The sequence below is a fragment of the Mytilus galloprovincialis genome, chromosome 14 (assembly GCF_965363235.1).
Source record: "Mytilus galloprovincialis chromosome 14, xbMytGall1.hap1.1, whole genome shotgun sequence".
NCBI classification, from domain to species: domain Eukaryota; kingdom Metazoa; phylum Mollusca; class Bivalvia; order Mytilida; family Mytilidae; genus Mytilus; species Mytilus galloprovincialis.
In genome coordinates, this window is record NC_134851.1 from 1,258,812 (window position 1) to 1,322,342 (window position 63,531).

The 63,531-nt window shown below is 32.3% G+C and overlaps 1 protein-coding gene across 1 annotated transcript; it reads left to right on the forward strand.

The window, feature by feature from the left end:
* Window positions 1-17,486: 17,486 nt before the first annotated feature.
* Window positions 17,487-34,358, forward strand: LOC143059290 (Golgi reassembly-stacking protein 2-like). Its single transcript, XM_076232771.1, has 11 exons — window positions 17,487-17,642; window positions 19,761-19,841; window positions 23,290-23,447; window positions 24,018-24,063; window positions 24,707-24,793; window positions 27,763-27,893; window positions 28,280-28,415; window positions 31,215-31,287; window positions 31,925-32,044; window positions 33,007-33,135; window positions 33,572-34,358. Exons 1-11 carry the CDS (start codon window positions 17,580-17,582, stop codon window positions 33,802-33,804), a joined length of 1,257 nt encoding a protein of 418 aa, XP_076088886.1. The 5' UTR covers window positions 17,487-17,579; the 3' UTR covers window positions 33,805-34,358.
* The last annotated feature ends 29,173 nt before the right edge of the window (window positions 34,359-63,531 follow it).

Below are 63,531 nucleotides of genomic sequence, written 5' to 3' on the forward strand. Positions count from 1 at the left end.
CAAGTGCAGTTAAATGGAATGGCATAACTTCAGAGCTATTTAATGTACTACAAGGAGTACGCCAGGGAGGGATCCTAAGTACGGATCTATACAAGCTTTACATCAATCCTCTACTTAACATGTTGGAAACATCAAATTTAGGATGTAGAATTGGAAATATACTCTGCAATACTAGCGCATGTGCAGATGATGTCGCACTAATGAGCAAAAAGACAACCGATATGCAAGTACAAATCAATATGGCAAACACCTTTGCTGGCATGGAAGGATATAAACTACAGCCAAAAAAAGCGTCGCTATTAACATCAAACCTAAGCCAACAAAGAAAGAAACGCTACTGGAAGAATATACATTGAATGAAGCTATTATGCCAAGAGTTGACTCAGCTATGCATTTAGGAATAATCCGAACGAACTCTATGAAGCAAAATATCATAGCAAATATTGAGGAGAATATAAAAAAACCAAGAAGAAGTGCTTATGCTCTACTTGGCAGTGGCTTCCATGGTGAAAATGGACTGGATATGGAAACTATAATACACCTGTTTAAAATCTACATCTTGCCGGTGTTATTATATGGAATGGATCTACTAACACCACAATCTCTGGATCTAGAGAAATTGGAAAAATTTCAAAAGAAAATGCTCAAGCAACTGATGTCACTACCAACCAATACACCAGATCCGGCAATTAACATCTTGACGGGAATACTACCAGTAGAAGCGCAAATACACTTAAAGGTCATGACCCTATTCATAAATGTATGTACCCAACCCAACGAAAGTTTAGAAAAACAACTAGCAAGGAGGCAATTGTGCATCAAGTCAATGAATAGTAACAGCTGGTTTATTCAAGTAAAAACAATCATGCTAAAATACGACCTAGGAAATGCAAGTGAGTGGCTAGATATTCAGATGAAAAAGGATGAACTGTTAAATAAAGCTAAAAAAGGTATCAATGCCTACTGGATTGAACGAACAACATCTTTAGCTAAGCTCTATACCGGCCTTCGATACCTTAACAGTGATATATTCATGCCAGGAAAAATACATCCAATATTGCGAATCAAGCACCAATCTCCAAGAGACAGCAAGAGAGTACCTACCAAGATCAAACTATTAACTGGAACTTATATTCTACAACCTCTAAGATATAAGATATACAAAGAAGGAACTGAAGATCACTGTATAGCCTGTGAGTGTAAAGAAGAGACATTAGAACATTTGCTTATAGAATGTGAAGCGTGGAATTACCTGCGAGATCCAATATTACAAACAATTAAGAACCTACTAACCACAAACGGGAATGTGCGAGTAGAAGATCTCACATGTGAAATGACAATTCAAGTATTAATGGACATTACAAAAATACAAAAGATATACAGAATCACATCTGACCTGATATCTCAAATAGAATTCCAATCAAGAAGACTAGTGTTTCTCATACACAACGCACGATATCAACTGGTGATGAAAGACCAAGCAAAGAAAAAGGCTGCCTAAGAGTGGGGGCAAGGATGGGAGGACAGCAATGTAAAATTTAAACAAAACATTTTGAAAATTTAGTCTACTTAATACTATTATTAACAGTATAATCATTCTCATTAAATCTTAAGAGTTTCAGTTCATAAATATTCTGTGAATTAACTGTAAATAGTTGTAAAAACATAATCTTTCTAATTGTTCTCATAATACACAGTGAATAAATTAATGTCAAATTATCTTTAAAGATATAAAGGCGAATTCCTAAAGATCAAAGACCAAAATCTTGTCTTTTTTCATTTTGTAAATTATCTAAAAAGTGAATTATCTAAAAAGTGAATATGTGACCTAATCTGTAAATATTATATTAAATATTGATCAGTAAACCAAAAATAAAAAAATATATGAAAAATAACTGCTAAAAGTAAAAAATCATAATTTTTCCTTTAATTGTATGTTAAAAGACTTAAACTGTAAACTTCCTATGTAAAGGTCAAAATAAAACCTGTAAACCTCCTTTATAAAAACACATAAAGACTTTAAAAAATGTATATAGTGTATATAATGTTGTTGTGTTACGATTGTTAATTTATTCTTCAATTATTTTTTTGGTGGTGGAACTGTTCGACATACAATTTCGTATGGTTACCCTATAAAGGGTGTAAAGATCCAGAGAAGAAGAAGAAGAAGCATATTCGTTCGTATACATGTATGACTTGTGTTGTAAATATGAATGCTTTATCTATTTGAGAATAACTAATATACAATCATCGAACTTAGTGTTTTATTGACTTCTTGTGCGTTATATAAAGAAAACCAGACAATGCGTTACCTATGCTCTACCATCACTATTCAGAGTTAGTTACCCTACAAAATAATATGATCAGAACTGGGTCGCAGAATGTCAGCTAGTTCCCCCACTTATTGACATGCGATCCAGTCCGGTTATAGAGTGGTTCGAGGACCCGGCTTTGTTTCCGTGAAGAAGTTTTTTCTGAATTTTAAGGACTAGTGCCATAATATAGAAGACCTCCAGGACAGGAAACCGTATAGGAATTAACTGTTTATACCTATTCCTTGGTAACTGCAAAGGGTGAGTACAGCCTACTTTTAAATCACATGTGACACTTTTATATATAATAATAATTATTTAATTTATTGAACATATAATTAAGTCTGATAAGTGATAAGGCTTATAATTTTCATCCCTCCTGAAGTCTAATATTATATTTTTTTTAAATGGAAAGTCTTTTGAGTTCAAGAACAACTTCATGGCTAATGCAGAAACAGCCATTGTAAATAGTAATAAAGTAAGGGTTAAGTTAGGTAACATTTACATCAATGCTCTTGTAGACTCTGGTGCTACAATTTCTGTTATTAATGAGCAACTGCTTAGAAGGGCATTTTATATATAAGAAAGAATTACCAGTCACAAGTAATACAGATTTACATGAAATTCGTGGAGTATGCAATACTGTACATAATGTTCAAGGGGAAATTGATTTGGACATAGATGTCAATGAATTAGTTATGCCCTTTTCTTTTTATATTTTAATTGGATTTCACTTAATCCTTGGTCAAGATTTTTTGACTACTCATAAGGCAAACACTAATTTTTCAAATGGTTGTGTTTCATTTCATAATGATTTTACTATTGCTGCCTTAGAGTCTGAAAAGAATTTAGAAAGATATTTCATAGCAAAAACAAACAAAACGCTCACTTTAAAGGCATATATACAGAAAATGATATACAACTTTCTATCAATAAATTCTCAACAAATACAACAGTGCTGTTAGAGCCACACGATAATTTGATAAACAGACAAATATTAGGTTCAAATTGTCTCAGTGTAGTTAAAGATGCAAAAGTTTACTACAGAGTGTTAAATCCAACAAATGAAGACATTGTTATAAAGGCAAATTCACCAATTTCAAAAGTTTGGAAATCACCCACAAAACCAATCTGTGCCTTAGATAACAATTCAAAATCTGATGTTCAATTTTCAGACCCCATTAAAGAGGCATTAAATCTTAAGGTTCAAATTGATTCAGCGAACATAACAAAAACACAGCATCAAAAACTTCTGATGTTAATAGGAACAAATAGGAATGTTTTCGCAAAAGATGCATCTGAATTAGGCAAAACAGACTTGCATTATCACAATATTGAAACGACAAATGAAGCACCAGTAAGGTCTAAACGGTTTCAATATTCACCGAAAATGCAAGAAGTTATAGAGACACAAATAAAAAATCTCAAAGAAAATGACATCATAGAAGAATCAATGTCTCCTTACCATAGTAGTGTAATCTTAGTGAAAAAACCAAACAATACATACAGATTCGTTTTAGACTTTCGAAAATTGAATGAGGTCACTAAAAAAGTTTCTTTCTCAATTCCTAAAATAGAAGAGGTTGTTGATACAGTTGGTTATTCAAGAGCTAAAATGTTCAGTTCGCTTGGTCTTGCTACATGTGCTAGTGGATTTCATCAGGTGCCACTTGATGAACAGTCAAAACACAAAACAACATTCATGACACCACAAGGTCAATACCAATTTAAAAGATTGTGTTTTGGTTTAACAAATGCACCTGCAACATTTCAAATGTTAATGACTAAAGTCTTACAAGAACTAAATTGGAAGGTTGCACTTATATACATAGATGACATATTAGTGTTTTCCAAAAACTTTGATGAACATCTTGAACATTTAAATCTGGTATTTCAAAAATTAAAACAAGCAAAGTTAACTTTACAACCCTCCAAATGTCATTTTGCGGCAAAACAAGTAAAATATTTAGGACACATTATCTCTGAACATGGCATACAGGTTGACAAATCTAAAACAGTTGCAGTTTCTGAATATCCTATACCAAAAACAGTCAAACAATTACGTAGCTTTCTGGGTATGTGCAACTATTAAAGAAAATTTATTCAAAACTACAGTAAAATTTGTTCCTCTCTTACAACACTATTAAAGAAAGATGTAAAATTTGATTGGACAACAAAACAAGATGATGCATTCAATACATTAAAACAAAAACTGACAACTGCACCAATTCTTGCATTTCCTGACTTTGAAAAAGAGTTTTTCCTGTCAATAGATGCGTCAGATTCAGCAATTGATTATGTATTAGGTCAAAAAGATCATGAAGGACTAGAAAAAGTTATTGCATATGGAGGTAGAGGTTTAAGGGATCAGGAAAACGTTGGCATATCAATCACAAAGAAGGGTTAGCTCTAATTGAAGCTATAAAAACTTTCAAACCGTATATAGCAAACAATCAGTTTACAGTTTACACTGATAGTATAACCGTGCGATGGCTTAATAATTCAAAATATGCTACTGGACGACTTGGGCGGTGGTCATTGTTTCTTCAGCAGTACACTTTCGACATTGTTCATAGACCAGGTACCCAGAACCAAAATGCTGATGCATTGTCACGAAGAGATTATCCGGTAGATGGCCAAGACAAGGAATATCAATCTTATGATGACCTTCCAGAGATTGGTTCATTACAAGCTGAAAGGAAGGAACATATAGCAGTCACCTTTGAGTTTGGATGGGAAAACAGCATCCGGATTCCTGAAGTTCTAGCTAGTGATGAGGCCCAAGTAAGAGATCCTGATGAGATGTTACCAACACGTCAAACTTTGTACCAGCTGCAAAGAAACTGTCCAGACTTCAAACCAATTTTTGATTATAAACTAAAGGGACTTGTTCCAGATGAGGTTCAGAAGGCAAGATCTCTTGTTGCAAAGGCATATCATTACGAAATTATTGAAGGCATTTTGTACCATATGGTTTCCGAGAATTCAAGAAAACTTCCCCCAGGCCACAATTTCATAAAACAACTTTGTGTTCCAGCTGTCCGACGCCATGACGTGATGTAATGTTACCATGATAGTAAAATGGCAGCTCATCCAGGTGTTGAGAGAAATCATGCTTCTTTACGATTAAAATACTATTGGCCAAATATGTATTCCGACATAGACAAGTATGTAAGAACATATGAGCAGTGCCAGAAATCAAAGAACTCTAAACATCAGAGACCAGTACCCCTTACTCCTTTGCCAATTGAAAATTTGTTCGAAAGAATGCATATGGACTTTTTAGAACTATCAACAACACCTGACAAACACAGATACTTGCTACTAGTGGTTGACAGTTACTCGAAATGGTGTGAGGCGTTTCCTTTAAAATCAATGGAAGCTAAGGTGGTTGCTAAAGTATTATTCAATGAGATAATTTGCCGCTGGGGAAGTCCTCGTTGTATCATATCTGACCGTGGTGCCAATTTCATGTCCAAGCTTGTTCAAGCTCTTTGCGAGCTATGTGATGTTACCAGACATTATACTAGTAGTTACCATCCGCAAACCAATACTGCCTGTGAGAGAATGAATTCTTATATCATTCAATCCCTTCGTTCCTATTGTAACAAAGAACAGACAGATTGGTGGACGACGACGGCGTGCTGACTTCTATGCTCAGCACACGATCCAGAGACCTTAAGCAGCCAAGCGAGTTCCCCAGACAAGTAGCGTGAACAATATTCAGTGATGGAGTACAGCTTTCGACCACAATGGAGACCATGGAACATCCAGTCAGGTTACAGTCCAGCATGTGGGAGATGTGGTAAATTTCATAAACATTATATTTGTAACTCTATCAGTCAAAGGTGCTTTTCGTGTAGAAAATTCGGACATTACTCAAGTAAGTGTTTTTCAATTGGCAAAGGAGTAAGGGGTACTGGTCTCTGATGTTTAGAGTTCTTTGATTTCTGGCACTGCTCACATGTTCTTACAAAAGCAACAAAAGACAGACAAAGTACACCAGTTCATGTGAAATCTAGAAAGCAAAAAGAGCGTGATACAGCTAGAATACACAGCTTTATTCAGCGTAAAAACATCATCCGATCCTTACCGTTCTCTGGTATGAGGAATTAAGCTTTCGTTCATTATTTGGATATTTCAAATGTGCTCAAAACAGAATTAAAAAGTGTGAAGCAGAAAAATTTTCAAGGAAAAGAATACAAATCTAGAACAGCAAAAGTGCATCGAGGCACTCAAAATTCAATTAAAGAATCAGCAAATCATCGAATCAGAGAGAGACCAGTTTAAGAAAGAACTTGAAAACCTTCGTCAACAGAAAGAAGAAAGTGCTTCGCGTATAAACGTACAGGAATATGTGAATCAAATTCAAGAATTAAAGGACCAAGTAATTGAAAAAGACAAGACTGTGAAAATGGTGCAAGATCTTTACTATATGCGTTCAACCGAGTTTACGGACGAAATAGAAACATTGAAAAATGAAAAATCAGATCTCAATTCAAAACTTCAATGTCATGAAAATGCTATTAAACAGCTGACAGAAGAACTTCAAAGCCTTCGCCATGAGAACTATATGTTGTTTTCTAGCCAAAATCAACAGCGACCCAACTATAACAACAGACACTTTAACAACCACAGAGGAGGTCGATTTAGATAGTGCTAAGTCCGAGGACGGACTTAATTGGGAGGAGAGGCATATGTGACCAGGGGAAAAACAGCTGCATTTATTATTTTGGACTTTGATATAAAATTCTCGATTTTGATATTTTAGACTTTAATTCTCTGTGTTTTATAATTCACTATATTTTATAATTTCGTTTCTATTTACATTTCGTATCCAGGACTTCAAATCAACATGCTTTGATATGCATTTAATTCTCAGTTTGGACATTGAGTGATATTTTTCACTTCGTTAGCTAATTAGTGACATTTTACCTTATTCATAATGTATGTTCTTAATTGTCATAATCAGATTATCATTTAATATTTATTCTTCAAGTTCTAAAAATAGTTTAATCTTTGTCAGTGAACAATATCACTCAAATTAATTGTTAATTGTTATGTCTATACTTGTCAATTCAATTTTGTATAAATACTTGTTTATAATTTCTATAAGCAAGATTCGGACTCGGGACTTTACACTGAACACAGTCCATCTGTAATAAAAGTATTAGTATTCCATGCTGAATTATTGGTTTATTCATCGCTAGTTCCAGAGTCTCAGTAGTTAGTTTTCACCAGAGTTTCAGTGTCAGAGTTCTCATTGCTATTCACAGCAATCGTTTGTTGTGTGATCAGGTGCATCACACAGTTTCAGTAACAAGAGGCCATTCAGTCAGGCTCTTGTTAAACACACCCGACAAGTCAACCAGTTTCCCCGGTGACAGATAAGAAGGGAGAGTATATCACCAAGGAAAAATGAGGTATTTTTCCTTGGCAATAATTTTGAATAGTTTTATATAAATAAAATCTATATTTTCTTTATTACTTTAAGGTTGAATTAAAGTGTTAGGATATCAACATGTCAAAACTGAGGAAGGGCTTATTGCAAATATTTCACATCCTAAAGAGAATATAATTAGACTGTCTTTCTTAATTCTGGATTAGGGATTAAAGTAAACTTGAGGTAAAGCAATTATCACCTTCAAAATATTACAATAAGACTGTAACTAGCTATTTCCTATTTAAGATAAAATACAATAGAATAGTTATATTTTAGTTACATAATTTATACTTAAATCATACATTGTAATTGATAAAAAGGTATCTAAGAGACCATATGTTAAAAAAGTAAGAATTTTAAAAATGATTACCCTCCCCTTTTTGGGAGTTATGTATTTTGATTGGTCAAGTAACGATGATATACATTAAATGATTATTGAAATTTAAGGAGAATGAGTTTAGAAAGGGACTTGGATATATAAACTTTGTGTGATTTAGAGGATTGTAGAATTTCAGGCTTGGTCACATCATGGTGACTTAATCGCATATTCGTATAAATGTATGACTTGTGTTGTAAATATGCATGCTTTATCTATTTGGGAATAACTAATATACAATCATCGAACTTAGTGTTTTATTGACTTCTTGTGCGTTATATAAAGAAAACCAGACAATGCGTTACCTATGCTCTACCATCACTATTCAGAGTTAGTTCCCCTACAAAATAATATGATCAGAACTAGGTCGCAGAATGTCAGCTAGTTCCCCCACTTATTGACATGCGATCCAGTCCTGTCATATATTCAATGCGTCAGTTTAAACCTGATCAAAACATTTTCACTCTACCGAATACTTTTATCAAGTGCACATTTCAACCTATTAAAGCAATAAACACTTATGGCTATAACGTCACAGCACCTTCACACCTACAAAATAATTTTTATGACCAAAATAAAAAATAAAAAAAAGTAAAACCAAAAAGCATTGAAATGCTTCGCCAAGTGCAGCCTGATACAACCGCAGATGTAGATGTAGCATATAAAAAACACCATAGTTTTTTTTGTCAGTTGAAATCAAACATATTTTAATTTTGGACCCTTCAAACTTTAAGATGGAATTTTGGTTAACCCTAACCCTAACCCTAACCCTAATCGAAAACCGGTATCAGATGAGCCCGAATATTTCTATTAAGCAGCAGTCTCCAACTACAAATTTCCTTAATTTTATATGATAGTCCCACAAAAATGTTGAAAATGTGTACATTTCATTTTTTTTTTCTAGCTTCTCTCATGTAAAGTAGTACCTTTTTGGTCACTATTTATGTGTTGCGTCTAAATATGAATTGGAACACTTTATAGTGACTGACCAGGTCAAACAAATACTTCTCAAGAAACATGCAGAAAAAGCAGACAACTTGGAACAGCACCAGCCATGCCAGACTATATATGAATAAAAACTCAGATTGGAATAGAATGAACGATATGTTAGTTATATGTCCTTATGAATAGTAAGGCAATAATTCTGCAGATAACACAATTTTATCAGGTTTATCGTACTTTTCTGTTTAAATTTTCACACAATCAGTGAATCGTCCAAAAAAGGCTTAACTAACTTTTTATTACTGAAAGTTGCAAACAATGACTATAGCTAGTGTTTCATTCACCAAATAACTCGTGCGTTTCTCCGAAAAAAAAAATGTGCAATTTTGTGAATTAAAGGGAAAGAAGGTCCTTTTGCGGTGCACTCGCGCATGTCAATTGCTAACTGACCCAATATATATTTTTTATCATGACCAGTCCACTGATACTGATGTCGACATTAACAAATAGCACAAATCAAAGGAAAAATGCATAAATTACTGATAAAATAATTTACACACCCTGTTTCGTGTGTATCTCCTGCCAAATCAGTATTTGTTGCATTTATATATAGATGAGAAATAATCAATGTACAAATGGTGAATTTTTGGAGAAAAATCCCAAAACTTATGAAAAAAAAACAACCCCAAAAATGTTGTTTTTGACCCCCGACTCCTAAACTGTTGGCACCATAACCCCCAAAATCAATTCTAACCTTCCTTTGTGTATTGAACCTTCTGGTATAATTTCATAGAGATGATCATTCAGTGATTCACTTAAACTAAAGTTATTGTCCGGAAACCAAATGTGTCTTCGGAATACAACGACGACATGATAACATTACTCGAAAGCAAATTTTTGACATACATGTATTCCCCATTTCCATTCTCAATTTTATTTTGCCGTCGTACTATAAAAACTTGAAAAGTAAGCTAATAAAACAAAATGCAAGAAATGACATAAAACTGACTCTGAATTAGTACATGAAATTGATGTAGAAACCCACAAACAAAAGATGATCAGGAATACATTTATACTGCAGAGCAGTGTTCTCCCCTCAAATTTTAAATAACATCCTAGAAAATAGCAAAATCTTTAGATTATCAACTTAACAATCCTATTTATGGTTCCTTAGGCTCAGATGAAAATGTAAAACCTGATCAAAACATTATTCTAAACAGGCTCACTGTAAATTCAAACTCTTCTTTTAACAACCAGAATTATCCTCTGCAATGCTGATCACATATATATGAGATGCAGGAAACTGGGAATACAATATGTTGGAACAGGAACAATTAGATATACTGTTCCCAGGTTGGAAGTAAAAATAATTCAACAAACAGAAAGCGTTGTTTGCAATACAAAATAATAAAAAAACAGCTACAACTTTTAAATATTGATGAAAAAGATATTACAAATCCTCCACCTTTTCATGAAAATCAACAAACCGTTAATTTAATAAAGTTATGGATTGTATACATGGTATAAGAGTATTCATAGTTTTGAAATTAAACAAATGTCTTATTGTTTTAAATTTTGTAAAATTTGCAAAGAAAGAAAAATGGATATGAAAATAGCACAAGATAATGCATGTAAGCATTGTCATTTATAAATTATTGTCACCAATAAATTCATTTTCAGCAGAAAACAATAAGGGAGCAACCATTAAGCTTCAAAGGGGGGAGGTATGGTTTTTTGTTTGAGTCAGAATTTTTTCACCAAAGTGCATCAACGCTATCAACATTATTTGGTCAACATTTAACACTAGAAGGTATGGTGAAGATCTGGATTCAGAATATTTTTTTTGTCCTCTGCTTGAACAGAATTTTTTTTCCCATCAATTTGGGAATCAGAATATTTTTAAAGAAAAAAACCATACCCCCCTCCTGCCTTTTGAAGTTCAATGATCGTTCCCTTAACATTTTCCATCTGAACCTGAGACTACTATGTGTTATAGTAGTCTCAGTCTGAACTTATTATTTTATTTTAGACAAAAACTATATGTTAATGTAGGGAATGCTAGTCAATTCGTTCCAAGTCCGATTCGTTCCATAGAAATGTGCACAAATCAGTCCCATGACTTTCACATATTCAAAAGTGGTCATTGGTGTTAAAACTTGGATGAAATCGATGTAGGGTTGTAACATAAGTAAGACAATATCAAAATAAAAGCACTGCAACCCCTAAATTGAGAGTTTTATCACTTTTTAAAATGTTGTTGGTAATGTCATTTTTGACGGACAATTTGACGGAAAATCAATGACGTTAGGTACAAGAAAATCATTGTTTTCCTTGAAAAGACAGATTGAATTAAGTAGTAAATTATAAAATATGAGTTCAAGAACAAATAATAATCTAATTGTCGAGTCTATTTAAGTCACGATTTCATAAGATTACGTCTAATTCTGTTTGAAATGTTCTAACGTAAAAAAATTGACGGACAAAACTGTGTCAAGTGTAAAATATTGACGGACAGTTGTGTTGCAAACGTCATTGTTTGACAGCCGAAAATGTTGCTAATGTCAATATTTGACGGATTATTTGTTGCAAATGTTCGAAGATGACGGACAAATGTAGCAGACGTCATATTTTGACAGAATGAATCAAATAATGTTCATGGAGATACTATTTATTATTTAATAAAAATGTTTTTCATGGGGAAAAGAAGCCGCATCATGTTCTCAGAAGAAATTCTTTCAAATGTCAACAACCAGTTGAAACTACATCTAGATCTGAAAAAGACAAAAAAAAAAAAAAAACAATGAATCAATAAAATCAAAAAAAGTTTTTTATAATCGTAGTTTTATAATTACGATTTCAAAGTGGGACTTTAAATCTTTACTTGCAATATAAAAGTCTATTTATGATACCTTATAAAAGTCATTTCAGAGATGAATTCGCAAATAGTTCTATACATACAAAAGGCTTTTCATAGTACATCAAAAACCGTATTATGAACAAAAGAGCATAAGAACTTTGTTGATTTAATGTTACGTAATTTAAATATAGGATACTATTATTTTGTTCAGGCCTACCTACGAACACACATTTTGAAGGTTATAAATTCTAAAAAAAATCTTCATGTGTAGAACTTTTGGTTTAGAACTATGCTATTACCGTGAAATACGTAGAAAATCCTATGTTGACCGCATTTGACAATTTCTGGATTCTGGATTTTTCCTAGTACATCTTCCTCCTCAATTTCAAAGCAGATATCATTAATTACCCACCAATCTTTAGATTTCTTTTTGTTTGTAAAATATCTAATTGATGGCCAACTGGTAACCTGAAATAAAAAAAATAAAATAAAGTATTATATTAATATGAAACAAAAAGACTGAATACAGAATATTTCAAGATATATAGCTTTTATACGTGTATATTTACAAGGTAAAATGTCTTGTCTTCATGTAATTTAACGCTTTAAGTTTGTTGTTATACGTGGTGACGTGATCAATGAAAATGGATACTATGACAAATTAAGTGAAAGAAAGTAAGCTGAAATTGCGGAAATGATTGAAACAATAACGGGAGGTAGCAATACAAAATGCAAGAGGTAGCACTATATTTTGAACAAGTATTAATTGATAAAAGACATAGCAGCAAGAATATTATGAGCGTCACATGCTTAACAATTCAATCATGCAATTGACAAGAATAAATTAAATGAGGTAAAGGAAAGTTAAATTATGATGCATTTTGTTATATTAAATTGATCCTACTGATCCTGAATAAATTTTTCCATGCCTCATTCTTCAAACTTACAACTGCTGGATAATTTTTGCTTCCATGTGAAACAAGAATGTATTCTCCTTTTTTTATAGCTGTCACAAATCAAGAAACTAGAAATCAACACTTATAACTATATGAACATAGTTTTATAAAACTAACGCTTAAAAAGACGTCAATCTAGACACCAACATTACTAAAACTTACTAGCATGCAACAAACTGAAAAAATTAATTTGAAGTTGGTGATGATTGTGATATATAATACTAAATGATTGTTTTAATTATAAAAGTTACTTGATTCCCATTCCGATGAACCTTGTACTTCACAGTATACGTCTCTAAACATTTACCATTATTTGCTTCTCTAGAATTTAAAATATAAATCAAATTGGGTCGGCTTGTAAATGTATACGACTGCGTTATATATTAAATTTTGTCACATTGAGTTTACCTTTCAGGATTCTGCTGCAGTTTCATGCCATCTACCATGTCTCCAATATCATCATCCTTTTTGTCCTTCTTGCCTTCCAACATGTCTCCAATATCATCATCCTTTTGGTCTTTCTTGCCTTCCAACATGTCTCAAATATTATCATCCTTTTGGTCCTTCTTGCCTTCCAACATGTCTCCAATATCATCATCATTTTGGTCCATCTTGCCTTCCAACATGTCTCCATTATCAGCATCCTTTTGGTCCATCTTGCCTTCCAACATGTCTCCAATATCATCATCCTTTTGGTCCATCTTGCCTTCCAACATGTCTCTAATATCATCATCCTTTTGGTCCTTCTTGCCTCTAAACAAGTCTCTAATATAAACATCCTCTTCATCTTTCGCATCTTCCATCATGTCATCATTTTCATCCTTCGTGACTTCTACCATGTCTCCTATGACATCATGGTTTTTACCCTTCGTGTCGTCCACTAAGTTTACAGTATTATTATTTGTTTCGTTCTTCGTGCCTTTCACTATGTCTCCAACATAATCATCCTTTTGGTCCTCTGTGCCTTCAAATACGTAATTAATATAAACATCCTCTTCATCCCTCTTGCCTTCCATCCCATCTTCCATATCATCATTCTGTTCATCTTCAGCGCCTTCCATCATGTCACCATTTATGACTTCTACTGTGTCTCCAATAATATCATCGTTTTGATCAGTCCTGTCTTCCACCACGTCTGCAGTATTATGTTTTTCATCCTGTGAGCCTTCAGTCATGTCATTGTTTTCGTCCTTCGTGCTTTCCATCATGACCTCAGTATTATTATTCTGTTTGTCCTTCGAGATTTCAACCATGTCTCCAATGTTATTATTTCTTTCATCGTTTGTGCTTTCAACAATGTCTACTATATTAGCCTCCTGTTCAGCTTTCATGCCTTCAACCATGTCTACTATATTAACATCCTTTTCATTCGTCATGTCTTCAAACATGTTTACTATAAAAGCATCCCTTTCAGCCCTTGTACCATCTACCAAATCAACTTTATTATCATCATTTTGCGTCGTAAAAAGAGCAGACTCGATGGCATCTATAAAAGCTTTATCATCTACAATATCAGACCAATCATCGAATTCCATTATTATTTCCGTATCCTTCTCCTTTTCCAGAGGTTTTATGTTTAACAAAGGAACAAAATGATTGGGAATCCAGTTGTGACTGGTCATGTCATTTCTGTTTGAAGTCCACATGATATACACAAAGTTATTGGCATTATCTTGTTCAAACCTCGGCAGAATCTTTCTGTTTAAATGAAGTCTTGGTATATTGTCCCCCTATCTGGGTAGAGAGATTGGATGGCAGTATTTAGAACAGAGCTTAATGCATGTAGATGCCAAATACTCATGTGTGTACCTAGCGTACACGAATCAACTACTTCCTGTTGAAACAATTTTCTTATTACCGCATGTGTCAAAACATCATTAGGAACATATTTTTCAGAAAACATAGCATACGTTTTTGAGATATGCTTTGCCTCTTTGCTGGGAAACTGGGCTCCCCTGTTTAGGAAACTGTTTTGAGTGTACCTTTGCTCATTTAAAGCCATTTCAACTATTATTCTGGTCCTAATTTCTTCATGTTCTAGTTCGTTGCCAAATGCCAATTTGCTGCCACTTCTCGGTAGACAATTTCCATCACCTACAATGTTAATCGGCATCTTCTTCCCTTGCAGTTCTGTTGTCAGATAGCATGGCATTAGAGATAATGCTATTCTGTCAATTGAATCATTGAAAGATGTCATCTAGTTCTTAAGCGTTGTTAATTACAACTTGTCGACCAATAATGGCCCTGTCTACATTACGATTGAGTATTCCGATTTCTGCATCACAATCACTCTTACCGTGTTCTGATCCAAAGAAGTTACGGTTGATTCACAATGATGATTGTAACGACAGATCAGCAAAGGGACCTTTTGATTTATACTGAGCACTACATCCATCACTAAACACGATTTTATGTTGTGGCTTTTTATTCAACCGATCAGCAATGTGAAGATCCACTAGGTTTTCAAAATGTGCTACAGCATGATAATCATAGTTGTTATCTTCGGATATAACAATGTTAGACTCTTTTACTAAAGAACTATTTTCTCCCCTGTAATATGTAACTATTGGATGTAATGTCACTTGTTGATTGGTGAAGAAGGCAGCTTTTATTTCATCTTGATACATGATATCTCTGTTTTTCGCAAAGTCCATCACTTGCAAAATCCATCCATCAGGCAGGTTGTTCTTTATATTAGAGAATTGCATGTTCTGCCAATTCGCCGTATGTATATGTCTTAAAAATGTTGTGCCTTGAGATGGTTTCAATATATCTTCATTCACTAGTTCATTTATTCTATCATGTTTGCATCCGGACTTTGTAACAACAATTTTCTTACTGAATCCGTTCCCATCTACAAATTTCTCCCATCTGTTCCATGTCATGTTTTGCTTCCCATCAAGTTCAAGATAAAATTGTTTAAGAGTCGATGTATAGTCGGAACATTTTTTACATTTTCCGCTGAGGCAGTCGACACTGTGAAATCTTTCACTATCCCCTTTGGGACATAATAGTATTTGGAGTATTTCTTGTTCATTATGAAACTTCTTAGCTTTGTCAGACATATATCTGCTCAGCGTCAACAGTTTATATCGGACGTTTACACAGTAAATAAATTCACAGTATTCTCTGTGAACAACCGATAGAAGTGTGACATTTTTGGGTCTCAAAGATGCAAATTTAGACTTACTAATCTGTTTTGAAGGATATTCCTTTTAAAATTTGCTATATGCAGCGGCTACAGACACTTGCATAAGATATCCAGCTCCAAGTTTTGTCGCGTATCTTTTCTGAGGCAGCACTCGAGAAACGTCGTGTCTGAAATAAAATCTTTTAACTGTCTTTTCATCGATCTTTGAACTTGTTTTCTTTTGTTTTCCAGCTACAGCTTTTATAACTGTTCTTCTGTTTAAGTGTAAAGTTTTGGAGAGTAGACTTGTATTTTTGTATTTTTCAGAAAGTGTCTTTGCAAATTCTGTGATGGCCCGTTTCCCCTTTTTGGTCGACTTTAATTTGAGCAAAGATTGTTTGTCCAAACAAGTATCTTTTCTGTCTATAATCTTCCTCAGTGCTTTTTTTCTTTTTGGTGTTGAGTTTTCTATTAGATTGTTCATGACGGTTGCAAATTTTTCATTTGCATGTGCAAACGCCATTTGTATCGAACGTAAAATAATTTGACAGACATCAATATTACTTTCATATTACCTGATTTGTCAATATTCATTCGTTGTTAAAATAGACTTTCGCAAACGTCAGCTAAAATGCTTGACAGATTTTACGATCGCTTAACAAAAAAGATAGGATATCAGGTAAAAGTTATTTTTACCATGATCTGCTGATACATTTGATACGATCTCAGTAAAAATAGGCTTTTAATCATTTCAAAGCACGCGCACACAGAATGATTTAAAATATATGTCGGACATTCGTCCTGAACTAGTCCAAATAATTATGACGTCTTGAAAGGCTATTATATTTTTTTTCTTTGACGCCTTACAGTCGATGTAAGGCGTCAAAGAAAAAAATTATAATAGCCTTTCAAGACGTCATAATTATTTGGACTAGTCCTGAACATGCATGAAATGTTTGCCACTGGACGTTAAGCAACCAACAATCAATCAATATATAGGACATAGTATAAAGCTGGCATTTAAGGGAGCTACCATTTGATTTTTTTTGGGGGGGGGGGGGGGGGGCTAGGATGAAAATTTTGTCCTGCTTTTTTTTTTTTTTTTTTTTAGTTGTAATCTCTGTCCTGCCTTTTTATTTTTTACTCTATTCGGTCCTGCCTTTTTTTTTAATAGTTTATCCTGACTTTTTTTTACAAAAATTGTCATCCTGCCTTTTTTTTTTAACAAGTTTCTCATCCTGCCTTTTTTTTTTACTCAAAACTCCTGTCCTGCCTATTTTTTTCAAATTTCACCCTAGCCCCCCCTTCCCCCCCCCCCCCCAGAAAAATCAAATGGTAGCTCCCTAAGGTAGCGCCTTCCTCAAATTCACTGCTCATATTATGATATGATTTGATTTGTTACATGTTACTTTTCTTTGTCGGAAAATGTTTATTCCGTATCCGGAATCGGTCCACAATTTAGATACCGGAAGTAAGTTTACCCAGAATGCAATGAATGCCACGTCGAGGCCATCTTGTTTATAACGTCAACCGGCTTCTAAATTTATTTGAGAAACCGAGTCAATGGGTGCAGCCTTTAGTACAGAGATTCCAGGTGGAGGAACGGAGGGCTACCATGTTCTAAGGGTAAAACTTTGAAAGTGATGTCATTTTTCAGAACTAATGAAAACCCATAGAAACATCCACAAAACATGCATGACATTTCATTTGACTTGTAAGTTGTAGTCAACGGGTCGGGAGTCATGCGTAGCTACGACGTGTTGCCAATTTCATTATTTTATTCCTCAATGCGACATTAGTTTTGCACTACAACACCATTACCGGCTTCCGAAAGTTGAAATTATCTGCCATTTTTGTGATCGGACAGATGCCGAAATGGTTTGTGTTCAACAATCAAAGTTAGTATGGAAAAATATGGCTGTGTTTACACCCAGAAATTAGCTATTGAGTACACACAAACCCTTCACCTGGAGAAGCTTTAAGGTGACTTGATCTCGTTTATTCAAAATGATTATGTGACTTTGATTGCTTGCTTGGATGCCTTTCTATACACATGATCTTATTGCTATTTGACCACAATTACTGGACATTATACAAGTTCCTGTAAAATTTTGACGTCATAAATAATACAAAATATCTGACGCCACAATGGAAAAATGATTGTTGTATGACATCGATACATTTTATAGTTCAAAGGGGGCAGATTCTTTGGTCAGCTTGGAATATCGATAAGGTGTATGCTATTAGGATTATGGATATCTGTTTCGCTTGACCTAAGAATCTGTGCTGGTTGAACTTAATTTGACATCATACAACAATCACTTTTCCATTGCGGCTTCAGATATTTTATATTGTGAAGTTAGAATTTTATGGGAACCTTTGCGATGATTAATATGGCAGACATAAAGCAACAAGGTGTATAGTTCATGCCTATCATCCTATAGGAAGCAAACATCTTATTTGCATACACCTTATTGCTATTTGTCTGCCATTATTAAACATCTCAAAGGTTCCCGTAAAATTTTGACTTCATAATACAAAATATTGAATGCCACAATGTTAAATTGATTGTTGTATGGCGTCAATAATTCAACTCCATTAAACTTTTCAAAGAAACATTATTAATCCATTGTAACACTTCAAACAAAGAAATGTTACTGATGACCTGTTTTGGGGAAGTTGGTGTTTTTCCTAGTTTGTCCAAATAGTTAAAACATACATGACAGTTGTATCATTTTGTACAATGAAATCAACAAGTGTAATGTGTAGCTCAGCTAGGAGTATACAATTTCAAGATATCCTTCCAAAATACAACATTTTTTTGGCACAAAATAAACATTGTCCTCTTCCTAAAGTTGAATTTGTTTAGTAATTTCAATGGACCAATGGTTGGACATATATAGTTTAGGTTCACAACAGTATTGAAAAATATGCCCATGATTACATGATGAACCTGTCTAAATAAAAGACTACTCAGACCTGTATAAAAAACCAGACCACTTATGAAAAGTTTGGAAGACAACTCTGGTCACTTATCAATTATTGAATTTATTGCGTTGTGTTTAGCTATAAATGTAAATAAGTTTGTTTATTTGATGATCTTTTCATATGATTGCCTGAATATGCATGAAATATTTACCACTGTATCATGTTAAGCAATCAGCAATCAATGAAGGTGACTGTGTTTTCTCATAAATTTAAAATGCAATTAAGCAACCCTATTAGATTTGTAAAAATCATGATCAGCATCAGATAAATTTCAGTTAAACTATTTCAAACACATCATCACATGTTACAATCAGTTAACTATGCATTCATGTACATGCTTGTTACAGTGTACATGTATATTACATGTGTGACACTAGGATTACATGATGTAGATTTTACACATCAACTGGTACAAGATTAATTCCTTTGATTAGATGATATAATACAAAGAGAACATGCATTCAGTTCATGGTATGCATAAGAAACACATGATACATTACTGAATCACTAACACATGATCCAGGTGCAGATCTACTGTACACAGGATACATTACTGAATCACTAACACATGAGCCAGGTGCAGATCTACTGTACACAGGATACATTACTGAATCACTAACACATGATCCAGGTGCAGATCTACTGTACACAGAGGATACATTACTGAATCACTAACACCATCAAGAAATGAAAGTCTTGCTTAATAATAGTACTTTATAATCTGCCAATTTTCATTTTAGTAATCTTATTTTGTAGGTACAACCAGGATCCCCTGGACATAAGGCAGGGTTAGAGGCTTTCTTTGACTTCATTGTTGCTATTGGAAATACAAGACTGGTAGGTATAGAGTGATTACATCATGTACATGTAGTATTAGCAAAGTGCTTTGATAGAAAAAATGACAATTTATATAATTTGATCTGGCGTAACTTATATTTTCTATGTCACAAATTATTCAGTACTAGCAGCTTGTCTAGTCAATTTGATTGCCTTGTTAATAGTTTAAATACAAAAAAGACAGAGAAAAAAAAATTTAAATGGAAATCATGTAGATTTTTGTCCCCCCTGCAATGGTTAAAGGGGACATAGAAATGCAAGGCGTCCATACAATCAGTCTTGTTGGTGCTAGCTCTGACATGTACAGTTCTTGCCAGATTTTTATAAAATTAATATTATAATACAATATTTTTATTTTCCAAATTAAAGGGCCCATTAAGAGCATAACATTAATTACAACATGACATAAACATTACAGAGTGATTAAAGAAACATAAAATAATAATTGAAATTCAAATGCATGAAGAAAGGATCAGTGGTCAAGGGGAGATAATTTTGATATATTTTAGAGTATCTAACTAATTTTCTGATTTTCTTAGTTGCAGGCCTTTATCCAGGTATGCACATAAAATAGATAGAAATCTGCTATCTTCATTAATCATGATCCATGAAAAAAGATCATTTATATTTAAACTATCTAAACTGGGGTATTTTTTTATATAATCAGTGATATCTCTTCTGAGGTTATTGTAAATAGAGCATTCCAGAAGAAAGTGCATTTCATTTTCAATACAATTTGTATTACAATATAAACATATCCTCTCATGTCGAGGTAATATTTCATATTTACCACATACATTGGTAATTCGTTCATGTCTGCCAGTTTCTATTCTTAAACAGTGATTGCTAAGTCTGTATTTTGTTAATAAATGTTTTTGTGGGTGCTTTAAATCTAAATAATTTTCATAGTCAAATGACTTTTTGAATGAAAAATAAGTGTCCAATTTGCCTTGATTCTGTAAATAAAAATCTCGCATTTTCTCCCAATCATTTTGAAAATTTGATTTGAGCTGTTTTTTCAATAAGTTTTTAAATTTATTTTTTCCTAGATTTTTACATATATTTAGGTCAATACCCAATTTTTCACTGTAGAAAATGATATTAGAGAGCCATGAATTATTGGAACTGGTTTGACCTTTACTTTCTATCATTTTTAACTCAGCATAAGCATTTTTCAATAAATCAGATGGAGAATTCTCTAGTCTATGCCAATACATAAACATATGTGTTAGCAAATTTATATAAAGAGGATATCTACCCAATTCAGACAGGACTGCTACATTTGTGCACATCTTTGTAACACCAATAATATACTTACAAAATTTTAAATTTAGCTTCTCAAACTCCCAATCTTTAAATATGTCATAAAGGGACAAATTTTTCCTTTTAGAAGTAATGTTAATAACACCCCAATTTTCACAACCATAAGTTACAATTGGCTGTATACAGTGATCAAATAAATGCAAAAGAGTTTTAATAGGAGGATTAGATGATTTCAAATCTTTATAAAGTTTAAAACTGGCCTTTTGACCTTTTTGGAATAATTGTTTCCTGGCTTCATTAAAGTTTCCAGTATTTTGGATGACTATGCCAAGATATTTGTATTGTTTAACACATTCAATAGAATTATTTCCTACATTAAAATTTTCATTAAGGAGTCTACCACTCCTATTGAATATTATAATCTTGGTTTTCTTCACATTTATTTCCATAGGTTTATATTACATGTAGTAGCTGTATCTTGGACAAGCATGACAAGTGGGAAAATCAGTGCGGCTCAATAATTTTAAAATTAGTTATGCCCCTTGGAAACATTAAATATATGGAAAATTGCATCGTTAGCACTCTAATGTGGTTAGTTCTAAAAATTTCCAGATTGTTTCCTTTAACCAAATGTAATGAAACTTATACACAATGCTTATTACCACAAAAAAAAAACCTATGGTCAGGTTGCAGTGTTCTCCCCAGGATTTTTGGATAGCACCAGGGTAACGCGTGACGAAATGAATTTTACAGTATTTTGTGTCGCTTTGCGTCGCTTATTTTTTTTCTTGTTATTTTTTGTCATTACCTGTTTGCCTTTGTTTTGTTTACTGTGGAACTGTGTTGTAGGACTTTGGGTCAGAAAATTATTGGTAGAAAAAGTAAATTAATAAACAGTTTGTATACTTTAATATCTTTGAAGAATAAATAAAAGAAAGCACAATTAGTCTTTAAGCTAAAGTCACTTCTTATATTTTGATCAAGCCATTTTGTCCCGATACTTGTAGTTACACTACACATTCCCCATAACAATGAACTTTAAACAAGATTTTTGATACAGAACCTTCAGTAAATTAAAAGCTATTTTCCATAGTTTTAGATCTGATTCTTTTAGACAACAACAAATTTGTTTTTATGATTAATACTTTGTTACAGACATGGAGAGGTTCATCCCTAGCTTTAGTCATGCATGGGAATGTATTAGAGTTGTGGCAGTAGGCTTTTTAGACCTGTTATAGTCAAATAATGTTGACACTGTATAAATTACCCATCTATTATAATATGTCTGTGCATCAATAATGGTATGATTCTCAAAAATAATTTGCAAAACATTTTTGTTGGTATGTTCTAAGAATGTTTTCATCCTTAATGTAACATTCTAATATAATTTTGCATTCAATTTGTACTTTATTTTTATTTGCAATGAGAAATTATATGTTAGGAGCATTTATTTGTAATTAGCAAAATCAGGGGAAGTAACTCCACAATTAATTCCTAAAAGGCAAATTATTTTGACTTGAGACTGGCGTAATAGGGTTCATTAACAAATGTCTGCTTGTCCCTCACAAGTCTGTTATTTAAATTATGATCTCTTAATTAATTAAAACACAAAAGAATCATGTACATCGATTAAATCCAATCATCAAGGTTAACCTCAACAGGTAAATCGATCACGTGGTGTAAACAATCATCTTGTCAATGGTAAGAACTGGTCAATTTTGATGTAAAGTTTAAGTCATCTGAAACTTTACCGATTTTAATACGATTTTTTTACCGAAAACTTTAGCACCACGGAAAAAAATTATACATCGCGGCAAGAACGATACCACCGCGGCAGAAAATTATACATCGTGGGCCCGTGGTCCTTTAAGGGCCTGGGGAGAACACTGGGTTGTTGTCTCTTTGACACAGTCCCCATTTCCATTCTCAATTTTATACAATATGCTCACCAACACAAAACTCGATCAAGTATAAAGTTTTGTAGCCTCACTTTCACTGTTCTTAAGCTATGTCCCTTTATAACATTATATGTAAGTCAGGTGTCTATCATATGTATCCCATAGACACATTCCCCATTTAATTCTGGAGCTGTTAGAGATGTGCTTTATGTATTTGAAATCCTTTGAATTACAAGTATTTCTCTACATTTTAGCTTGATTGTCACTTTAAACAATTTACATTTCAGAATCAAGATGATGATACTTTGAAAAGTTTATTGAGAGCAAACATTGAGAAAGAAGTCAAAATGGTTGTATACAGCAGTAAAACCCAATCCGTTAGAGAAGCCACAATTATACCTAGTCATAACTGGGGTGGGGAAGGACTACTTGGTGTTAGTATCAGGTAAGAGTTGTATTTCATATAAAAATATAGTGGTTTCAACATTGTTCAATGTAGAGTTATTGTTTTCTATATTGGCCACTGACATGTTAACCCAGACATGTATAAATGATACTCCTGGCCAATAGAATCAATAGAAAATTGAAAAAAATATTCTACTGTTAAAGGTTATTATGTTAAATATGCTGGCATAATGTGTATGAATCTGTTCTGAAGAAATAAATGAAGTGATATTTGAAATTGGAGTTATCTTTCTTTGTCCATAATCACAGTTGAACCATAGAACTATAATTAAAGCAGGTAATCTGTAATGCATTATATAATGTTATGTTAAATGAAAACAGTCTTTACCTTTTAATGCTAAAATTTCAAAAAAATGATTTAAAAAGACATTAAAGATCTATTAAATGAAAACATACTTTTTCATTATATAATTAGCAAACATATTTGAAATCTTAACTTGTTTTCTTGGAAATATTCTCACATACTCCCTGTGAGGATCCCAAACGACATAATCATGATGATAGTGCATTGGGTTTTTGAAGATGAATAGATTATTTTATTCTATTTCAGATTCTGTTCCTTTGAAGGAGCCAATGAGAATGTTTGGCATGTGTTGGTAGGTAGAAATTATTGATACATCAAATAGATCTAAGAAATTGGAGATGTGGTATGATTGCCAATTAATTCAGCAGAGACAAAACTACATGGATGTTAGCAACTGCAGTTTAACAATGAGCAAAACTAATACTGTATTGTAAGCTTTATAGATATACATACTTAAACAAGTGAAACAATTAATAAAAGGGGGACGATAAATGACTGACCCGTGTTAAGAGAGAGCCATATCTCTTGCACGTTAAAGACGCCCTTGTAAATTTCGAAAAAGAGCAGGCTAATGCCGCTACAAGGTAGCACTCGCACCTGCAAAGTGGAAAGGGATTTATATAAGTTGCAAAACTTGTTTCCCAATCCACTATAAATAAATATGTTTAAACTAATTAATAAAAGATATTAATGGCATGACTTATGACCCCAAACGAATGTTTAATAGCACAACTTTAGAACAAACTAAATACCAGTTGGAATGGGTTTTACTCATTAGAATGACATGCAACACAAAAATCAACTAACAAAAAGAAAAAGTCATATTTTATTAACATTTCTGGCAAAATTGATAGTTTGAAAGAATTATATAAGTATGGTTTATTTTCTGTGATTATCTGTATTTGATAAAACATCATTCTGAGTGTCATTTGTAGGAAGTTAATCCGAATTCACCAGCTGATTTGGCAGGACTCAAATCCCATACAGATTATATCATTGGAGCAGATTCAGTATTACATGAGGTAATTAATTCTATATAGGTCTTATTGTATCTCTAACTCAGACTTTTGAAATATGTACAAATCTCATAGAATTGGGAAAAGTTTAACACATTTCATTACTAAAACTTATTTCTAATAATATTTTGATTACTAGCTGCAGCCTAAATTTGATGCATAAAATGAATAAGAGGTAACTTCGCCACCTTTATTAACTGAGATGTGTATTTTCTAGTTAATTTCCCTTATTTTTATGATTGTAGTTTCCCCCGGTACTATTTAATGATAATGACAGAAAGGTAAAATGCAACCATAACAAAAAAATACATAGTGTACTATTTATAACACAACCTGTCCAATGGGTATCTAAATCATATATATAACAACTTAATTTTGACTTTTGGCCATTAAAAACTTATATAATCACAAGTACCGCCAAAAATAATGTTTTATCATTCTGATTATTTGAATAAAAATAGCCTGCATGACTTACCACAAGCCATATATGGTCCTAAGGCTAGTGAAACTGTATTCTGAGGAGTAAAATTTTCTTGATCAGCCAAATGAATTGGAAAAAAGTTTTGCATATTGAATTTTAGATGTAGAAGTCATGCAGTTTTTGTAGAGACGTATAATATTAATCTATGCTCAAATTAAAACATATATATATATTTTACATATGAACAAAACACAATCCATGTTAAATGTAAGCTGAGTAATATTTCCCTCTATCACTTTATTGAATTAATTCATGTATGAAGATATGCATGTAATCTTTATATATTGTTTGTATAGATATAGATATATGGATAGATGTTCTATACATAGCTAAATAAGGGGAAATAACTCTGTATGAATTTAATGGAACTTGCCTTTACTGCATATTTTTATCAATATTTGATGTTATAATGATTCTTGATCAGTAGAAATTGACCCTAAGATATGATATAGACACTCAGGTGGACTAGGATTTGCTTAGATATATCTTTGAATATCTTTACATAGCAGTTTGAGCTGAAATTATACTACTAGATGTGAAATTACTATTTTTAGATTTGGTTTTATCATGTATATGATTCTCTCAGAAGAAACAATATCAATAGGATTTTCTGTTTTAACATATAGCGTTTAATTTTTAACAAACCAAATTATGATAAATTTTTTTTTTTAATTTTTATATTAGAATTTCACTTGCACTTTATATAAAATGAAAAACTACCAAAGTGTAGAAAAAGATAAATGACAACAACTCACAAGATAATCTTTTTGGAATAATATTTGTCAGGAAATGTGTCCATACAATTCCTGTTTTGGTTTCAATGTCACTCCACACTTTAATGACTATAGCTACATGTAGTTACACATATCCTTTCATTGTATAAAGCTCATATTTTTTTCATATTGACATAGCTTTAATAGTAATATTTATATATTTTAAATTATTTTAGTATATTTAATGTACAGTGAACCAATTTAATTTTGAAGATAATTAATTCTGCTTTTACCTTTACTCCTCCATTTCACAGCAATTCATTTTCACAATTTTTACTAGATATTGTCAAAAAGGAAAAATCCAAGTTCAAGAAATATACCATGTATACATTGATATACAAGATGATTTATAATCACATTATTTTTCTACAAGCTAAAGTTGTGATAATAAACGACTGGCTATAAATTAGTTGGATTACAATAATTGATATGTTCCTCAATGAGTATTTAGCTTTTTGTTTTTTCTCAAGCTTCGTTTATACAAACATGAAAATAATCAAAACAAACTATGATACACCTTATCAATTAACAATCGAGATTTCCATGATCAAAACAAACTATGATACACCTTATCAATTAACAATCGAGATTTCCATGATCAAAACAAACTATGATACACCTTATCAATTAACAATCATGATTACCATGATCAAAACAAACTATGATACACCTTATCAATTAACAATCATGATTTCCATGATCAAAACAAACTATGATACACCTTATCAATTAACAATCATGATTTCCATGATCAAAACAAACTATGATACACCTTATCAATTAACAATCGAGATTTCCATGATCAAAACAAACTATGATACACCTTATCAATTAACAATCATGATTACCATGATCAAAACAAACTATGATACACCTTATCAATTAACAATCATGATTTCCATGATCAAAACAAACTATGATACACCTTATCAATTAACAATCATGATTTCCATGATCAAAACAAACTATGATACACCTTATCAATTAACAATCGAGATTTCCATGATCAAAACAAACTATGATACACCTTATCAATTAACAATCGAGATCAAAACAAACTATGATACACCTTATCAATTAACAATCATGATTTCCATGATCAAAACAAACTATGATACACCTTATCAATTAACAATCATGATTTCCATGATCAAAACAAACTATGATACACCTTATCAATTAACAATCATGATTTCCATGATCAAAACAAACTATGATACACCTTATCAATTAACAATCGAGATTTCCATGATCAAAACAAACTATGATACACCTTATCAATCTGTTTGTAGAATTCATTCACTGGAAACATATCTAGCTCACATACTCAAAAACCATCTTTTGTACCACCCAAATCATTAAAATCTGATGCTATGGTGTGTCAACTCACAGACAGTATACCTTATGTCTGCAGAGTGGAGGTACTGAAATATATATAAATAAGAAGATGTGGTACGATTACCCATGAGACATACCTCCATCAGAGACCTAATGAAGTGCCTTATTGCCTTTTCTCCTACACTATGATTACTTATAAATGTATGGCAGTGAAATTCCCATTTGAGACTATCAATTCCCCAATTGATGGTTGCAAATCTTCAATAACAGTTCTATTATTCCAAAATGAAAGTGTCAAGAAATGCTATGGACATTATTTTAAATTAACTTAGACCTAAGCAATATTCATTTTATTTTCATCTATGTTTTTACTTATTTTACAGACAGAGGATTTATTCACCTTGATAGAAAACCATGAAGGGAAGCCATTGAGATTATATGTGTACAACACAGACAGTGATGCATGTAGGGAAGTTACAATTACACCCAATGGAGCTTGGGGAGGCGAGGGAAGGTAGGTCAAGTATTAGAGTTATATGTGTATCTTATGATAATGCTTATTGCCTTTCTAAAAACCATATAAATGTCACCCTTTTTCATGGCATAATTCACAATTGATGTATGACAAATTTTAAATTTATGATTTGATGTTGTTTTCTGTCAGTTTCATTAGAATGGAGATGACAATATACACTTTGCCAGTAAACTTAATTTGCAACCATCAAATCACCAATTGATGTCATCAGAGCTTAATATAAAATACAGTTTTTTTGTATTTATTTTAATTTGAATATTGTGTAGAACATTTAAATGTGCCACTAGACAGCACAGAACTTTATGAATAAAATTAAAAATAACATAGTATTATGTGTTTAATTATTAGACATGTGTCTTTTTCAGCCTTGGCTGTGGGATAGGATATGGATATTTACACAGAATACCTAAAAGACAGTTTCCAAGTTCAAATCCTCTAAAATCATTAAATGAAGCAGTAATAGTACCTAATCCACAGAAGACACCTGATGGTTTTGCTGAGGTAAACCTTTAAAGTATACAGCATTCTGATTAAAAATCAGACCGTTCATTCTTCCATTTTCAGTTCATTTGTACATGTCTTGTCAGAGCAACTTCTAATGAAGTTTTTCAGCAATTGTAGAACACTTCCATGGCTACACCAGGATGTTCACAGAGGGAAATAGTTAATTCAACATATTGAAAGGGAGATAATCAATTTTTACTTTCTTAAATAATTATCATCTAGCTATCCAAAGCACAACTCAAAGATTAGATGGGTATTAACGAAAATTTACACAATTGAAGAATACTACATAAATATGAGGATGTGAACAAAGAAATGTAATTTAGCATGTGAAAGGGGAGATAATTAAATTAACTTATTGTAATCTTGCAATTTTTTTGGATATTCTGTTCTAAGCACAACTCCTCCTTACTGGCTTGACTGGTGTTATTGTAGACTCAGGATGTGCATAGTGGGATATCATACTCCTAGAAAACTCCTATATCCTTTTTTATACGACCGCAAAAATTTTAATTTTTTGGTCGTATATTGCTATCACGTTGGCGTCGTCGTCCTGCGTTGTCGTCGTCGTACGAATACTTTTAGTTTTTGCACTCTAACTTTAGTAAAAGTGAATAGAAATCAATGAAATTTTAACACAAGGTTTATGACCACAAAAGGAAGGTTGGGATTGATTTTGGGAGTTTTGGTCCCAACATTTTAGGAATTAGGGGCCAAAAAGGGCCCAAATAAGCATTTTCTTGGTTTTCGCACTATAACTTTAGTTTAAGTGAATAGAAATCTATGAAATTTTGACACAAGGTTTATGACCACAAAAGGACGGTTGGGATTGATTTTGGGAGTTTTGGTTCCAACAGTTTAGGAATTAAGGGCCAAAAAAGGGCCCAAATAAGCATTATTCTTGGTTTTTGCACAATAACTTTAGTATAAGTAAATAGAAATCAATGAAATTCAAACACAAGGTTTATGACCACAAAAGGAAGGTCGGGATTGATTTTTGGAGTTGAGGTCACAACAGTTTATGAATTAGGGGCCAAAAAGGGGCCCAAATAAACATTATTTTTGGTTTTTGCACAATAACTTTAATATAAGTAAATAGAAATCTATGAAATTTAAACACAAGGTTTATGACCATAAAAGGAAGGTTGGGTTTGATTTTGGGAGTTTTGGTCCCAACAGTTTAGGAATAAGGGGCCCAAAGGGTCCAAAATTGAACTTTGTGTGATTTCATCAAAAAATGAATAATTGGGGTTCTTTGATATGCCGAATCTAACTATGTATGTAGATTCTTAATTTTTGGTCCCGTTTTCAAATTGGTCTACATTAAGGTCCAAAGGGTCCAAAATTAAACTTTGTTTGATTTAAACAAAAATTGAATCCTTGGGGTTCTTTGATATGCTGAATTTAAAAATGTACTTAGATTTTTAATTATTGGCCTAGTTTTCAAGTTGGTCCAAATGGGGGTCCAAAATTAAACTTTGTTTGATTTCATCAAAAATTGAATATGGGTTCTTTATATGCCAAATCTAACTGTGTATGTAGATTCTTAATTTTTGGTCCAGTTTTCAAATTGGTCTACATTAAGGTCCAAAGGGTCCAAAATTAAACTAAGTTTAATTTTAACAAAAATTAAATTATTGGGCTTATTTGATATGCTTTATCTAAACATGTACTTTGATTTTTGATTATGGGCCCAGTTTTCAAGTTGGTCCAAATCAGGATTCCATATCAAGTATTGTGCAATAGCAAGAAATTTTCAATTGTACAGTATTGCACAATAGCAAGAAATATCTAATTGCACAATATTGTGCAATAGCAATTAATTTTCAATCGAAGTTATCTTTCTTTGTATAGAATAGTAGTTGATAATATATGTTGGAAATTTGCCAGACATGACTATGATGTCATTTTCTATTTTTATTTGCCAATAACTTTATGTAAATAACTTCATTGGAAATTTGCCAATATAGAATGTTGCTGATGAAGCTTTTTTTCCTTATCTTATCTACAATGTTTTTAAATAATGTATGTTGGACATTTGCCAGACATGACTATGATGTCATTTTCTATTTTTATTTGCCAATAACTTTATGTAAATAACTTCATTGGAAATTTGCCAATATAAAATGTTGCTGATGAAGTTTTTTTTCCCTTATCTTATCTAAAATATTTTTAGCTTAAAAGTTGTGTCCATACTTGTTCTCATTTCAGATTTCATAAATAAAAAGAAAATTTCTTCAAACATTTTTTTGAAAGGATTAATATTCAACAGCATAGTGAATTGCTCAAAGGCAAACAAATTTTTAAGTTCATTAGACCACATTCATTCTGTGTCAGAAACCTATGCTGTGTCAACTATTTAATTTTAGCTTTAAATAAGTTTAAAGAAGAAATCTTTAATTGATTTGTAAAATCTTGACATTTGTTTTGTGTAAAAAACCCATATAATGTCAAAAATTTGATCACAATCCAAATTCAGAGCTGTATCACGCTTAAATGTTTTGTCCATACCTGCCCCAACTGTTCAGAGTTTGACCTCTGCGGTCGTATAAAGCTGCGCCCTGCGGAGCACCTGGTTGTAATATTTTATGGACTTAAACATTTATAGTCTTTAAGGATGTATAGCTATGTGTGTTTACTTAATGTTCTAGTTTGTAGTTATTGTCGTTTAAAAACTTTTGATTTTTGTTTCAAAGATTGTAAAGGAATTATATTCTGGTCTATTCATAATGAGGAAAAAGGTTTGATATTGAATCATATTTATTTACAATTGTTCATTTATTTGGTCTATTTCAGGTAAATTTATCAAGTTCACCTTTACAAGGTACAGATTTAACAGCTGGGATAACAAATATATCATTAAATACAGGTAAATATTGTTCTTCAGCCTAGAGTAGATTTATTATAACGCTGGTTGAAGCTACAGGCTTATATAGATGAAAGAATTGTTTTAAAATACTACATACTTTTACTTACCATTGAATTGTTTGGTTTTTGTACTACTGCTAAATCCATTTCAAATTTTAAATATCTGTCATCACATTTATTTTGTGTCATGAAACTTTTAATTGTCAAAAATTTGTTCACAATCCAAATTCAGGCAGTATCAAGGTTGAATATTGTTTCCAAATGGTACCAACTGTTCATGGCTCGACCTCTCCGTCGTATTAGACTGCACCCAGGGAGGCATTTTATTTAGTTACATACTTTTATTTTCAATTGAATTGTCTCAAAAGTTTAAACAACACTAGTACTATAGCAGTTGATAGGTTCTCTTATATCTGGTAAATTTCGATAACAGCAAATCAAAAAGACACAGGGTAATATATGGTCTCCAATTGTAAATCATCTCTGCATCTCAAACCATTTTAAACAAACTAAATATTAAAAATATTGAAAAATATTGCTGGTGAAATACCTGTTAACAAAACAAATTTCATTTATTTTTTAAATATTGTTTCTTAATAATAAATGTTTGGACAAATTATGATTTTTTTTATTTCTAGGAACACCAACAATACCTGTATTACCAACATCAGTAGGAACAGCAGGTCAAAATCAAGTGGGCGGTGTTCCGTTACAACCTTTCCCAAACTTTACAGCAAGTGGTGCAGCCATTCCATCAAGTAAGTTTAATTTGACCTTGACCTCAAAATCAAAGTGGACCGGGTTCCATTACAACATTTCCTGAACTTTACAGCAAGTGGTGCAGCCATTCCATCAAGTAAGTATTATCTGACCTTCACCTCAAAATCAAGTGGGCCTGGTACCATTTCAATCTTTCCCTTACTTTAAGCAGGCAGTGCAGCTATTCCATCAAGTAGGCATAATCTCACTTTGACCTCATATTTTTAGGTTTGACATGTTTGAGGTAACTATCTGATTTGTAAGTTTAGTCATGGGTAATTTACTTTGAATGTCTTGAATATTTTACATGTTAAAGTATTGTTATTTTAATTTCCCCATTTGCATTTCACTTTCAAAATTTAATTCAGGTGAGACATATATCTGTGTCAACTTTTTATTAAGCCCCATTCATGGGCATTATGTTTTCTGGTGTGTGCATCCGTCTGTTTGTTCGTTCGTCTGTCTGTCCGTCTGTCCCGCTCCAGGTTAATTTTTTGGTTGAGGTCGTTTTTGATGAAGTTGAAGTCCAATCAACTTGAAACTTAGTACACATGTTCCCTTTGATATGATCTTTCTTATTTTAATGCTAAATTAGAGATTTTACCCAGTTTTCACAGTCCACTGAACATAGAAAGTGACAGTGCATATGTGGCATAGATCTGTGTTCTCTGAACACATTCTTGTTAGTTATGAGTCAGTTATACTCCTGTAATACACAAGTTTGTTTGTCTATCTATTGTCTGCATTATAAACAAATACAATGTTATACACTTGTATTGGCTCATGTTTATAGAATTGAACTTTAACACTATTGGAATGGAAAAAAGTAGGATGTCTATAAATAAATTTGTTAAATTTCTTAATTAATGGAATTTAACTGTTAAAATTTATGGTAATTTTTTGCAAGATTAATTATATATGTATGTTCTCTTTTGTAAATAAGATTATTTTGATATTTCAGATTTTCCACTACCAACCATGCCTAATTTAGGGAATATGTCGATGCCACCATTAACAACACCTATCTCTATAGCGGGGATGCCGCCTGGGCAGTTACCTCCCCTATCGTCATTTTCAAGTACATTACCAGGTATTATATTCTTGTAACCATATAAACTGAATTTAGATTAATGAACATCTTTTTGTCATGTATAACTGGAGCTGAATTAAAACTTCAAAATTAAACAGATGTCAATGCTTCATGTATGTCAAAATATCTACAAAGTTGTAAAAAAAGAATATCAAGGAACTGTCATGGATCATTAAAAAAGAAAAAGAAAATATTAATAATAGTTAATGATGCTTGAAAAATTATGTTTTGGGCTTTTCTTGTACCTGGTTTAGAGTTCAAACTCATTGTGCATATGTAATTGATTTATTGTAATAGCAAATTAATGAATATATCCCTTCTCACTTTTAAGTAGATTTTTGTGTAGTTTTCCTTTGATTACTTGGTTTTGTATATATAAGAATGAAAACTTGACTTTACTGCCTTTACAGCACTTTTGCACTTTGATTTTTTTTAGGAGGAACAGCCAGCGGTGTAACATTACCAGCAGGTTTCCCCATGCCAGCCCCAGCACCGTTACCTAACATGCCTACAAACTTTACTCTACCAACAACATCACAAGGTGATTCTACGTTACCCAACGATGCAGGATCTGCTGGTGGCAATATGTTAGGAAGTGATGTGGCACAGTCCACAGTGGCTGCTACTGGACAAAATGTACCTGTTGCTGAAGCAGCAGCTACATCATAGTGCTAATTTGTGTTAATTTATATTTATATGTGCATCATGCTTCAAATTTATATCCATGTACAATATATGAAGGAAAGAAGAAAGAAAGAAAACTGATTTTTTCAGGATTTCGGCACAATTTGGGACCACAGAAAAAAACCAATTGATATTATTTGCATAATATATTTTATTTTGAACTGTCATTACACTAAAATTATGGATTTATTTTGTTATAACTGAGAAGCAAGATATTAGAAATTTTAAACCATTGTTTACTGTTAATCTTATGTGAAATATTGTGCATGTTCACATATCATGTAAGCTTGTGGCAGACATGGTGCATAACTTACTAAAGACATAAGGACAAAAAACCAAAACTGTGTTTAAGACATTTCTAAATTTTTCAGCAAATGTCCTTCCAAAAAAATAAAAATTATGAAAATATGTGAAATGCTATGTTTGATCTCTATAGATAAGTTTTGAGTGATATTGTATATTGGTGTGTTTGGTTAGTATGTATATGAAGGTGTGTTTGACATTAAGAAATATGAAATGTAATAAAAACATCTATCTGACTGATTTTATATCCATGCAAGTTGTAACTAGATATTTTCCGTGGACTTGATTATTGACTGATGGTTAGTGTTTAAAACCACGTTTAGCAAACTTAGCTAAATCATAGAGTATGTGGGGAGAACTACTGTCCTTTCCCTTGGATTAGGAGCGAATTCAATGAAGTATTTCATATAGTAACACACACAACGTAGATGGGGTAAATGAAAGAGTAGTTATTTATTTAGCAGTCATACATTTCCCTTCAACCTTTGAAGCAATAAGAACAGAAAAAATATATTTCTGTTTGGAATGGAATTAAATCAAAAGATCTGTTTGCAACCACTAGTTTTGCTAATGTGCCATTCTTAGTGATTGGTTTACAATAAATGTATGTAGAACATGTAGAATTTTGTCAATTGTACATATTTGCTTATTTATACTAAGACTAAAAATAAAAATAACACTTTAGCAAAATGTTTAGAAAGTTCTTGTCCAATGTGACCATATTAATTTTTATGAAGAATAAGAATAATTTTCACCATTTGTTTAGAAATGGTTTCTTCTAAAAACATGCATGACTTGTTTCTGGACAAAAAAAAATAATGAGGATCATTCTGCATTATTTATGTTATTTTATTTATTTCTTTGGTATTAGAGTTTAAAATTATCTAATTTTGTTAAGACTTTGTTTATTTTTTTTTTTATTTTTCTGTATTCTGGGGTTGTTGTCTGATAAATACACAATACATTTTTTGAGATTAAATATGATCATTCTACGACTTATTCATCAGTGGTCTCTATGTAGCATGATTGAAGGATTCTCATTAGGGCCTTTTAGCACCATGGTAAAGTGATGCTATCTGAATTGGTTTTCCTATCGATTATATATTGGATGTGATGTTATAAATTTTAGAAAGAAGATGGGAGTTCAAATGTCCATGTTAACCAAGATGCTATATGAAATATCTAGAGATAATATTGCTGATGGAAACTAGTTCATAGGTTTGATATCTGGCACGGTAACACTTATTAAAAATTGGCATATGCTGCTCCCGCTTAGCATTACGGAACAACAGAAAAAAGGTAACAGAATAACTTGTCTTAAAAAGGTGACATGTCTGTCTTCCTGTTGAATGTAACCATATATCATGCATGTGATCTTGAACCAAAAAAAACTACCTCATCATGCAGTTATAATAAAAAGCAAGCTTCATAGTATATGTTTTTGTTTGCCATTGCACTTTAGCTGCCTAACGTCATCTTCTTAAGGTAATAACTGCTTTTTTTACTTCATCCCTATTTGATTCATTCCCTTTGGTATATTTGGCCCTTCTTTTTTGATTCGGACAAATTCAATTGTTTAAATGTGAAAACAAATAATTTGGCAAATCTAACTTTGTGAGATAAAAGTTAAGTACTAGCCTCTTACATTTGGTGAGTAAATGATGAGATATTGAAGAGTACAGTTGTAAGCAGACAAAAAGATGAGTAAAAGAGTTGATTCACTTCATTTTGCATATTTGAAAAAGGTCAAGATGTTAAGTTGGGCTGTCAGATAGTGTGTATTAAAGTCCGTCATAGCATCTCGATGGTTTTTAATGGGGCAGTAACAATAACATTAGTATTCAATAGTGGTCATACCAATCGGATGGCACCATTACCTGTAACACTTTGAATTGCTACATGATTAGCTTGATTGTGTAATAACATTTATAGTTCTGATTTTATCACTCCAGATGGACGTCCTCTTCAGTTTGTATAATCCACCACTGTATTGGTGCACACAAAGTTTGTGAAAGTTCATTGTACCAATGTATAGTCACAGTAAGGGATAATCTGACCAATAAATATTTACAGAAAAGATAGCGATAAAAACTCAAATTTTTGACATCAACAATAAATGTCACTTCAGTGGAAATGACGAGATTTGAAACCAAAAGAGTCAAATATAGACCGACAAAGAATATACGTAACCAGAAGTGGCAGAACAGATGGACATCTGATCAGATATAAAGACTATGTAAATAAAAAAAGTGAGTCGAGATTGGATAGTGCCGACGTGTCACAAATCCTTGCATGCACATATATAAGAGAAGGAAGGCAGAGCAATATTCGCTGATAGTAAAATCAGTTCACCAAGGCTTTATATCTGTTATTTTAAAAATGTGTCTGATTATTGTTACATTACTATGAACGCAAACATCAATAGCAATGAATCGTTTGTTTTGTAAATACTATACATTTAACTTTATGATTTCTTATCGCTTCACTGAATGAACATTTTATTGCTCTAACAGATTCCTCACATACATTATCTTTATACGTGCATATAATCCTAATATATCCTACCTGATTGAGTTTCAGTTTAACTGATAAGATGTATTATTGTATCTTGGTGAGTTACAGTTTAACTGATTAGATGTATTATTGTATCTTGGGGATTTCAACCGGATTTGTTGCAGTTGTTAGTTCAAGTTGTTATGCTCATGTCTTAGTCTATTATTCAAGTTATTAAAAGAGGGACGAAAGATACAAAAGGGGACAGTCAAACTCATAAATCTTAAACAAACTGACAACGCCATGGCTAAAAATGAAAAAAGACAAACAGAAAAACAATAGTACACTAGACACAACATAGAAAACTAAAGAATAAACAACACGAACTCCACCAAAAACTAGGGGTGATCTCAGGTGCTCCGGAAGGGTTAGCAGATCCTGCTCCACATGTGGCACCCGTCGTGTTGCTTATGTGATAACAAATCTGGTAAATAGTCTAATTCGGTAGGTCACATTCATGAAAGGGAAGATGATTGTAGTTACGACGTAAGGAACATATCCGATATCATTTGTGAAACGGTTATTCCATAACGGTCATCCAACTCGTGAAGGCGTCCGTAAAATTTACGAAGGGATCATTTCAACTTCACCATTTGGAACTCTTGGTTTTATAGCTTCCTTGTGAGCAGCAAACCTCTATCAAGAAAATCATGATAGGAAATGCAAGCACGGGTATATCGTATCAATTGGGAGATATATACCCCGTATGCAGGTGCTGCTGGAATGTTGCTACTTAGAAATGGAAAGTTCACAATTGGAAAGCTGAAATCATCTCTTTTGTCGTAAAGTTTTGTTTTCAACCGACCCTCATTGTCAATTTATAGATGTAAGTCAAGATATGAAGCCGACTGTACTGTATCTGTAGTATCATTTATCTCTAGTTCGATGGGATAGATGCGTTCCACATAGTCACCAAATTTTGAATTGTTTAGTGAAAGAACATCATCTATGTAGCGGAAAGTAGAGTTAAAGGAAATTGCTAACTTCTTATCTCTCTTCCTAAGAAGTTCCTTCATGAAGTCAGCCTCATAATAATAAAGAAACACGTCGGCAAGTAGAGGGGCACAGGTTGTTCCCATTGGAATGCTGACAGTCTGTTCCTCCGAACGTAACAAATATTTTGTCAATCAAGAAATCAAGCATCTTAATAATATCAGTTTCAGAGAATTTTTTGTAAGAATCAGAGTGATTCTTTACAAAGTAGGGTTTATTCCTCCCTAAAACAAGATACTTGTATCTACGTTAGCCATTCTTTTTTATGAAGCAAAGTAATACTAACTCTTTCAATTTGTCTTTTAGTTTGGAATTTGGAATACTTGTGTAAAGAGTAGAAAAGTCAAATGTTTTAATACTGTTACAAGATGAAAGAGAGTTAGATTGTATGTACTCTAAAAGATCTTTGGAATTTTTAAGTATCCACATCTGATTCACGCCACCTCTAGAATAGGCAGTTTCACAATAAATTTAAAGCCCGTCTTTGATTGCTGATAAAATAGATGTTAATAATTTAGAAAGATGTTTCGTGGAGCACTTGGAAGACCCAGTAATATACCGTTGTTTGTAAAGACACTTATGTAGTTAAGGTATCCAATGCAGTGATGGAAGATCCAGTTCTTCATCTTTGGTTGAAATTCCGAAGGAACATAGAACAGACCTATGATTATCCAGGATTTCCTCTTTGGTAAGTGTCGTGAGGGTATATGTTGAGTTTCCAGGTGAATTGTCAATACCTAATTCGAATTTGAAAATTTGTTAAAGTATTAGATTTTACACGGATTTAGTTATCAGTAGAAACTGAATAATATGACAGTGTGTGATTATAATATAAACATTCTTCGATTTTTTAGATACCAGAATAGTCAGCAAATCGATTATTTTACCTGTTGTGCCACATTCCCTATAGGTACACACTATACTTATATATAACAATAAATATATCAAACACAATTTATAATTGCCGATCGCCCACAAAACTAGAAGGACACCGGATTTTATTATAATCTATCATAACAAACATAATATTTATGCAAATAATATCTATATACATATATATAAACAATGCTTTCAATACGAATTGAAAACATTGACTCCGTCATAAACGAACCCGCCGGCCAGGAAAAACCAACAATCAAGTTACCTTAGTCGATATGGAAACCTGTGTCCAAACCCTAATGCTCGGAAGATCGTCTCGAGAGTTGTACTTGGACAATACTGAAAGTTAGCTTATGTTTACATAAATACAAAATACCATCAAAATGTGTAATAGCAAACAAAAATACCAATATATAGTACAAAAAACAAGAAAAAATCAAACATTAATGAACCAACATTAAATCTTAACTTGACCAGTTCGAAGTTGGAGAGAGAATAGTCTGATAGGGAAATAAACCCGTCAAAATGACCATTCACGTGATACTACAATTAATATCACGTGTCCATACATATATTGGAAGAACCGTTAGTACAATAATTTTCCTCTATACTTCGAAACGCGGAAAATTATAATTATAGTTTTAATGAATAGGGATACGCATTAATGCTGATGTATGCATATTTGGCGAGTTCCTTCATTTTTTTTTATTATTACTTTGATTTGACTTCTTAATTGATTTATTGGAATATTTGAAATCGATACATTACTGTAATCAAGAAATATGTTAGGTATATTATTAAAACCAAGTAAACCAAACGTCTTTCCATTATGTCTAATGAACCTGAACTGCAATAAAATGCCTTTTTAAAGGTAATGATCGAAGGAGAACGAAGTTTAAATAAAGAATCAATGAAGAAAAGATAATTTCTATTCAAAACCATGTGGTTTACTTTACAAATATCTTATGATATTTATTAGTATATAGTATTAAAGAACTTAGCAGATTTTAACAAAGGAGGAACAAATATTATGTAAGTCACTTTCGAATCATAATCTGATGAATAGTTAATATACAAAGAATGTTTCTGCAAAATTTATCCAATCATACATTTGCTTTGAGTATTTTGTTATTCGTTATACATTAAAGTAGCTTTCAAACTAAGCCTTTTGAAAAATTCCAAGCACATTTGTTAAAATCATGTCTTTTTTTGGGGTTGAGCTCGAGGTTAAGATATTTTATGTACATTCTCCACCGTATCTCAAACTGCCCATATTTTTACGTTCACAATGAGTTTGTAACCTACATTTACAATGTATCCCAAATTCGCAGGTAGCGGGGGCTATACATTTAAACAATTCTTTTGACATGTCACTTTAGGGGTACTTGTTAAAGGTGAATACACAGGTGTCATCCAGTATTTTGAGAAAAAAAGATCGCAAAAAAATATCTAATGGTGGTCAAGTATTGCGATTGAATCGTGAAAGCTCTGATAAAAGATCATAAGGGAAATCTTATAGAAGACATAATATGCAAAATCTAATTTAATGCAATATACGGACAAAAATAAAACTGTCTGTCAAAAAGGTTAAACAATTTGATCAGTATCTGAGAAAATTAAGGTTCAAAAGTAAACCGTTTTTACAAAACTACAAAATGCAAATTGTTCCTCGACATAACAATCCTAATCATACTAGTCCATCAGCTAGTAGGGTAAAATTTCAGTTCTGTGTTACACCCCAGAATACCGCATTTTTTAGTATAAATCTAAAGAGTAAAGAGTAATGTCTGAAGAATGTTTTAAGAGGTGTAATACTTTTGAAAAATTGTCCAAAAGGAGTTAAAAGGGATCTCATTTAAGAGTATACCAACAATTTTGTTTCCCACATATATACAGAAATGTGAAAAAATAACTAAGTATTCGGTACTATTTGTTTTTATTAATGGAACAAATCATATCTTATTAAAACGCAGGCTAATTTTTATTTAATTTTTCAATCACACAGGCCAAGAAAAAAGAGGGAGGGTAATTAAAAAAAAATCATGGTTTTGAATGAAAAAAAGCATACGTACTAGTTTTCTTGATAAAAAGGTATGTGTACATGTTCTACATTGAAACATAGAGTATCAGGTAACTAAAGGCTGTTGAAAAACATTCAAAGGTTAGAAAACAAATACATAGAATCAACACAAACATAATCAACCAGATATTCACGATTCTGTCACGTATTTATACATCAAATTAAAAAACAAACCTCGCATATTAATAAAAATATAAATGACCGACAGGATTTCTAGATATATATATTTAAATTTTTTTTAACAAAAGAATCCCTAGAATTTAAGGTCACGAAGAAGTTTTAACACTGTCTCTTTTGTTGGGGGCAGTGGACGACAATGAATTTTTTTTTGCATTTAAAAAAAGTCTGAATCTTAATTCATTGATGTTATTTTAAAATTTCTTAGCCATATATAGAACACAAACACCGGTACCTCTCGAGTGTTTTTGACAACTCTTCGCCTTCAAAGGTTTTACCAGGACGGGATACCCCTTCTGAAAACTCAACAGAACGTGTCAAAACGCCAAATGCTTTGCTTTTTTCTTTACCACACAAAACACTTACTGAATCACAACCATAGTTAAGGCGTAAAATCCTGGCAGTGCTCTACAAAAATTCTCCCCCAATTTCGCACACATTGATTGCACATTTAATAATCTGCATTTGGAAAAAGTACCTGTCAGAATAATAGTATTAGAACTGATGCTACTCTAAAAAAAAAGCAGGCCAATACTTCCACATAAGTGTTAGATTTTATAACAATGGAATCGTAACATTTGTCAGCTGCGTGTTTTTGCATTAGGAAACATTTTTGCGTCGGCTTCTTCCTGTTTGCTTAGAAGCTCAGTGCATTCTACACTTGTCACTATTTCATTTAAAATATATATTTTGTTGCACATACTAGCATGTGATACAAATAAATCAAAACCTTAAAGTGTCAGTTTATAGGATTGTTTACTTCATTCCGATACAAAGAATTTAACAAGAGCAATTTTGTTTCTACCAACTGACAAACATTTTTCCATTGCCGAGGACACGATTGTGTCGATTTGTCCTCCCTAGGAACTGCCGTTCTTAATATTTTATGGATATTGTGGGATACTTATCAGTGACAAAATCAATGTGGGGAGCTTATTTTTAAACTAAAAACTGGTTTTTAAAACAACAATTGCCAAATCAGAAAAAGAACTTGGTATCCTAGTAATGAATTGAATGACTGCCTTGCCATCCAATATCTACAGGCTTTCCTCAGGAATGGCTCTTTTCTAAAAGACCACCCAGGACAGATTTATTTGTCTTTACAGGTGTACTATCAATGTTTGCAAGAGACTATGGAAGACGACTTAATTCAAACTGGATTGCCTCTCGCATATCCAACTGTCTTGTCTGGGATATGACAAGCAGGTGACTAAACAGATTTCTATCTGCATTTAATGTTTTGTTGCTCTTATCAGCCATAAACTGCTTGTCTTTAAGTTTTATTTCCTTTTTAAAATGTAAACAATGATTGTCTTTTGATTGGTTTGAAGATATTGGTTGACTTTTGAATAAGCCGTTCAGTAATGACATTTTCTGATGCCAAAGTTCTCTTTCATACGCATTTAGAAGGTCGCACATTAATTTCCAAAGAAGCAACAGTACCCAAGGACAAGCCAGATAACTGCTCATATATGTTTCAAATGAATTTGTCTAGCTTTTCAGTGTCTGAAACATTTCAAAACATCAGTTTCCTCTCGCTTCATTCGAGTTTTTCCAAGTTCTTTTTGTGCGGATGTTAACAGGGTTAACCATTCCTGCTAAATCTCGACATTTAATTAATATTGAAGCTCTTTCATGTGCATTTAACAACCAAAATTTTAACAGAAACTTTATTTAAACTAAAACAAACAATGCCAGCTCTAAGTCTGAAAGCGATGTTTGTCGATTGAATGACTTAACAATGTTGACTCAATCAACACATAGCTAAAACACAAAATGTAATCAAGCACACCTTTATTGAGTTCGAAAGAGTGTACCCTTTGTAGAACGCCAAAAAAATAACATTAATAATTTTTCATAAATATTTCGTTACACATTTACTTTATAAAATAATTTGTTTCACAAAAAAAACCTGAAATCGACAATCTTAGTTTGTTTTCAGTTGCAAATTTATCAGCTTAAAGAGCTAATGTGTGAATATTTCGGCGACTGAATCGAAGACGGTAATGTGATGATTTCCTGTATTTCACGAGTATTTGCACGTACATATGTTTTATTGAATAATTCATATTTTAGGCGATATATAAATACTGCAAATAGTTCAAACATTGCATACTGATCAATTATAGATTTAATTTACAAAAAAGGGTAATTGTTCAACGATTTTCTTTAGGAAATGAGAAAATATGCCTTAATTTTAACCCCAAAAATCGAATTGTTTTTAATGTAAATAAAAAAAAGTCGTAATTGTTACATTAAATATGATTGTTTTATATCTTTTTGGTTCTTTATGCCTATACTTTTTTTTTTATTGCTTTATATAAAAGTAATAATAATAAAATACTAAAATTCTTTATTTAGCGAAGGTAACACATTTAACAATTACATGTTAATCTTCCATGAGGCCTCCAAAAACTATTAATACAAATAGAAAACGGACAAAAATACATACAAAATAAAATACATAATACAGGTAAATAAAATATATATATTTTTTTATATGAAAATTACTAAGGTGTGATTCATAAATGAGGAGACTATTGAAAGGGACGTTTTTAAACCTCTTTTGGACACTTTTGGTTTATTATAAAAACACCCGGAAAAACATTACTCAATTTAATGATCAACATATTTCATGTATTTGTTACGTTTTGTAAGACGTGTTTTTCCTCAAACAATCGTCATTCTCATTACATGGGAACCAACTGTGTCCCTCTTCTTGCCGACTTGTTTCTTTATTCGTATTGGTCTGACTTTATACATAAACTTCTTAGAAAGAAAAAAAGAAGATAGTAGTATCCTTTTTACCTACTTGTGATACTAGAATATTACAATTACCAGACACTTTTCTCTTTTTTTTTACTAAACACTGGTTGAAATAGTTATGAAAATGTTTGCACCCTTAATAATGGCCTTTTATTGTATCGATAGATCAACTGAACGTCTCATGATTTTTTGTCAAAGTTGTGAACTGAAAATTAAAGAAGTTTTCTGCAAATTCAGTCTAATAAATTGATGAAATGTTTGTTTCTGCCTGACACTGTCAACAAATATTAAAGACGAAAAATTGTACAAAAGTAACAAATTGAGCGATCAAACCCTCAAATATCGTTTCATAAAATACTCTAAAGACAAGCTTAGTACATTATAACATGAACATGATGAACGGAAACTAATTAAATTAACAACCATTGTTCAGAGAACAATCTGAAATACTAAAATACGGTTTAAAATGTCCTTTACAGTGTCTATACATACCTTAATTGACAATGATTTCAAAAATATATGGTTTCTAAACAATTTTGTTGAAATTAGGGAGAAAATTTGTTACTTACGGACTGAAACATGTCACTTCCGATAATTTTTGATAGTTAACTTGACATTTATTCCAAAAATATATGATTCTATATACTTGTACATATATGCGGTAGGATTTTCAAGGTCATGTAAAATTGAAACCCCCCCCCCCCCCCCCCCAAAAAAAAAAATTGGCTTTATCGTGCTTTAAAAATATGAAGTTAAAGTAAATGTCAAAATCTAGAACGTCAAAACAACTTTGACATTAAGCTCAATTTCAAGGTCATAAACCAAGAACCTTTAATCAGATAACCCTGGGTCTTTATTATACTTGGTAAATGAGTTATACCAACACACACATTATTTTATATATAAAAAGGGAAAAACTCTTCTTTACGGTCCACGTTCCCTCGTAATCAAAATTTACCTGTTACAAACAATTTAGTATATTACCTTTTTCATATTTTATATTGACCGAATGAGAATATGTTTATATTCAAGGAAACATTGGGTACACTATCAAGTTAATATAGGTGGTTTTTATTTATCTTGGTATTGAATTAAAGAAATTTGAAAATACTATTGCGTGTCTGGTATAAAGTAGACTTGTTGACTATTACCGTAGAAATAATATGCCCTATACTGAAGAATATGAATGCAAAGGAACAAGATATAAAGCACATCGATCTTCCAGCCGGGAGCGTCTACATACTCGACCTTATTTTCATTTTTTAGACCAAGGATCTCAAATTAAATGACCTTAGACCTCTTTCACTTATAGTTTTTCAGTTACAAACAGATTTCGCTTTTTCAAACACAAACGGAGAAATAGCTCTCCTTATATGGAGTCTTCGTAAAGCTTCGGTCAAAATAAAACCTAACATTCTGAGGATATAACGATCGAGCAATTTGGAAAAATAAATTTGTCGCTTTCTTTAACGGTTGTGGAGGAGATCTCATAACAAGATTGATGAATTGCTGGTTGCTTTACACCGCATTAGAACAACATGGCTATATCGCATCGACCTCTCACAACAAGAAAAACAGTGTTTGGTGAGATATCTCTTACAAAGAAAAATGTTCGGTTAAACAGGGTCAGTTTCAAAAGCGTATATACTGTGTTGTAAATGTTTTTGGTCTGTTGTGGATAGTTGTCTCATTGGCAATCATACCACATCTTCTTTTTTTATATGAAATCATATACAATAACTAAGCAACATCTTTAGAAACAAAAATAAAGCGCCAGAAAAAATTATGCGGAAGAAAAATATAAAAATAATCAGAACTAAACCAATAGGTCTTTCCGCGGAAAGGTGGAAAGACATAATAATGCGTTATTTGAGAAGATGGCAGATGCAGTATCGTTTACTGATTTTGGACTGAAAATTATGTTTCTGGTTTGAAACCAAATCGACAGCTTCCTACTATTTGAATGCGACATCAGAAAAAAAAATACAACATTTCATTTTATTATTTTGACAGGGAAAGAAGAAAGAGTAGAAACAAAAAGACTCTCCGGGAAAATGGAATTCTCCAACTTCAGACAGCTAAATTAGAAATCCCTGTATGTGCTTAAATTTTTTTATTAGTATTGAATGACTTGTTGATATTGAAAGAAAAATTAAAACTATGCGTTATATCGTTCAGAATAAAAAAAAAAGGGTCAGCACAGCAACATGTTTATGATTCCGGAGATACAATAAAATTGTGGTTAGTCTCTTTATGTGTAAATGCTCTCACAAAGTTTGGCCGTAACCTCACACTGACACTAGCCCTAACCATGACACCTTATTCTAACATTGAATAAATTCTAAATACCCCTTAACACTCATAGACAAGGACCACTTGATTATATTGATATATATTATATTTGAATTAACTATACACCTGAAAAATGACATGATTTTAGAATTTAGATTTTACCAAATAGCTTACATTTTATCCAATATTAATGCTGCATGGAATGGACATAAAAGCTGCTTGCGATTTTCTTCACTATTTTATTCGGTATAGAAGACAAGACAAAGCTTGAATAACTGTTTCAGTACAGCTCTCATGATGCGTCTATCTAGTCTTAATTTCCCCTGAAATGTAAGTAAATAACACGAATTCAATATTTACAAAACAAAAGGATTAAAGAAATTTGGGATAAACATATTTATTTATAGTGGATTGGGAAACAAGTGTTGCAACTTATATAAATCTCTTTGCGGGTGCAAGTGCTGCCTTGTAGCGCCATTAGCCTGCTCTTTTTCGAAATCTACAAGGGTGTCTTTCTGAGGACCATACTCGCAAATGGTATCAAGGGAGAGCCGAGAATTCAGTCCCTGAAATTTTCATCCCGGAACTGGAATCGAACCAGGAACCTTTGTGTTAGTAGTCCGATGCCCTAACTTCACCACGACTCTCTTGTTTGGTAAAACCCGAATTATACACATTCTACAATTATGTCATTTTACCTTGTTTTCAATGGAAGTGATGTAATACTTTTTTCCAGGTGTATATATTAATGTCTACCTAATACATATTTTATCAGCACGTGCCATGCAAAATGAAATATAGGCGTCTTGATTATATTGCGATTGCAGATGTAGAATATTTAACTTATATATTTATATGCAGATATTAAAAATCAAAACATAAATTCAGTACTAAAATTATCCGGAAAAGTACCAGCACCAGATATACTTTTACATTAATGGATCAATAGACAATCTGCTTTAGATTTAACATTTCTATTTTACCAAACAGTTTATTAGAGTGTCTAATATCATAGAGTGTCAATGGCTATATCACATTTTGAAAAACTGGATTCCTGTCAAAGAAGAACCAGAGGCAGTCCTTCTCTTTAAAGGAGGATCCCCAGACTTCCTTACAAGCAAATCAATTTCCCGACGATTGACAAGTGGTTTACTTGAATTCATCACCACTTCACGTAGGTCACCAACTAGTTATTATTATATCTATTATGACGTTTAAAGTCACATTTAATGTAAAATAGAATTTAAAAAAATACATTTAGGTTAAACATTTACTATCCATATAATATATAATTGACTTTATGAAAAAGCCAAAACATCTAAGTATTACAACAAAAAGTCAACACGCAAGGTTCGTATGATTGAAATTATAAGTCTCACTGAAAAAAAAGAAGATGTCAATTCGGTGCAACAGAAGTTTACTCGATGTTCAAAAGTAATTTATCCATTTCGAAAATACCTATCAAGGCTCTGTAAGAACTCCAAATGGGGCGAAACTGCACGATGTAACACGGTGAACGTGTTCTATTATCCAAGCATCATCCGCCATTTCAAATCATTCTCACTAAAAATGTGACACCTGGTAATAGGATATAAACGGTAAATTTACTATGAATTACAATTTGAGACTACTAAAATATTCAGCTTTTGAGTTAAGACACATGACCGTTATTTATTCATGCGTTCCTCTGTGATGTGTGTTACTTGGTTTGTTTTCACTATATTCCTTTCGTGTAGTGTTGTCATTTTAGCGTTATTTTTCAAACATTCGCATAGACACGAGGATTTGGCTAGCAATAAAACCAGGTTCCACCCACAATTATTTGTTTTAAATGTCCTGTATCAAATTAGTAACATGGCAGTTCTTATCAAATCGTCGTCCGTTTCTATGTATGTATGCGTTCGGTTTTTTTTTGCAGTTGAGGTTGTTTCGATGTACATGTATTCTTCTAAAAGTGATTGTGGTTCCTTCATTTTAATTTTGAACCCGGATTTTTTTTTCTTAATCTATATATGGCATTTGAACAGCGGTATTTCATTGTTGCTTTTATTTATTATACTGAAATATTTTAAATTTTTTATTTGGCAGGGTTATGGTTTTTTTCTGAAGCAAAGAACGACGCCATCACTGCTCTCATAGGAGAAGTAGTCAAAGATTACATGGTAGAATATAAAGAAAGTGGTCACATCCAGTCATTTGGTTTTACACCATGGGGCGAAGTAAGTATCGTAGATTTAATTTATCAAAAACGAACTATGGTTTAGTAAGTCGTCGTGTTGTAATGATATAAGAATTGAAAAGTTAGTTACATCACAACATCGGTTATGTCGAAGATATAAGAAGATGTAGTATGAGTGCCAATGAGACAACTCTCCATCCAAGTCACAATATGTATCCATATAGAACGGTAACACAACTATCTCATGTGTGTAGCCCCAAACATTCTGTGGGCGCAAACTTGAGTTAAATTACTTTGTCATTATCTATATGTGCTTTGTCTGTATGCCTTTTTGTGTTTCTTTGTTACATACTTGTTTGTTTTGTAGTAATTAAGATATTTACACAATGATGACTGTTTTATCCCACCTTTGACATTTTTTACTATTGTATCTGCTTGTATTGTTCACACTTCGTTGTCAGTATAGTTATCAAAGGTAGTAGGATTATAATTTAATACGTCAGACGCGCGTTTCGTCTACATAAGACTCATCAATGACGCTTATATATCAAAATAGTACAAAGTTGAAGAGCACATAATGAAATTGTGAGCAACTATCATACAAGTGAGAGTTTAAGCTGGCTATATATAAAACCAGGTTTTATCCACTGTTTTCTGCATAAGAAAATGCCTATACCAAATTAGGAATATGCCAGTTACTATCCATTCGTTTGATGTGTTTAAGCTTTTGATTTTGACATTTGATAATGGATTTACCGTTTTGAATTTTCCTTGGAAATGTGTATTTACTTTTTACAATACAATGAAAATAAAGTAAGAAATATTCACTTTAAATACCTATCTCTGATAAACATAAAATTTTTCCATGAACAACTGTCTCTGACAAATAGAAAACTTTAAATACCTGTTAGGTGTCAGACCACCAAATCACTCCCTCCATTTTATAACTTATATAAAAGTTGCCCTTCTCAGACACACACTAGTTTAAGAAATGGGTCGAAATTTCCCATGTAGACAGGTGATACATTTAAAATTCAGGATATTCTTGGTTTCTTAGAATTTGAAGTTAAGGTGAAATATTAAGAAAGCTGTGTAAATTGCAAAATTTGGTTGAATAGATATGGATTTTCAATTTTTTTAATTTGTAATCTGACACATATATTGCCTTTTATCATACATACGAATACAGTCATAATGATCTTCTCAGTCTACAAAAAGTACGATTAAATTCATTATGCATAGTTAGCAGTCCATAGAATTCTTATAAAAATTTCGCAATAACTCGACGATATCCTTTGGACAAAATTTCCTCTTTTCTTTCGTATTGGTCTTTGTTCGTCTCGTGGATAATATTTCAATATTTCACAATGACCTGTGTATTAATTAGATGTTTCAGAATATGTATAGGTTTCATTACGAGTGAGAATTGGATATCGCTTTATATCAAATCGAGTTATAATAATAATATAATAATAAACGGGCTTACGACGAGTTTAGTATCACTTTTTTATTCAAACAACGAGAGTTGATATCAATCGATATCCAGTGATAACAAGTTGTGAAACATATTTTTCATATGTTCAATACTTTTATTGTTTTGAATTTAAAAAACCGCGAATCGTTGATCTAGTCTTTGGCATACACCTGTACTGAAATTATAACCAGTGTTAAATGGGTTTTGTGTTTCGAAAACTTACATTGAGTTTTTCTTCAATCTTGACTTAATTGTGAAACTTGAAAATCAAGTAATAATTTTATAATATTATCTCGTAATATTAATCAATACAAAGATATGTTATATACTATGCTATTCAAATTGTACTTTTTATCCCCCCAAAATACTATAAAGTTAATAAACACGATGCATGTTTTGAACTGAAGTCCACAACTCAAATAACTTAGATCTAAAATAGATTTATGTGTACAGAATCCTAAGTAATTATTTATGAATAATAAAAAGCAATGATCAAGTATTACATCATTTTCATTGAACAAATGGTTGACACTGACAAGATCATGTGCTATGTTTCTTATGGAATTTAAATACACCCTTATTATCCAAAAAGTCTTTTACCATTTTGCATTGTTTTTAAAACCGTTCTTTTCGCAATTTAATCACTAATTGATACCTTTCTAGTGCAAATGAAAAATGGAAATATATAAAATATGCCTTTACATATATTACTTGTGTCGATATGTCCACTACATCGTTAGCTGTCATAAAGTTACTTGAATATCTTTTTCAGAACTTTAACGATGCGTACCAACCTTTCAATAAGGAAGATTTAGAGCCAAATCATACACACTTTATTATGGTAGATGGCAGCCTTGAAAAAACATTGGACCTAATAAAAAAATTAGCCATTTATATTGCAAGTATGGACGAAACTTTCACAGTCATATAGCATTATAGAATATAATGTCTTTTAAATTGTACACTAAAGTGTAAAATGATACATATACAAAGTGTAAAAAATCATATACATGTCCCAATTTAATTTTTTATCTTGAAAAGTTTGTGTTGAAGGCTACTCTTTTACTCTCTTATTTTTCATTTGTTTAAAGACATGGGAGGGTAAAGAGTTGAAGATATTTCAAATACTTGTTATAAGACTAAAACGTGCACCAACACCGATATGAAAACGGAAACAACAAATAGAAGTATTATATGAATATTTTTGATATCAGATATCCTTCATCAATCTGATGATGATGATAGTAGATCAATTCATATTTCAAAGTTGACTTAGTTAAAGTAATAACACAGATGTTGTGTATTTTATACATCTCAAATTGCACTGTTTGACTTGGACCGCTATAATACTCAATTTCAGAGTAGACGAAAGTAAAGTAATTACAACAGAGAATGTAGTTTTACAACCTAAAGAAATAGAACTTCGTCATCAGAACTTCATATTTTCATTTATCCCATTTGGCGCCAACGTCTTAACTTTCTCATCCATAATATATCGCAAGTGATGTGTTTTTTCTTAACTCAAACAGTGGTAGGGTCTACGATGGTAATAGTCAGTTGAATGAAGATGAAGATCATTAAGATGTAAGTGTTGCAAGGGAATCTCAAACCTTAGAAGAAGTTCTTGCTTTCATTGATAGTTACTACGATTGTCGTTCAAAACTAATGTTAACTTGAACAAAATTAAAGTGTAGTATACAATATGAAGGACACTTAGGACGGCAAGTTTTAAAATGAACATTGGAACATATATACAGCTTCCAGAAAACTTAGAAAATTAAAAGCATAATTTACCAACATATTTTGTAAACACAACTGCAATATTGAATTGATAAGATACCACAACTCGAAACAATCAAGAAACAACAAGGGCAATCGCATAAACAATGTGAAGATTCTCGAACAATTTCGAACTGTCTTGGATAAACTTGAAATATGATCCATATGGCCATGTTGTTACGGGGAACCTCAAAATCGTCCAAGACAGAGAGGTTAAAAAGTTTAGAAAAAAGGACCAAAATATTGTTCTTCATCTAAAATATATTGGAAACATTGTCGTCAGGTCACAAAGACGCTCCACCCTCATATTGTAAATATTGGTGTAAACGGGGAAAATCTGTTAAAAAAAACTTCTTGTAGCCAACAATGTGGCGGTGAAATGTCGTAAATACTACACGAACTTTCTAAGAAAGGAAATTGTTAACTCATCTAATATCAATTCCATGGGCTGCATTTAGAGTCATAAGCTTATATCGCCTGCATGTGAGAAAAACACAGCACTTGTCTCAGTAAGAGTATTGAATATGCAGCCTTTTAACTTTTTGTTTGATTCAAATGTCACTGATGAGTCTTTAATAGCAAAACGCGCGTCTGGAGTAAATACAAAATTTCATTCCGGGAATCTATGATGAGTTTATTTGCATGAATACCGTTATGATTTTTTCAGAGACAATTAACTGGAGAAAAAAGTCTATACAAAAATAAAGCGTTAAACTACTTTGCAAAATCTACGTTTAAACAGTGACTGCGTCAAGAACTCTGTATTCTTTTGCACGAATCAAAGTTATTAAAAAAATACAATTTCCTACCATTAAATTGATATTATAGTGTGTCCGTTCTTGTCCACATGTCTATATTGGATCTGAATAAACATAAAAGGTCTTTCTTTAATTACACTTTGGAGTAAGCCTTTCTTCGTTTAATGGCCTTATCCAAACTTTAAAATGCATAGCAACAGCATTAAACTTTGTCCCATATCCTTCCACTCATTATTTAAACCTTGATTATTTCTATATTTATTTGGTCAAGTAAGATAAGACTTGATTCCATATTTTCTCTCTCAATTTTTAAAAACGTATTCACTTCTACATTACTTTTAAAACTTTTTATCGTTCATACATATTTTCCTATTGATTTGCGCTAACTCGACGTTCTGAAAACCATGGTGATTCTGACAGCTGGTACTGAATTAAACAAACAATGCCAGTGACGCCATAAAGGCAGTGCTACTCGCAGTTTACAATTCGTTTTTTATCCTACTTCGCAATGATACGTGATAAATACAATGTTCTTGTCAAATAAGCATTGTAGAATCGTAGCAAATGTTTTAAATGACATTGCGATAGACATGTATTGCATCCACAACTGATAACAAAGACCACAATTAAGAAGACACGGGTTCTTTGCTGGCCTTTGCATGGTAAAATATGTGGTTCTATCCTAAATACCCAAATGTTTGTTTGAATGGGATCCAACCTTCCCAATCTTTCTTCCGACTATACCTATTTTGCAGGACTTTACTTAACCATTGATTGAATACCCATTTACCTGCTGTAGCAGCATGTGTCCTACTTTTTTAGAGGCTGACACTGTGTACATTCTTAAATTATGCATGCTGTTTATAAAGATTCAGGTCTAATCTCATTTGCAAACAACGATGATGCAGTTTACCTTATCAAAAGAACGCAAGAGGCTTTCAAGATTAATGTTATCATACGATTACACAACATTATTTCAAACGATATCGAGGTGGAGTTTGTCTGTTTTTCATGTCGATGTGTGCATATTTAAATAATAGAAGAAACTACTGCTCTATCCGATATAGATTCACTTCGCCACTTCATAGCAAATTGCTTTTAAATTGAACGTAAGGTACCTCTGTAAACAGTGGATGAAGGATCGCAGCAGTTCTTTTTTTAATTCAAAAGATCATATTCCTTTTTTTTTTTTTAGCGTACTTGGATTTTGGAATTGAGCTCATCCGTAACTCTTTTAAAATAGGCATTGTGGCACATATTGACAAAATCTGTAATCAGCACATGAAGGATCGCAGAGGTCCTTACAAAATGAAAGAAAGAAATCTAATGCATTTTTATGAATTGTCTGCATGTGTTGATCTTCAGGTTTTCATTACATAAAAAAAAAAACAGAATTTCTGTTAAAATATTTAGGAAAACGGACTAACTCAGCCGCTGAAACTAAATGAATAAATACAAGTTAGAAATTATAAAAGAATGTTGGAAATGCTTTTTTTTTTATTATTTTGAAAGTATGTAGATTGACATCAAAGCGGCGAACTCAGAAGTACGTAATCGTCCAGTCAAATGATTAATGATCTCGTTCATTATTCCCATTTCAACTTGAATATCGAATTACAAAATTAATGTACTTGATTAATTAAATTGTTTGAACGATTCTGAAAGATATCATTTCCGCTGTGCAGCTTATACGCCAGTATGAGGATCACACTGTAAAAATTACGATGACAAAATAAATAAATAAAATAAAACAAATACTCTTCACCGTTTATAGCAAGTACTATCAATAAAAACACGATGTAAGCAAAGGAAGGAGCGAAAAAAATATATATTTGGATTGATTCTGTCGGTATTGTATTATTTTCTCAATCGCTCCTAAAAGAGAAAACTTTAGTTGAAGTTGATTAAAAATGTCAGAACACAATGATCTAAAACGATTATGAAATAAATAGTCAATAAATCATTTTATGAATAAAACTATTCATAAATTAAAAGTATTTTTTTTTGACAATTGACAGGTATATTTTCGTTTTGGGTCGAATTCAGAAAACTAATATGATAGCTAAATATCTGTTCCGGACCATATGAGTATTTGGACCATACGTGTATGGTCATGACCATATGTGTATACTCATATGGTCCGACCATAAGCGCATGGTTCGACCGTACGCATATTGTCGGACCATATGAGTATGATACTCGTTTGGTTATTAACGGGCCGGACCATCTGAGTATTTGGACCATATAGGTAATTTTTTTTTAAATTACATTATAAAAGTTTCAATAATTTAGATGGTGACGTTCCCTTTTCACCATCTTACGGTGTTTATATATCTCAACTTGTACGATTCGCTCGTGTATGTAACAATGTTTTAGATTTTAACGAGAGAAATTTATGTATTACTGAAAAATTATTACACCAGGGTTTTTGATATCACAAACTAGTCAAAACATTTACTAAATTTTATCTTCGGTATAGTGACATCATTCGTAAATGTAGATCAACATGCAGACTTCTAATACGTTCAGGTATTTCACATCCAATTTTGTATGGAAATATTCTTTATAAAGCACAAAGGTGTCAGTATTCACCTCAGAAACTTACAAAACCTTTGAATAGACTTATTAAGAAGGGATATAATTACGATACTGTTGTCAAGTCATTAAAGATTGCATATTTTGGCGTTAATATTGAGTCACTGATAAGGTCTTTGCATCGGAACTAAACACATTTATTCTAAAAACAGTTGTTGGCATGACATGTAACACGGGTTATGTTCTTCTCATATATGTTATGATGGTATGATACTAAACCCCAAACGGGAAGGATTGTGCCTGATGTTCATATGATGAAATCATAATCTTTCAGTCAGTTTAATTGAAGCCTGGAGCTGGCATGTCAGTTAACTGCTAGTAGTCTGTTGTTATTTATGTATTATTGTCATTTTGTTTATTTTCTTTGGTTACATCTTCTGACATCAGACTCGGACTTCTCTTGAACTGAATTTTAATGTGCGTATTGTTATGCGTTTACTTACATTGGTTAGAGGTATAGGGGGAGGGTTGAGATCTCACAAACATGTTTAACCCCGCCGCATTTTTGCGCCTGTCCCAAGTCAGGAGCCTCTGGCCTTTGTTAGTCTTGTATTATTTTAATTTTAGTTTCTTGTGTATAATTTGGAAATTAGTATGGCGTTCATTATCACTGGACTAGTATATATTTGTTCAGGGGCCAGCTGAAGGACGCCTCCGGGTGCGGGAATTTCTCGCTACATTGAAGACCTGTTGGTGACCCTCTGCTGTTGTTTTTTATTTGGTCGGGTTGTTGTCTCTTTGACACATTCCCCATTTCCATTCTCAATTTTATTTATCTAAAAAAACTGATGGTTACATGACAATGTATTATTTTTATAATTCAAATACTATGTAAAAATAAAATATTGATGCCATATGATAGTTTTTGTCGCTAATTACATTCTTGAATGTAGGCTAGGGGTGACATTTACTTCCACGTGGTATTATAGCTTTTTTGAATTTGCAGTTCTTGGTTGTGCACGATTCTTTTCATTTACACCTTTTTTGCGAGTGAAAAGCTAACTTTTTTGTAGCTGCGTATAGTGATACCGAGTTTTTGGGCCATTCTGATATTTATACGGTGTTTTTAAGAAGCTCTTGATCTGAAATATCGTTACATGACTGCAATACACCATATTCACAAGACAACTTAAATAAACTATGTTACTTTCTAGTGACTTCTTGTGTAACAGTTTATTAAGAAATATGTCGAATTTAAGTCGACATATTGCCATTCACTCGTTATAATTTTGATTTAGTTGATCTTTGTATTATGTTAATAATAAACTTACCTATATGATAGCATCTTTTTAATGAACGGTCATACCATATGAAGAGTTTAAAAGTATTAAAAGTAAACTGTAACAGGGTGTTAATTACCCCGACCATACGCGTATATACCTATATGGTCATGACCATACTCGTATGGTCCAAATACTCATATAGTCCGGAACATATCCAATGAGGAGAAATATGGAGTTTCAGAATGAAACGCGTTAGTTTACACAGAATAGACTGATCGTTCGTTCAAAAAAGACTTTGAGTCGAGACATTCGATTTTCTTACTCATTACATCATTCGTTTTCCTTTAATCCGTTCTCGAGTTCCTTTCGTTTCAATTTGTGTAAAAAGGAAATTTGAGTTAACTGTAGTTGTAATATTATCTTAATGTTTCATTATCCACATCGGTTTGACTTTTCAAACGAAATTCAATAATCGAAATAAGTGCTCACACACGTTTATGATTAAGTTAAATCGTTTAATCTTGATCATTCAATTCTCCTGTATGTTTCGTTTACATTCCGTGTAAGACAGAATTTGGCGCTTTACAGTAGATGTGCTTTTAAAATATTTCATTATCGACATTGGGTTGAATATTAAATCTGTGTTTTAATGTTATAAAGTAATCCAAAAACAAGAAAAAGCCTTTTACTTCCGTAATGGATTGAATTTTGTTTATTTGTGTAGCAAAGAGGAACATTCCAGTGATAGAATTGATTCTAGAAGATGAACCAACGATAGAAGAAAAACGAACGGGAGGAATAAACATTCCTGCGTTGATAATATTTGATACCTTTAAAGAAAAAGGTTCCAAATACAAAAATCAGAGCTACGATATGATGGGTAACATCTATAGAGAAGATGAATACAATACACGGTATGACCATCAACGATTAAATTTTGATTGTGGATTTCATTTTTAATATCACTATCTACACCTTTTTTTATTGCATCTTTTTTAGTGATTATTTGTATCTTGGTTTGAATTGTTTTAGACATATTTGACAGATGTGTTGTGTGTATTTGGTGCGTTTCTACATAGTTGTGTCTGCTGTTTTCGGGTAATGCCTGTACCAAGTCAATGATATAACTGTTGCGATTCACTTGTTCCGTTTATTACATGCGTTTAATTTGAATTTTACGTATTTTTGAAAAGTTGCCTTTGAGTTCGGTATTTTTGTTTTGCTTTTTTAACGAGGTGTAAACAACTGTAGTTTAATTTTGATAATAAGGTTGTTTTCTTTTTTTTTTTTTTTTTGTTGTATTCTTATTTAAAAGAACACGTATAGGGTTTGTTATGAATATTTCTTTTTAACAACCACCTTTTTTTTATTTATGTTTTTTTTGGTCGCAAGATTTCGCATATATACTGGGAATAAAAAGTTGAATAGTTTATAGCCGTTTGAAAAAAGTAAAATCACAAAAATACTGAACTCAATGAGAAATTCAAAAAATCCCTTATCAAATGGCAAAATTAAAGTCAAACGAATCACTTTTCTTTGTGAGAGTTATCTTTCCGAGAAGTTTTATTTGTGATGCCTTCTCTCTTTTGCTACCGTACAATATTATATCAATTTTTCTTCTCAGGTTGCTCAAACATGATATTGACAGAAACGACTTGCGGACTTCATACGAGAGTTATTTACACTTAGTTATTCGACATATGTAAAATTAAACTGTAACTCGTATACCCTGAGTAGTGAAGACATATAACCTTTTGATTTGAGGTCGTTTGTTCAATTAAGCGACAATGAGGTCATGGTCAAGGGTGTAGGAGATGTTCTAATTATTAACTCTTGTTAATATCAATACTTCTGCAGAAACACGCACAATTAGTGTTAAATGCTCAATAAAGACTTGTCATAACAAAAAAAATTTAAAACAACACGTTGTAGATTTAATACGTCCAAAGCTCTATTCTTACTTAACATTCATTAGAAACACTCAATAGTTATCAAAAGTACCAGTATTATAATTTTATACGCCAGACGCGCGTTTCGTCTACATAAGACTCATCAGTGACGCTCAGATCAAAATAGTTAAAAAGCCAAACAAATACAAAGTTGAAGAGCATTGAGGACCCAAAATTCCAAAAAGTTGTGCCAAATACGGCTAAGGTAATCTACTCCTGGGGTAAGAAAATCCTTAGTTTTTCGAATAATTCAAAGTTTTGTAAACAGAAAATTTATAAAATGACCATATAATTGATATTCATGTCAACACCGAAGTGCTGACTACTGGGCTGGTGATACCCTCGGGGACGAAACGTCCACCAGCAGTGGCATCGACCCAGTGGTGTAAATAGTTATCAAAAGTACCAGTATTATAATTTTATACGCCAGACGCGCGTTTCGTCTACATAAGACTCATCAGTGACGCTCAGATCAAAATAGTTAAAAAGCCAAACAAATACAAAGTTGAAGAGCATTGAGGACCCAAAATTCCAAAAAGTTGTGCCAAATACGGCTAAGGTAATCTACTCCTGGGGTAAGAAAATCCTTAGTTTTTCGAATAATTCAAAGTTTTGTAAACAGAAAATTTATAAAATGACCATATAATTGATATTCATGTCAACACCGAAGTGCTGACTACTGGGCTGGTGATACCCTCGGGGACGAAACGTCCACCAGCATATTCAAAAACGAATATTTGATAGCAAAGGAAGTAAAAGAGCAAAAACAGTTGAAGAACTATATATATCAAAGTACCTTAAACAAGGACAAATCCATTGCGAACGGATAATTATAGAAATGTGTGTTATAAATCATATCAGTACCGAAGTTCTGACTACTGAGTTGATGATACCTCTAGAACTTATATTCCACAGGGAAAGTTGTAGACGCAGTGCCGTAAAAATTAATACAACATGTTTGTAAATTAAATGCGTTCGAAGCGTTTTCCTTCATTTACTTTCATCAGAAATATGAATATTTGAAAACCAAGGATATATAAGAAACGAAACAGATGAAGGAGTGGTGGCAACATATCATACGCCATACGTATGACTCAATCCATTTACATTACTAAAAGGACTAGTATATACTTTTTTTCATTTTTCATTTCTATTACTTCTACTTTCTGTCGATGTGTATATAAATATATATATCTTGTATGATCACGTTTTTCATTAATTGTAGACCATATGGTCAGCACAACAGATCCAAAGAAGATATATCGCCTCACCATTCAGCGAAAGAAATATATAGAATAATCATTGCAACAAAACCTGATGAGATCATACAAAGGTTTGTGTTGAATATTTTTGAATACCTTATTAGTCGATATGGATTGTTCATTGAATATTTACTTTACTAATGTAATAAATGTATAATTTGATTTTAAGATACGAATAATTGTTGAGCGTATTGTAGATGTGTAAATCTGCTTCTTTTATTTTGGCATGGCTTGATATTGCAGCAATATGATCATCCTTACAAATCAGAAAATATTCTTTCATTCATAATTTGAGGAAAGAAATGTTAAGTCGTTAGCGTTTTACAAATTAAACACCAAACCATGCTTGTATAAATCTAAAATTTCAAACTTGTTGCAAGTTAAGCTATTAAGTTGTTACAATCATAAATAGCACTGTACGATTTGAACTGTTGTAGTTTTTTTTCAAGTTAGCTATGGCTGAGAAATTACAAAAGGGGCTACGTATTTACACATCCCAAATGGATAATCCTGTTCGATTTGAACAGGTATAAATCTAGAATTTCAGAATTGATGATGGCAATAAATTACAAAAGAAACTGCGTACGTATACAACTCATAAAGATAGGCCTGCACGATTAAAACTGCACTTTCCATTGATTTTATCTGGTGCTAACATGTATAGTTTACTTATTCAAATTCTTTCCCAATTGAATTTCTCCTCTCTTAAAGTAAAATCACAAATTTTCCGTACTCCTCGGAACATGACACTTGTTCTCCATTCCATTTTAAGCTTTTAATCTTGCCATTTTATTATTCCTATTTAAATTTTCATTGGAGTTCTTTAATTTTTTACAAGGGTTTTCATTTGGAAATATGGCTCACTATTGTCAGTCAAGTCCTGACAGTTGGAAGGCGAGATAAGATATAAATTTAAATGCATTGAAAACTCTAAATGTTTAAATGATAAGTAAACTATTATTGTGACAAGCGCCCTTGACTACTAGAAACCTATATATATTAAAAATACTTTTTCACTTTGTTGGTCTTTCGAAAATGTTGTTTGTGCTGTATTTAGACCCTTCTACAACGAAATTTGTTTTACATGCACACGTATAAAATTGCGGTTTTTATCCAACGCAATCATAGGTTTGAACGGAGGTAAATTTATACTTGTTTATATTTTTTCGTTTGGGCTTGTATCATATTTTCCCTCCGGTTTATATGATCCGTTCATCCTATTTTGACTCTTTAAATGCAAGAGTCTATCCTAAATTGAGGTAAATAAAGGCAACAGTAGTATACCACTGTTCAAACTCACAAATCCATGGACAAAAAACAAAATCGGGGTAACAAACTAAAACTGACGGAAACGCATAAATATAAGAGAACAACGACATAACACTACAATGTAACTAAAACACACAGAAACGGACCAAGCATCAGACAAAATCCCACGAGAATAACAAATATAACATCAAAACCAAATACATGAATTTGGGATAGACAAGTACCGTGACACGTCTTATCGCAATGTCAATTTACACTAAAAAATAAGAGAAAACAAACGACGTAACGTTAAATTGTAACACACACAGAAACGAACTATAATATAACAATGGCCATATTCCTGACTTGGTACAGGACATTTTAAAGGAAAAAATGGTGGGTTGAACCTGGTTTTGTGGCATGCCAAACCTCGTACTTTAATGGCAATATTAGAAATGACAACATAATATTACAGGACTACAATACAAATAAATAGGAAAACATGTTAGACAAAGAAACACATGATTAATGAATAACAAAAAAGCAGCAGGTTTAAAATTTAATACGCCAAAAACGCGCCTCGTCCACACAAGACTAACCAGTGACGCCCAGATATAAAAGATCGAAAGCGAAAAAAAGTACAAAGTTGTACAGCACTGATGATCAAAAGTTGAAAAAGGTTGTGTCAAATACGGCTAAGTTTGTATGCTTGGGATAAGAACATCCTAATTATTTAGAACAATTAAATAACATGGCCTTCCAAAAACCATTTCAATTCCTAACATCACTGAAGAGACATTTATTATCGAAATCCGCATCTGGTGTACACATTTTTCGCACCTCATGTTTGTGGTATAAGAACGGGTGTTACCTTTCCTCGTCAGTTTTAATCTATCGTCGTAATACAGTACATGATACATAAGGCATGAAGATGGAATTGTTACAGATCAGCAGACATATCTATAGTAAAGGATCCTTCAAATAAATGTAAGATACAGTCACAGAAATATTTATATCTATAAGTACGTCTGAACCAGTGACAACTCTACAACAGATTTGTCCATCGGATCACCAGCAGTGATATATGTATAAGTCTAAATTGAAAACTACATTATATGAAATGACTGAATAATAGTCAACGATAAATCTTACCAGCAATGATGGTTATACATGACTGTGTACATTCTGTATATACAACTCGTCTGAACATCAACCCAACAATGATAGATATGTAAATTTGCTTTCGCAATTTTTTTGTTCTTCCGTCGCCGGGATTCAAACTTAAGCTACTGCGATATCGTGACACCAAATCGGCTTCACTGTATCCGGCTCTCTAGACCCCTCAACCACCTGGGTTTCACAAAAATAAAGCTTTCGGTTGCCGGGCGTTACCTTTCCTCGTCATCTTAACTCTAGCGTCGTAATATAGTACATGATATATAAGGCATGAAGATTGATTAGTTACAGATCAGCTGAAATATCTATAGTTAAGGATCCTTCAAATAAATGTAAGATACAGTCACAGAAATATTTATATCTATAAGTACGTCTGAACCAGTGACAACTCTACAACAGATTTATCCATCGGATCACCAGCAGTGATATATGTATAAGTCTAAATTGAAAACTACATTATATGAAATGACTGAATAATAGTCAAAGATAAATCTTACGGGGCGATGGATCATATAATTATGATACAGTTCACTACAAAATATAAAATATAACAAGTCTAAAAGGGTACAGCAACACCAAAAGTAACAATAAAACGAACAATATGTTAAATATTTCAGATAACAGATATCCTTCATCAGTATGATCACGATGTAAAATGAATCATATAAATCTATTCAGATTATACTATCACAATCTTGAAATTTATACAACAAAACAGTTAAAGCGAACATCAGAAACCTGGTACAATTTTAAATTTTCCAAACACGACGCAAAGACCGCAAATATATGCTAAAATAAAAATAGTTATTTGCGATATGAATTGGCACAACTCTAAAATTCCACAGGTGATGACAGTTAAGATGCTAGAACAACTGCGTGGAAAAAGAGTCCCAATAAAAGCCCTGACCAGTGTAAGCTGGTATAATATTTTTGCAACAGAGACTGCGTATTTAAACATCCCAAATATATAGTAATTAGATGATTAGAAAGATGAGAAATACATTTTTATCGAGGTTAAATAATTGAACGTGGCTGCGTACGTATACATCCCTGCCAACCTAGTATAATTCAAAAGTTCCTGAAATATGTATGAGTCAAGTACAGAAGCCATATATATAAATAAGTCTAAATTCAAAACAACGTTCAAACTTATGATTGCGTTGGATAAAAACCGGAATTTTTATACGTGTGCATGTAAAACAAATTTCGTTGTAGAGAGGTCTAAATACAGCAAATACAACATTTTCTAAAAGAACAAAAAAGTGAAAAAGTCCATTTGACTAACAGGTCGAAAAACTGACGTTTTTAATCCCTGCAGACTGCCATTGACGATTGCCAAATAAATTGATCACAAGATGTAACAAAATGATTTTTTTTATCAATTGAATACCAAACAGAAAACAATAAATATATATATATATATATATATATAGATATTCTTGATACGTTTACAAAATTTGTTGTTTCGAGAAATTTATTACAATCTCGATATACATTTATACCAAAATACTCGAAAATATATATAAGCAGTCAAATTAGATCCTGCGGGACAGATCTAACACTATAATTCAATATTTACGATATACAAATTTCGTCTTACATTAATTGACACCGACTCTTTCACAAACAACGACTATCTCTGATGATTGAAAATTAAACTAATAGGATAATGGAAGTTATTGGTAAATTTGAAAACTTTTATTATGCAATTAACAATATTAAATATCGGCTTTTTACAAATCTTAATATAAGTTGTATATACCTTTGTGGAATTTAATATATGTATAAATATTTAAATATGTTCCAGTAAAAAGTGATGTTTACAATTGTAGGACAACTACGATTTCGGAATCACAAACGCTATCTAAAAAGAAAGAACAACGACAGGAAGTTGGGGTAATATAAACTCTCTGTTGTGTAGATTATGTCTTCTTTTCTTCTCAAGAACTTTTATGTACTTTTTTTTGACAAAACAGTGTTATCTTTCTTACTTTTTTCTTATCTGTGTGCTGGTTTCATTGGAAAA

Coding starts and splice junctions, on each gene's coding strand:
- LOC143059290 (XM_076232771.1), top strand. CDS start 17,580: ATGGGTGCAGCCTTTAGTACAGAGATTCCAGGTGGAGGAACGGAGGGC. Junction 19,842..23,289: donor CTATTGGAAATACAAGACTG/GTAGGTATAGAG, acceptor TTTACATTTCAG/AATCAAGATGATGATACTTT. Junction 31,288..31,924: donor AAATATATCATTAAATACAG/GTAAATATTGTT, acceptor TTTTATTTCTAG/GAACACCAACAATACCTGTA.